At 46.7% G+C, this 72,089-nt stretch overlaps 2 long non-coding RNA genes across 3 annotated transcripts; both read left to right on the top strand.

Annotated features, from left to right (window-relative positions):
- The first annotated feature begins 14,937 nt into the window (after positions 1–14,937).
- On the top strand, positions 14,938–46,766 carry LOC149361109 (uncharacterized). 2 transcript variants are annotated; one of them, XR_016288908.1, is made up of 4 exons: positions 14,938–15,177; positions 41,147–41,295; positions 44,629–44,729; positions 45,252–46,766. It is a non-coding gene; the product is annotated as an uncharacterized LOC149361109 (long non-coding RNA). The 2 variants fall into 2 exon arrangements; XR_016288909.1 differs by lacking the exon at positions 41,147–41,295.
- On the top strand, positions 17,906–41,067 carry LOC149361110 (uncharacterized). Its single transcript, XR_016288907.1, has 3 exons — positions 17,906–18,765; positions 39,376–39,477; positions 40,358–41,067. It is a non-coding gene; the product is annotated as an uncharacterized LOC149361110 (long non-coding RNA).
- Positions 46,767–72,089: the final 25,323 nt, after the last annotated feature.

A 72,089-nucleotide genomic window follows, 5' to 3' on the forward strand; every position in this document is an offset into this window, starting at 1 on the left:
TTAACCTGCCTGTTGTGTGGAAAAAAGCACCACATTTTCTCACGAGTCAAGGTTTTAACGAATGACTGTGCCTCGCTGCAAAAATCGTTTGTTCCGCCGCTAAAAACTGGCAATTGACTTTAACCGCCTGACTGCGGCAATTAAAAGTTCCCACACATCGGCAATTCATTACCAAGCTACCAGCAGCTTAACAGCTCTGAGCAGTAAATCACCAATGTAGAGTCGTGCTGTATTTCGTGCAGAAATAGGTCTTAGAATCTCACTCATGTAGTGGCGCTTTCTTGATTTAACAACAGGAAGCAAGGCAATTTTTTCGAGAGGTATCCACACGGCGGCTGTGCCGCGGAAAGCAAAGATGGGGGCTGTGTTTTATGTTGAGAAATAATTAGCACGCCCTGTAAATTTCCAATCCGCTATTCATGACTTAGTGTTAAAACAGTGTGAACAGCCAGCTTATCCAAGTACACTCATAAAGGAATTTATGATTTAAATGTTTGCTCATATATTTAATTGCAGGGATCGTAATTAGAAGGTTGCATAGTGACATTTAGAATATTGTCACGTTATAGTGACGGCAGTCCAGTGGTCCGGAAGACACCAGCCAGTCTTGGAAACGAAGCTCTTTATTTGGGCTTACTTGCGCCCGCAAAATAACTGAATCACTCGGCGGCGACGTAAGCAACAAACGTGCTCGTCAGTCGTCGAACTACGAATGTCCGCCGCTCGCGGCATAGCTCAATTTAAAGCCGGCAAGGAAACTTCTAGATAACAGGTCAAGATCATCTACAGTAATCTGGAAAAACCTAGATGCAGCCTTTCATGGCTGCGATCAACCGAGATTAGTCTGGTCGCTTCTCGCGTCACGAACAAAAGTGATAACAGCCCTTTCCTGCAGCCTTGAGCGTGAACGAACAAACACTACAATGATACGTGGCATTACCCCCCTTCCAAAGAAGCATCGTCTCGATGCTTTATAATGAAATTAAACGCGGAGAATGCTTCGAGAACTTAGAGTCCTTTAGCGTTCCTAATAAGGTGTAAGGGCAGCGATAAAAGCTTTAAGTCTGGCCGTGTCGTCGTCGGTGTTGTCGTCGGTGTTGTCGTAGTTTTTGTCGTCGTATTTGTCGTCGTAGGGGTCGTCGTCGTCGTCGTAGGAATCGTCGTCGTCGTCGTCTTCTTAGGGGTCGTCGTCTTCGTAGGGGTCGTCGTCTTCGTAGGGGTCGTTTTCTTCGTAGGGGTCGTTTTCTTCGTAGGGGTCGTTTTCTTCGTAGGGGTCGTCGTCGTCGTAGGGGGCATGGTCTTCTGTTTTCGTCGATGGAGAATCTTAGTTCTTGCGCTCAGAAGCAACCTCACCTCCAGAGGCTGCTTTATTCAGTTTAACCTTCGGGGGCTGGGGAAGCATCCACGCACTGCGTAGCCCCGGCTAGGAGATACTTAGCGCGGTGACGATGGCGACGGAGAACGCGATAGGCGGCTCGGCGATGAGTATCCTTCCCGACGCAAAAAAATCCTCGATTTCGGCTGGTCGCTGGCCGGGTCGGGGTCGTGGGGCGTCGTAAGAGAACCCTCGGATGCCCAGTCTTCTGTATGGGCAGTACCGGAGAATGTGACCGGCTTCTCCGCAGTGGAAGCATTGTGGGCGGCGCTGGTCGGGTGTTCTCCACTCGACGCATTTCCTCGGCCGTGTACGACGCTCGTAGGACGGGCGAGTTGGGGCGAGAGGGCGGCGCTCCAGCGCAGCTGGCTAAGGGCGATAGGGGCTTGGGTCCCGTCGTCGAGGTACAGGACGGCGCACTGCTGCGGCGTAAGTCATGGTTGGATACTCCAGAGGAGGGGTTGTCCGGTACCTGGAAGGCTACCCAGCACCTCCACCAGATGTCACGTTGTAGTGACGGCAGTCCAGTGGTCCGGAAGACACCAGCCAGTCTTGGAAACGAAGCTCTTTATTTGGGCTTACTTGCGCCCGCAAAATAACTGAATCACTCGGCGGCGACGTAAGCAACAAACGTGCTCGTCAGTCGTCGAACTACGAATGTCCGCCGCTCGCGGCATCGCTCAATTTAAAGCCGGCAAGGAAACTTCTAGATAACAGGTCAAGATCATCTACAGTAATCTGGAAAAACCTAGATGCAGCCTTTCATGGCTGCGATCAACCGAGATTAGTCTGGTCGCTTCTCGCGTCACGAACAAAAGTGATAACAACCCTTTCCTGCAGCCTTGAGCGTGAACGAACAAACACTACAATGATACGTGGCAATATAAAGGTGTCCAGCTGGCGAAATCAAAGTAAAGTAGGGAGGGGGAAACGTCAGGATGCTGGCCGGCGTATCGATAAGAGGAAGAAGTCATTTTGCTGAAATGTTGGCAAGCGCAATGATGCTAACTTCTCCCTTGCTCACTTTATGCTGTCAGGCAACCCACCTTTCTGGCCTCTGTGTACCATGGACTGCAGCTAGGCAAATGTGCGTTGAGTGCGACGTGTCGTCTTTGGAGAGGAAAAGATGTGTGCAGAACTAGCCCAACAATGATGGTTGGTTTGGTTTATGGGGTTTAACGTCCCAAAGCGACTAAGGCTATGAGAGACGCCGTAGTGGAGGGCTCCGGAAATTTCGACCACCTGGGGTTCTTTAACGTGCACTGACATCGCACAGTACACGGGCCTCGAATTTCTCCTCCAAAGAAATTCAGCCGCCGCAGCCGGGATCGAACCCGCGTCTTTCGGGCCAGCAGCCGAGCACCATAACCACTGAGCCACCGCGGCGGCTAGCCCAACAATGAGAGCGGGCCAGCTGGCGATTGATACAAAAATCAACCTAATTTGTTACTGTGCTGCCGAAACATAGACGCTGCGTAAAGAAGAAAAATCATGAATGAATATTTTTGCAACCAAGGACGATAATATTTTATTAAAACGTTGACTTACCGGCCTAAATCAATAAAGGGAAGAAAATTTCATATTTACAACACTACTGTTAACGCAGAAACCCGTCCGAAGAGCCAGTTTTAGTGATCTTGCTGCGCCTTGACGCGCGATCAAATGAGAAATTGACTGGCATTACTCGAAAAGCGCACGAAAAGAGTCACCGTCTTTTTGGTGAAACACGTTCCAGCCTCTCGTGTCTCGTAGCTGGAGCAGTTCAAACCATGCCTAGTTGATACCAACGCGATTTAAAGGGACAAAAGTGCTCTTCAGAAGCTCTGGCAGCGGAAAATATAATTGGAAGCCATTGCTCTAAACGGTTGTCTTCCGATATAATCAAAATTTCGGCGGGCCCTTAAAAGTACTTCCCTATTTTGAATTCGAAAGCATTGCTTTCTTAGTTCGAATTCACTTAGTATTCATTTCTTATTTCTGTCTTTTTCTTTATAAAAACACACCTGCCGATTAGCACACAGGCGTAAGATGGCGCATACAAGAGGCCCACTTTTGTCCGCCAGGATGCAGCGCGGTTTTGTGGCCAATGGGTTGCGCACTCGCCTCGCAGTCTGACAGTCCTGGGTTGAATTTTCCGCACCTTGGGAAGAAATTTTGTTACTGGTAAGCCTTTCATGCCACTTTGAGCGAAAACGCGTCTTTGTGTGTGCGTGTGGGTGTGTGCGTGTGTGTGCGTGTGTGCGCGTTCGCGTGCGCGTGTGTGCGCCTGCGCGTGTGCGTGCGTGAGTGCGTGCGTCGCGTGTGTGCGTGTGTGCGTGCGTTTGGTTTGGTTTATGGTTTGGTTTATGGGGCTTAACATCCCAAAGCGACTAAGGATATGAGAGACGCCGTAGTAGAGGGCTCCGGAAATTTCGACCACCTGGGGTTCTTTAACGTGCACTGACATCGCACAGTACACGGGCCTCTAGAATTTCTCCTCCAAAGAAATTCAACCGCAGCGGCCGGGATCGAACCCGCGTCTTTCGGGTCAGCAGCCGAGCACCATAACCACTGAGCCACCGCGGCGGCTTGTGTGTGTGCGTGTGCGTGTGTGTGTGTGCGTGCGTGTGTGCGCGCGTGTGTGCGTGTGTGTGCGTGTGTGCGCGCGTGTGCGCGTGTGCGTGTGTGTGCGTGTGTGCGCGTGTGTGTGCGTGTGTGTGTGTGTGTGCGCGTGCGTGCGCGTGTGTGTGTGTGTGTGTGTGTGCCGAGCACCATAACCACTGAGCCACCGCGGCGGCTTGTGTGTGTGCGTGTGCGTGTGTGTGCGTGTGTGCGCGTGTGTGTGCGTGTGTGTGCGCGCGCGCGCGTGTGTGTGTGTGTGTGTCAAAGAGATCAGCCTCGATGGTACCCATAAAAGATGGCCTCCTCATGCAACCTAGCAGGTGGTGGTAAAGGACTGGTCATGCAAGATTGCTCAGCAAGAGGAACCTGGATGGCACGAGTCCCACTGGTGGCAGCTCCTGTCATCCCAGGGCAGTGCCGCATCACCTAATCGCAGACCCACTGCGCCAGGAGTGGTATGAGGGCTTCCAGCGATCTGAGTTAAGTAGAGAAAGACCAATTTTGCATATATAGGCAAAAACCAATTAGCTATTGCATAATACCCTTAAGGCAGGAGCGCGGGCCGGGGTAAGTCGGCGACTCCCTTCACGAAGTTAGCGCGCAGATCGCGGCGTTACGGCGGCGGCTACGCAGAGCAATGCAAAGGTAGAATTTCCAGCTGCGTGGCATAGGGTTATGTCAGGCCGCGCGCGCAACGACTTGGTTCACACTTAGCAGGCGGGCTTACGCTTCCTCACAAGCAAGAAGTTTTAAATGTGTCTGCCGACTATTTTAGAACGCAGCTCTTTGGCGCCCGTTTCTGCGTTTCGCGGCGTCGCCGACATCGTCGCCGTTGTCGGTTGTAACCAGCGCTGAACACCTTAGTCGCGCTTTAAGCTGCGAAACGAATGGAGCGGGAGCTTGCAAAGCGGAAGACAAAATTGGTAAACTAGTTTTTGAGGAAAGGAAGCGGCGCCGTATCTGTCTCCCACATCTCGTTGGACACCTGAACCAGAGGGAATGCGCATAACTGGCCTCTTGGAACAGGGGACACCTCTAGTGATCGTTGGAGACATCAATGCTCCCAGCCTTCATTAGGGCTACCACTTCGAACAGGCAAGAGGACGTAAGCTGGCCGAGCTCATCTCCACCCTCAGCCTCACGTTGCTCACGGACCCGGCGTATCCCACCCGAGTGGGGAAATCGGTAACCCGCGACACGTGTCCAGACATTTCTCTCGTGAAAAATACTAGAGCGGCTGCTTGGGAGAACTTGGGAGATTCCCTAGGCAGCGATCACCTCCTTCTCCGGATTACACTCATGGCGAAGGCAGCGCAAAAATGGGGTAAGGCCAAGCTGACCGATTGGCACAAATTCCGAAATCACACTATCCCTCCCGTACCTACCACAAACCCTAAAACACCGCATTCCTTCGGTCTTAAACACCTATTTGTCTGAAGATGTAGACATTTTAGCGCTGAATTCTACGCAGCTTAAAAACACTTTTATTCAATAAAACGCAAACTGTATGTAACCGCTATTAATATTGTATAATTCATGGAGACGTACTGTTGTCAGTCCTGAAATCTGATGTATTCCTTTTTCGGTAACCATGTTCAAATTCTATGTTCAATTAACCATGTTCAATTTACTTTCCTCACATTTTTTTAGTATCATGTTTTGTTGCCATGTATTGTTACCATACGCATTTCATTTTATTGTGTCAAAACAACTGTTCTTCTGATATGCTTTTTGTTATTAAGTGTTTTGCTGTCAAGTGACACCTGTCGTTTTCATGTAGGGGGGCGGGGACCAGTCAAGCTGCGGCTGCAGCTTTTAGCCCCGTCTCTCTCCTTCTTTTTTTATGGAGAATAAAGCTTATCTTATCTTACTATTTTCCGGCGGCTACGCGGAGTTAGCTAACCACACATACAACATGCAGAAACAACACGTCACAACACTACAAACCACCGAAGAGATCTCCGCAGTGGACACCCACCTCTTGCATTTGTGGAAGGCGCGCCGGAGCTTAACTAAACGGTGGAAAAAGCAGAAAACTAATCGCAAATTACGTGACCGCATAGCCAAACTCACAGAGCAGGCTGCAGCGTATGCTGCCGAACTCTCAGACTCAAATTGGATAGCACGCTGCGACGCCGCAGCTCATCAGATGAGCTCGAAGGGGACGTGGCGTCGTTTTCGCAGTCTAATCCCTTACAAAAATTGCTTTTGTGATTCTTTAGAAAGTCTTTCAAATTTACTCATTAAAATGTAATGAGTTTCTTTTATATCTGTATGGAATTTTTGTCCACAGTTTCAATAACTAATTGGCCACCGCATTGTTATAGGAACACGGCTAACGTCCTTTAAAAGAAAAACTGTAATGAGTTGCTTTAGAAACTCCATGAGGAGTCTCTTTAGAAACCCTTTTGAGCGCACTCATTTCTTTGTAATGTGCTGCTTTTGAATCTGTATAGAATTTGGCTACAGTGTTTCAATAACTAATTGGCCACCGCATTGCTATAGAAATGTGGCTAATGTCCTTTAAAAGAAATTCTGTAATGACTTGCTTTAGAAACTCCTTGAGAAATTGTTTAGAAATTCTTTTGAGTGTACTCATTTCATTGTAATGTGCTGCTTTTGAATCTGTATAGAATTTGGCTACAGTGTTTCAATAACTAATTGGCCACCGCATTGCTATAGAAATGTGGCTAATGTCCTTTAAAAGAAATTCTGTAATGACTTGCTTTAGAAACTCCTTGAGAAATTGTTTAGAAATTCTTTTGAGTGTACTCATTGCATTGTAATGTGCTGCTTTTGAATTTGTATAGAATTTGGGTACAGTGTTTCAATAACTAATTGGCCACCGCATTGTTATAGGAACACGGCTAACATCCTTTAAAAGAAATACAGTAACAACTTTCTTTTGAAACTAGTTATATGAATTTTACGAAAATCCATTGGAATGCATTTATTTCATTGCAATGTGATGCTTTTGACACTGTATAAGATCTGAGTAATGAGTTCCAATAACTAATTGGCTACCACATTCCTATAGAAGCCCAGCATGTACAATGTAACATATATGATGTAACCACTGATTGCTGTAAGCATGCAAGAAATCATACAGAGCAACAGCACACGACATACACTCAACTAACTTTATTTCACTTAGCAACTTTTACAGCAGCTTATGGAATTGAATGTTTGCAGCTCCTGGCGAGCCTTAGTAATTAGCAGCATTTATGATGAAACTGATAGGAGACATGGCAGACGAACAGTACGAGCACATTTTATTTTGAGACAATCAAGTAATTTTAGATTCATTTTCTGCGCCACATGTGCAACGAAGATCACACCTCAAAGAGAGTATGTTTTCACGAAAAAACAGTGGAGTAGCGACTCAAACAAATACTGCCTAGCCTTCTGCCTTCAACAGCTCTGAGTATATGCCTGCCTTAATTTTATTCGCTTATGCCCTACATAAGGTACACAATGCTAGTCGGAGCCACAGCAAAAGGCTAGCTGCATGTTAATTCTGTGAGAATTAAGAGTTAGAAAGCACTGTATACCTTTATGTAGTATTCTGAAAGGATATCATTTACAGCTGTCCCAAGGATTGCGTGCACAGCAGAGTGAACATGATGGAGGAGTCACAATTGTTTTGAAGAGGACACGTGAGATCTACTTTCCAGAATTAAACTGCCTCTTGTTAAAACAGTACACGCACCTAATTTTGGTGGCATGCTTTCTTCTCCACAGTAATGTGGAAGACACTACTACGCATGGATCACCGGGTGGTATTCAGCTGCAAACTATAAATAATTTATAATTGAATTTTTCTCTCATGCTGTTACGGTTTCAACATCCGAACAACGAATGTAACGTTAACGTGCCCTTATAGGTCACATGAGGCATGAAAAAACAGCAAATTGCTGCTTCTTCATTTGTTGTCATTCCGGCTGTTGAGGCTGCTTGGCTTTAGCATTGTAGCAAATTAAAAGGACAAAGCAGTGATTATACCAGTTTCTTCATGTCTCCTAGACCTGTAAGCACACTCTGATGTCACAGTGATCGTTCGGCTGTTGAAACCGAAACAGCATGAGAAAGAAATTGAACTGTAAATTATTCAGCGGGCATACTAGAATACCACATAATAATCCATGCCTTACGAATCATTACAAAGCAGAAAACATGCACCCAAAAGTTAGGTGTCTGTACTCCTTTGAGCAGGAATAAATTCTTAATTCAAGCAAGACGCAAAGTACAAGAAAGTACAAGAATGACAAAACAAAGTACATTATTCATTTCTACTCTACATGACTAAAAATCGTCCCATGAGGATGCAAATTTCAAGGAGTACTTTATGTCTGATACTGAGCAATAATGAACCAGATAGCCATCCTGCATATTACCGTTTGCTACAAGGACGCGCCTTTGTTGGCATTTTAATTCAGACTGGTTTGCACTACTCGCTATTAACCACAAAAAAGCTGTACATCAAATCTCTGACTGTGCCAACAAAAGAACTGGTTTCTTTCATTACATATATGTAACTTGTGTTTTCCTACATTGCTTCACATGTACAAATTGATCCAACCATAGGGAATACAGGGCGGCCAGAATAGAATGCTTGACAGTTGGCTGCTCAATAATCCTTGTTAGGCGACAGCATAAGCTGTGAATGTCATCTGTTACAGCCCCCTTTCTTCACTCAACTGCTGCTGTCCACAGGCAACTAATACTATACCTATGCATATGCTTTCCTGAGCTGAGTTTAAGTGTTGCCTGGATTCACATTGGTCAGCTTGCCCAACAATATAAGAGACCATCATAAGCAGGCTGCAAAATTCACTGCTAAAGAAAGCTATGATATGCTGCAGTAATCAAGTGAACTGAACAAAAAGAAAAATGAGAAGAAAAGCTATATTCGGTTTAGAGGAGAAACAAAACAAATATTTCGAAAACCAATCTATTTCATTCCTTTGTAGTAAATAGTTAGGAGGATATTAACAACCAACTAAAAGCACACATTTAAAATATGCAAATGTTTGATACAAGATCTGACTTCCTAACTATGCTGGTATAGACATATTTAGTTTAGAATTCATATCTTTTAATTGAGTGCATTATTCTGAAAATAAAAATTGGTCAAAAGGAGGCACTGTTGGTTCATATCGGCACTTCCATTTATTCTTTGGATGTGATCTTCATTGTGCATATCCCACAGTACAATAATTCAATTGCATAGATACCAGCATTTCCATTCATAAACTGTGCTGATCGCTTGCAGTAAGCCAATGATGTGACATGGCCGGTAGATTATTAGGTGCATCATTCTTGTCTGCGCAGAGACGAGGAGGTGTCAGGTAGGCACCACCCATGCTTGCCAGTCTGAAGTACCCAGATGTCTGCGTATAGGTCAAAGAAAAAAAATCAGTCAGTGAGACCTAGCACACAACTGCTTTCACACTAATGCAAACAAAAGCATCAATCAGATCAGAATCTACAAGCAGTAGTACTCTAGTGATCTAGCTTTGAAGAGTACTAACAGCACAATACAGAAAGTATATGATTTCAAAATAAACGGCATGTACACTTCGAAAAGAACTATAAACACCACCCAGCTGTGACTGATACAGCTGCCAGACTAGAACATTTCATAAGAATGAATAACTATTACATTAGCCTGTAACAGTATTCATCTAATACATATTTATTGCCAATATAATGCAGTGACAATCACAATCACTTTTTTTAGAGAACTAATTCACCTGTCTTCTGTGTTTTACAAGTGACTGATTAATTGCAGTAAGTAAATTAGGTGCAGTGAAAACTGAGAACAGCTGTTACTCAACCTCAGTAGCTCACAGGCAGCACAAAGCGTCTACATCTGAGTCTCTGGGAATGGCTACTCAAACACAGTAATTGCACTCACTAAACATCTGACAAGATGGTGATGCCGACGACCCCCTCGTTAAGCAAAGGGATGGATTCTGATCCTGCTGCATTTAGAAAACTTTTCACTTCCCTGCTCCACTAATGCTGGATTGACACTGCTGAAATAGTTGTAGAAAGATATTAAGTGCGTTAACAATGTCACATAACTATTTTAAACTGCTAGCCAGTATAATCCATTGCATCCATATAAATGACTCCATTCAGTTACATAAATTAAAAACTCACGATATCTCTAGCACTCTGGTAGCGAGATCAATAAAGCTATATTCCAGTTGCTGCAGAAAAGCAGTGAGATTACAGCCAGACAAATGAATCAGCACCAATACCACAGACATAACAAAACACAATATAAAATAATAAGCTTTTTACGGCATGACACTACAGTGCAAGTGGGAACATCTCGGCCAAATCCAAGTCTCAGTACTTCTCTCTTTGATAAACTCTGGAGAAACCGCATGCGTCATCATAAATTCCTTCGAAATAAAATTATTTCAAAGCATAGTCGAAAACATCATGCGCAGTTTGCGATGGTACAGCCGTAAGTGTGCAATTCATTTTTGCACCAGTACGAAGTATGCTTGAAATGCCAAAAAAAAAAAACAAAGCCAGTGCCCACAAACACTCTCTATGAGCGAATAACGCCGGAAAGAGATTACCAAAAGTTATTTTCGCGGCGAAACTCATCGGCAACATTCCTCTTGCATTTGATGTGCGCGACTCTAGTCGGTTGTAGCTACATCGTCATTCCACTTCTAGGCACTGAACGGCCTGAGTACTGTTAGCATTTGTAACGTGGACTCGGCAGACCATGTTTTGTTCAGCTTGGAATTATACCCTGTACACACGCACACATACAAGCACGAAAAAACTAAACGCCGGGAACTACTGCCACTGAGAAGCATACGTCGTTCCAACACAGTGCTTTCCGCCCGTTGGTCCCAATCATCGCAATAATGAGCACAACGATATCATGAGAGTAAAAACATGCAACTGTACTCCATGTCACAACTTCGTCGCTGCGGAGAGGAAGTTATAGGCGCGAAGCGACGGTTTCCGTGGCTGTGTGACAGGTTCGCGGTCACGTGCAAACAGCGCACTTGCGGAAGCCGTTGCATCGAACTCAAACTTCTACTGCACTCCGAAGAAGTTGTCAGACAACACCCAGCAGCATTTACAGCACTTCACGCACCCCAGTACAACATTTTGGCAGATAATTTCAAGAACTGTACTCACATTCGTAAGCAATCACACAAGGTCGTTCGTTCTTCCACGTTGATGCCGGCATTGTCACGGCGTGGTGCAGGGCGCAATACGACGTCCAATATCTTGAGAAGAACTTCAGGTGCTTCAGAAGGTCTTTCGAAGCGCGCAGGTCACGCACCAGTTTTGTAGCACATTCGAAAACCACAGCACGAAAACACCACACAAGGCGCAACAGCAACAAAAAAAACTACGCCCGAAACGCCACCCGGCCGGCCGGCAACAAAAAGAACATGGCGCCGCTGCTGGCGGCTTTGGGATTGGACTGGATTGGCTTCGGTGTGACTTTTTTTTTATTTTTTGCCGCTGCTCGTGGACGGAGTTTCGGTTTCTGTTTCCTTGGGAGAGCCGGTAACTCTGTGGTGCGAAATTCATTCTGTGTGGCAGGACTCATAATTAGAAGTGCTGGCATTTCTACCAACGTGGTTCTAGACGCATCTCCCTCCCTTGAGAAGGCAACGCCTGGTTCAGCGTCCTTGAGTCGAGGATCGACTATCAGACTGCGCGGTAGGCGTCCGCATGAAGCGCGCGCACATCTGCTCGGACTAGAAAAGCCAGCATTGCACCTAACATAGAGTTAATACGCACCTAACGACTAAATACTCAAGGTGGGGCCATGCCAGCATGGTAAAGGAATTTTCGTCACACAGTGAAGTTGAATTGTAGGCCTGATAGCTGGTCTGTTGCAAAATGTGGGAAGCGCTTAAAACAAACAATATTTATTAATTTATGTCTACAGATACTAGCGAAGATAAAAAAAAGCACGTTAGGAACATAATCTTAATAATGGGCCTGTTTACTGGAGTGGCTGCCCGTCTCAACCACAGGTTTACTCTTTTGCAAAATTCACGAAGTCAGCCTCTCTTTACAGCGGAAGGGGTCTTTACCATTGAGGTCATTTTTTTTTTTAAGAGGAAGGGGGGGGGGGCAGAAATCGGGTGCAGCGCTGGAGAAATATATTGTCCGAAAAATGTCGCGGGCCTCTTGTGCACGCTTCTGCCTTGTGTTGTTGCGGCGATAAAGGAATTAGGCGCACTCTGTCAAGCCGTCAAATGAACCGTCACCACGCTGCAGTCGCGACGGAACGGTGAAACGCAGCTTTGCCAGGCCTCAGTGCTGCACCCAACTCCCGACCCTCGCGAGCCGCAACGCCATGGTAAAAGTGTTTTTGCGATGCTGGAAAGGTGACTTACGAAGTTTTGGAGAGGTTCTGCTAATACTGCACCGAATTACTGTCGCACAGTGCGTCGTGTGCTTGGTCGGCAAACATTGCTCGTGGTAGAGCACGTGCGCAGCGTTTATGCTATAGACAGGACGCTACGGGAAGAAGGCCCATTTTTTCGCCAAAAAAAAAGGAAACAACTGGTGCAGACACAAATCAACAAGAACTCGAAAAAAGGCGAATGCAATGACAACGATGTACAAGGCTACTCCTATTCATGCTCATTAGTCAGTAGTGAGAGCTGATCATATTTTGTCTTTCAATGAGGAAAAAAATATTCGTTACAGGTATTTGTACGCTTTGTTGATTCAGTTTCTGGAGATTTCAAGTGATCGTAACGGCGGTGAGGTTGTTTTTTTACTCAAGAAAGCAAACGAATACATTGCCGCTGTGTTCTGCCAAATTTTTCTTGAGATCGGTCGTCGATTCAGAGGTGCCTTTCGAAAATTTAATGTTATATGCTTGCGTTGAATTATTTCTAGCTTGCTGATGTGCAGTTTGATTTAAAGTTTTACCGCCTTTTAGAGCGAATTGATATAGTGAAAACTGCGAACAATATCTATAACATTTGGCTTAAGAAGTCTTACGGAGTGAATGCAACAGATTCTGTTTTGACTGCGAAAGGAACGAATTCATTTAGCGAAGGCACGAAACAAGCTCTAAAAAATTTGACTCATTTTGAAGCGATACCGAGCCATTTCTATAGAAGTTATTTTGACTGCCAACGAAGCTAGTTCATATAGCGAAGGCACAAAACAAGCTCTGTAAAATTCGACTCATTATATAGTCTTACGGAGGAAATTCTATTTAATTTGTTTTGACTGCGAAAGGAGCGAGTTCATATAGCGAAGGCACAAAACAAGATCTATAAAGTTCGACTCATTATAAAGTCTTACGGAGGAAATTCTATTTAATTTGTTTTGACTGCGAAAGGAGCGAGTTCATATAGCGAAGGCACAAAACAAGATCTATAAAATTCGACTCATTATAAAGTCTTACGGAGGAAATTCTATTGAATTTGTTTTGAACGCGAATGGTGCGACTTCATATAGTGAAGGCACGAAAGAAGTTCTATAAAATTTGGCTCATTATGATGTCTTACTGAGGAAATTCTATTGAATTTGTTTTGACTGCGAACAGAGCGAGTTCATATAGTGAAGGCACGAAAGAAATTCTATAAAATTTGACTCATTATAAAGTCTTACAGAGGAAATTCTATTGAATTTGTTTTGACTGCGAACGGAGCGAGTTCATATAGTGAAGGCACGAAAGAAATTCTATAAAATTTGACTCATTATGAACTCTTATAGAACCAATTCTAAAGAATCTCTGTTGACTGCGTACAGAGCAAAATTTTATAGTTAGGTCTCGTTAAAGAGTAAATAGACTACTTAATGAGCTGACTCGATAGACAGCGAGTTTCTATAGAGATCCTTTAGAATCATTAGGCTCCCCATACATGTTCAAAAGAAACTCGACATCCATTTTTGTAAGGGATCGACCCCTCCCAAACGGAAGGAGAGACGCAAAAGCAGCTCCGGCGGGCTCTGCAAGGGTATCAAGGTACGACGGCGCAAGTTGCGGACACTCTCTGCGAGAGATATTTCCGTCCTACGGAGGTCCAGCCTGGGCCTGAGTAGATGTACTATGGCAGGCCTAATGAAACACTTGATGCCCCTTTTGAGTTGTACGATCTTAAGGCGGCCTTAGCAAAAATGCGCTGGGGTACGGCTCCGGGACGGGATCACATAACAGTGAACCGGTTGACGAACCTACCGGACCCAGCCTACCTCCATTTATTAGAATACATCAACCAGATCTGGGACAGGCGTCCACTCCCTCCCGAGTGGAAAACGTCACTTGTGACGTTTATCCCTAAAACAGATAAGGCCGTGAATACGGACAACCTGAGGTCCATATCACTGACCTCATGAGCGGGCAAGCTTATGGAGACGATGGTTCGGGATCACCTCTCTAAATACCTGTAGAGTAAGAGCTTCTTTGCAGTCACCATGTTTGGGTTTCACCCCCACATGTCTGCACAGGATGTCCTTCTCCAGCTGCACAGGGATGTAATACGACCCACAATAATGCAACACAATGACAAAGCCATCCTCACCCTTGATCTGAAAGGGGCTTTCGACAATGTTAAACACGGAAGCATCCTGGCCAACTTGAGTTCTACCGATTGTGGGGCTAGGGCCTACGCGTATGTACGAGATTTCTTGACTAATCGCCAGGCCTTTCTTCGGATTGAGGGCGAGGAATACGGCCCTTACATGACGGTAACACGGGGTACCCCTCAGGGAGCGGTGTTATCATCGCTCCTGTTCAACATAGCTATGATGCGCCTCCCAAGCCAACTGGCCCGGGTGGAAGGCATTCAACACGCGTTATATGCAGACGACATTACAATTTGGACCAACAATTTTTTACGTTTTTTACAATTTTTTACGTTCTGGGCGAGCCGATTGAGACGCGCGCCGGCGTTTTGGGCTAGCCGATTGAGACGCGCGCCGGCGTTTTGGACCAGCCGAGTGAGACGCGTGGCGGCGTTCTAGGAGAGCCGAGTGGTACGCGCGCCGGCGTTCTGGGGATGCTATATAAACGCCACGCCAGAGCGCTGCGCCGCTTTCCTGCCCGTCTGCCGAGTTGGAATAAAGGCGTTCCAGACAACCTTCGATATCGCCGCTTGCTCGTCGTTCGTCGAATCGCCCGAAACGTAACAGCTGGAGGCAGCGGTGGGGATCGACGGCTCCGGGTTCCGCGGCGGTTGTCGGTGAGTGCCTGAAAAGTCTCTTTTGTTCACCAGGTAGCTTGAAAGATAAAAGTAGACTGTCACTGACTGGAAAGGGCAGTAGGTGGAAAGCAGCCAGATTTTTTTCCTCGTAAAATTGCGGTCGTAGGAAGATAGATCTCGGTGCGATTGTTAAGCCCGAATTAATGCTCTTAGCCGAAGAGTTGGGCGTAAAGGTGACGAAAGCCATGAGAAAGCCCGAGATCATCTCGGCCATTGAAAAGTGTGGCGCGAGCGCCGATGAAATATTAGAATCTTGGACCGAAGTGCAGAGGAAACGGAAGAAAGAAGAACTTGAGCTAGAAATGCTTAAGCAAAAAGGTTAAGAAGGACGAGAAAGCCATGGCGGTCGATATATCGACAAAATTGGACATGCGAAGTCTCTTGCAGCCGTTTTGCGTGGGGGGAGACATATAGGTCTCTACTTAGTAAATTTTGAGCGGGTGTGCAGAAAAGGGGGCTTCCTGGAGTCGAGCTGGCCACAAAGGCTTCTGAGCTTGCTGCCAGCGGAAGTGGCTGATGTTTTGGCAAGGTTAGATTGCAAAGAGGCGGATGAATACTCGTCCGTAAAAACCTGCTTACTGAAGAAGTTCAGGTTGCCCCCTGAAGTTTTTAGAATAAAGTTTCGAGAGGCAAGGAAACAGCCGGAAGAAAGCTATGCCGAGTTCGCTTACAAGTTGATGGGCTTTCTAGAGAGTTGGCTCCGTGGTGTGGACTCTTATGAGGCCGCGAAAAGGGGCTAGCGCAGATTGCACTTAAGCAGTTTTTCTGTTCTATTCCCTCAACCCTGAAGGATTGGACTCAGGACAGGCCAGATGTAAAAACCGTACAAGTGGCGGCAGATTACGCAGACCTGTATTGCTCCAGACACGGGAAAACGTTTAATAACGAAAAGCCTAGCTTTGTCCGAAGCCACGAGCGAGGAACGGCTCGTGCGTTCTCTAAACACGCAGAGCGTTCGACGCATGTTCCACCTTCAAAGGAAGCGTTGCATCCAGAAAAGCAAAAGCTAAAAACAAAGTCGTTTGATGCAAGAAAGCCTATTCTTTGCTACAAATGTCACCAGCCGGCTCATATGGCTTCAGGCTGTCGTGTGCCTAAAGTGTCACCGGTTAACTTCTTCATGGATAAAGCAGAAAACCTGCTTAGGCCATACTTGTACGACATAGAAGTAAATGGTCGGTCTTGCAAGGCTTTAAGAGACACAGGAGCGACACACGAGGCGGTTCATTCCTAGCTAGTGAAGCAAAGCAGACATTTGGGCTAGTTGGTGTGAATTCATGGTGGAAAAAACAGCACAAACTAAGACAGAAAACACAGAAAAGAGGGAAGACACTACATGCGCTACACTACACTACAGTGCTACAGCTACTACACTAGCTAAGACACTACAGCGCTTGTAGTGTCTTCCCTCTTTTCTGTGTTTACTGTCTTAGCTTGCGCTGTTTTTTCCACCTCGCTAGTGAAGCAAGACGATTTCACAGGCGACTGCGTGTGGGTTCGACAGGCCCTGGAAGATCGTGCGATCGGCTTGCCAGTAGCCAGAGTAAAACTAGAAGGGGCTTTCGGTGTAGTAGACAAACCCGCCGCGGTGGCTCAGTGGTTGCGGCGCTCGGCTGCTGGCCCGAAAGACACGGGTTCGATCCCGGCCGCGGCGGCTGAATTTCGATGGAGGCGAAATTCTAGAGGCCCGTGTACTGTGCGATGTCAGTGCACGTTAAAGAACCCCAGGTGGTCGAAGTTTCCTGAGCCCTTCACTACGGCGTCCCTCATAGCCTGAGTCGCTTCGGGACGTTAAACCTCAATAAACCAACCAAACCGGTGTAGTAGACACGGAGGCGGCAGTGTCCGACGGGGTATTGCCAAACTGCCCGTACGTACATTCTTTCGAACAGAACGGCAAGGCAGCTCGATGGCTCGGGCGTCTCGCTTGACATGAATCCCGTTCTAGTAGTCACTCGCTCCATGACGTCAGCGAACGGCTCTGAGCCGCAAACGCTCGCGACGAGGGCAGAAGCTGATAAGTCAGATAACGAAACGGCAGAAGGGATGCCGGAGGATATGCTCGAAGAAGCAGACGTAACCACGCTGGTTTCGCCGGAAAGCGCGAACTTCCGTGCTCTGGTAAATGTTGATAAGGCCACTCTTACCAGAGAACGGGCCATGGGCTCAACGCTAGGAAAATGTCGAGATAGCCTGGGAAAAAATGTAAAACCGAATATCTCGTTTCATGTGAAGAACAGTATTATTTATCGCCACTTTAAGGACAAAGGCGGGAATGAAGTAGACCAGCTGGTAGTTCCATGCAAGGACAGGCGTGACCTCTTGGAACTTGCTCATAAGGAAGGATGGTCGGGGCACTTAGGAATCACGAAAACGTAGTGCAGGCTATTGGCAGAGTATTATTGGCCCGGTTGTTTCAAGGAGATTGAGGAGTTCGTTCGTTCGTGTGACACGTGTCAGAGGACGGAACGTCCGAACGAGTGACGAAAAGCACCTCTTACCCTGGTGCCGATGGTGCTGGTGGTGATGTCTTTCATCGGGCTGGTGAATTACTACAATCAGTACATTCCCAGGTTCTCGGAAAAGGCGAGTCCACTTACGGATGCCCTCAAGAAAAGGAAGCCCAATAACATTGTATGGGACGATCGTAAGCGTCAAGCGTTTGAGTCCCTGAAGCTGGCATTGACACCTCAGCCTGTGCTGGGCGTGTTACTAAGCCAAGAAAACGACAAAGGGGAAGAACACCCGATTTTGTTTGTCAGCAGGAAGCTTACTTCGAGGGAACAAGCTTACAGCACAATTGAAAAAGAATAAGCTTACCTGGTGTGGGCTGTCGAGAAACTTCGCTGTTACCTTTTGGGCTCTGAATTTATACTAATTATTGATCATCAGATTGCTCCGGTAGAGTTTAACTATCCAGGAATATGCTTTTGTGGTGAAGCATAAGAGAGGTAAACTTCATGCGAACGCAGACTTCTTAAGTCGGGCGCACGAATAAGTACGCCATCTAGAGTTCTTGTTTCTTTTGGCTCATCTGCATCACTGTACATAGTCTCATCAGACAATCATTCATGCTTATTCCTCTTTTCAAATGTTCGCTACTAATATTTTTCTTTTAGGGCAAAAATCTGGTTGCATTTAGGAAGACTTTTGGATAGTATAATGAGGGAAACAAAGACATTTTCGGTGAACAGAACTGACATCTTGGGCACCTCGGTGGCTTATGTGGGGCTTGGTTGTTGTTTGTTTCCCCGTCTGCCCAGCCATCAGCCTCTTCCAAGAATGGGACACCGGTGGCTTCGGCCAGAGGTTCAAAAAGACACCGTCGGGGCAACCCTTGATGCCTGGCCAGTGCAGTCCACATCTCTTCAACGACACGGAGGCCGTCACAATGATGTGTGGGTGATTTCATCCTCGTGCTAAAACCCCCTCCTCTAGCTAGACCTCGGAACGGTGTGCTGCTGTGCTGTGCTGGTGCTTTCGTCTGTGGACTCCGCCGCACCAGATCTCGGAAGCACGATTTCAACAGCGCCGAAATGGTCGTCATGACTGTTATATGGAGCAGCGGTGCGTGTTGCACTCACGAACTACGTTATTGTCGACTTGCGACTGTGGGGGAGCTCTTCACAGCTGTTGGCATAATAGCGAAGAACTTGTTCAGTTTATGTGGTGCCCTTCTAAAAGGGGGAGGAGTTACGTTTTGGGCGAGCCGAGTGAGACGCGCGCCGGCGTTTTGGGCTAGCCGATTCAGACGCGCGCCGGCGTTCTGGACCAGCCGAGTGGGACGCGCGCCAGCGTTCTCAGGATGCTATATAAACGCCACGGGAGAGCGCTGCGCCGCTTTCCTGCCAGTCTGCTGAGTTGGAATAAAGGCGTTCCGGTCAACCTTCGGTGTCGCCGCTTGCTCGTCGTTCGTCGAATCGCCCGAAACGTAACAGACCAGTGAGGGGAGCCTTGGGGACATGGAGGCCTGCCTTCAGCAGGCCGCTTCCATAGTCGATGCGTATGCTATTGACTGTGGGCTCCAATGTGCTCCAGCGAAATCAGAGCTTCTGCATGTCAGAGCGAACCCAAAGGATAGGACAGCAATTCACATCTCTCTGTCAGGAGGTCCTATTAGAGAGGTGGAGGAGCTCCGTATTCTGGGCCTTTTCATTCACCACAGACTCTGACCGGACTCCAGCATTGTGAAACGCAAGATAGTAGGCGAACAGGTAGGGCGCATGATCCGCCGCGTTTCCAACAAGCGGGGTGGTCTGCGGGACAGGGACGCGCTTCGGCTCGTCTATACCTTCGTGACTAGCCGGATCCTCTACGCCGTGCCATATTTCCGCACTACTAGGCAAGACGAGGCGCGAATAGCCGCCATCATACGCAAGGTAACTAAGCGAGCCCTGGATCTCCCGGTGGCTGCCTCTAATGCCAAACTCAAGGCATTGGGGGTGCTTCATAACATAACGATCCTAACACGGATGGGCGATGCCCACACTGTGGGGAGACTTGTGATATCTTCCACATGGTGTGGGCATGTATTCAAAATCCCCACTTCCCCCCTTCCCCTACCCCTTCCAGAGAGACATGGGAGACGGCCCTCCTCAACTGCTCCTCGCTTGAGTCCCAAAGGGCTCTGGTGAAACGGGCGAGAGACGGGGCATTGTCATGCGGTGTCCCGAACTAGGGACGCCGACCATGTAGCGGGGCCACTCTGTGGCTCCCAAACTCTATTTCAGCAATTAAAAGTTTTCACCACCACCACCTCAACCGTGCTTTAAGCTACGTAGCGGTAATGACAGATGTGCGCTGCATGCGTTGGCATTGGCAACGCTGCGCCAGAAACGCGGCGCTGGAGCCATAGGCCATCGGCGTTCGTTGTGTTCAGTGGCGTTGGCGTTGACAACGTTTTACACTGCGATCATTTTAAGGAAAGGAAGTGCGCATAACTGGCTCCTGGGGTCAGTGGACGCCTGAATCGTGCTCATAGGTACGTGGGGAGATCAGAGAGAGAGATGTGGGCTGTATGCGTTGACGCTGACAACGGTGAGCGAACCCGCGATCAACCATTAACTGCCATCTGCCAGGGCGGCAGAGTGGGTGGGGACTTTAATGTAGATATAAAGACAAACAGCAATTTATTACCACTTATGCGGAACATCACATTCTTCCTTCTCGTAACGCCTTCCACGGATGTGACATCTTTGCTAAATACTTGCGCAGACCTCGTCTTTGACAACCAGGCATTGGTGCTGAAAGTCGAGCATATATCCATATATTCCTCCGACCCCAAAGGTTCCTTCATGACAATCAAGAACTGTTAGTGGAGTGTTTCTTGAAGAAGGAATATGACTGAAAATTTGTCTGTAACTGTACTTACATGTCTTCCTCGAATTCAATCTATCGAAAAGCTGGAACAGCTGATGATATGCGCTAAAATTTCGCATCACGAAGTAACGTAATCGTCGGCAATTTTTTTCTTCGATACCACGGTGATGTCAGCTGCGAATTTTGGGACCAGCGCTGCTGGTCGACACCGACTCCGGGTTTCGCTGCTGATGAGCCAAAGAATTCTTCGCATTAATATGTGCAACCGAGATTTTTCCGGTACTTGACTGTGACCAATGAAATTCATGTGGATTAAAGAGTGCATTACACTCGAACCCCCGTGCCGATTTTAGCTCCCTAGCTTGGGAGCTTTAATTGCGCGACGCGCAGAAATCAACATCATTATTTATGGAGAATATACAGTGTACGTTTTAAGAAGAGACCGAAAGAAGGCAGCATTGGACAAGAGAGGCACAATTTCGTGACATCCTCACTGAAGTCAGGATGTTTATACATATATTCGTGAAACGTACGACAGACCTATGTTTTTTTTTATTCGTTACCTTTAAGCGTGTACAATGCGCTACACGATTACCTAGTAGACAGCGCTTGGGATTTTTTTTTCCTGTCGGATGAACTACTGTACGGCCGCATCATTAAATTTTGTCTTTCAAAGGGTGCCACTTCTTTTTGCGTCTGACGTCGGTTCATGCCAGTGTACGGTTTTAAACAACTTAGAAGTTCTGCAGCAATACTAACTCTCACTACATTTCTTCGTCCGGTTTCTCATCGTTTCTGAGGCATTATTTATGAAATCAAATGTACATTTTGTGTCTCTCGCGACTAGTTTGATCTAGAAATTTTGCGTTGACATTAATTATGCTCTTCTCCTGAACAATTGGTGTGTTTCTGTCCGTGTTTTGTTTTTGCAATCGCCAAAGCATATTCAGAATGTATTTTGCGCGAACCCTTGCCACAGCCTCTTTAGGGCTCTGCCAGAGGAATGAACTTTTGGCTTGAGCATTCTCCTCGCATGCGGCCGATGTGGCTTTGATCTCCAGTTCCGCCGGACATCCAGCGTTTTCGAAATTGGTAAATTCTGGACCAATAATCAGGTGATCAGTTTAGGGCAAGCCTGCTAACAAAATGCTGTACCAGAGTTAATATTTGTACGAAGATAAACCAATATACTTTGGAAATCTTTCAACCCGGCGTGATGCACTGAAACTTTCTTTGCTGAATGAGGGATCGTCGCATTTATTGTTTGTGGTCGGCCGACACGAAAGCGTATAGACCGTTGTATTGGCGCTGAATGTACAAGTTGTCGCCTGTAATTGTGCTCGGGTTGATTACGGTGATAGAGACGTAAAGCTAACCTTTGATCTCGTTTCACGGAGACGATATGCGTCAATCATGGCATTTTTTATGTGAGCTTTCCTTGTATAGATAAACTTATCATCGTCATATTTGAGGCTAGTGCAGTATATTTAAGCAAACAAAATCGAAAGATCATCACCTTCACATAGTAGCCATAAAAATATTAGGGGCTTACGGCCGAAAAGCATTTCGAGCCACTTAGGGCTTCAGTTTCAGTTTATCTTCAATACACATGTGTATCAGATCGGCAAACGACATGTGGTGAGGAGAGCGCGAAAAAAACTGCGTGTGCTGTAGCCTCCTTAAAGTTGGCAAGATAAAGCAGAAAAACGGTTGGATATCATAAAAAATTACATAGCAGGTTGAAGACATTTTACCGTTGGAGAAGGCAAAAATGTAAACAATATAATGAAAAGAAAGGCAGGATGAAAGGGAACAGAAGTAAAAAATCTTTTACCCCATCTTAACATGACATGCAGGATATTCTGTGATAATAGGCTGGCGAAGCTTGGTCTGCTACATTATATCTTAACTCGTACGGCCCGTGTACTTGTTGCTACAGCATATATTTGGCATATATTATAAAGTGACCAGGGCAGGCTTGGGCATGCAATATGATTTCCTTGAAGCAGTGCTTTCAATATTTGCTTCTTTCTTATTAGCAGCTAACACAACCAATGGTTCAAATACCTCACGAAGAAAATTTTACTAGTCGTGGTATATTCATGTATTAATCATTCATAGAGACAAGCGAGGCGCTGTGCACTTTATAACGAGAACGTCTAGAGGTACGTGTATGCGTGATCATAGAGAGCTACACGTGGGGATGCTGCACTCGATGCGGAGCTAAATGAGCACTTAACGAGGTAACAGAATGTGAATGAAATTGAACAGAAGAGAAATCATTGCGTCATTTCATTCAGTGCTATCCTTCGATTAGACCTAAACAGAAGCTTGTCACTTTCCTTGCTGCACAATTGTTCACAAAGCACGAGGGCCGCTTCCGATCGGTGTACATTATCTTGTGCATGCGTTACGTAAAGTGAGATGGTAGAGTACCGCAGCACATCATATTTTTCCGCATAGTACGTTGTATGTGGCTTCGGCATCTTGCATGCGTCTTACAGCAAAACCTGTTAGAGGCTCATTCCTTGGGTTGGGGTTCGGCGTTTGGTACTGGAAGTAGGCGTAACAGCAGAGTGGTAAGACTATAGCCACACAGAGGATGAGTGATTAACGTGGACGGAAGAGGAGGGGGGTTGCACGGATGTAAGTCACGAAGCTACTTGAACGCGCAAGGACAAACCACCACGCTAAATGGTCCCAATCCAGTGGCTTAACTTATCACAGCCTAGCTCACTCTCGCTCGTAACTCACCTCACTGCTGTCACCAAATCCCGAAATACATATATGGCCCTCCTTTTTAGGAACCAGGCTCTTCCAGACCATTCCGAACATACCCCCTGCCATCTTACAGGTGACAAATCTTCCTTCTTGAAGCTCACGGGCAGGAAGAATCGCCACTAGAGGATCGAGAATACGTGAAAAATGTGAAGTGTGATCTATAATTGTTGGTAAGTGTATGTACCTCTAAAATTATTTTCCTAAATGTGCACGAAACAAAAATTGCTCAGCTGCTGCCGCAGAATCTTGCGTTACACAGTGGTAACCGTCCTGTGAGTTTCTGAAGCAGTTTGTAACAATATGCAAGTAGCGGTCTTGACTGTGCAAACCAGTAATCCTCACCGTCTGGTCGTGCACCTACAATGCACGGTACACACTTTTATTGCTACCACCGGCCCTATTATTTGATGCTTTCTGTTTTGGCGAAATGAAACGCCATGCCTTGACAATTTCGCCTAAAAGTATTTGTCGTTGCTCGGCTTGCTCACATGTAAAATTTTGTAAAATACCGCCCCCCCCCCCAAAAAAAAAAAAAGAAAAAAAACTTGGGGCCTTCTTAATCGCATTCTTGAAGAGTAAAATGCGAGAGCACTTGGACACGGTGGGCCAACTTTCAAATTTGGTAGTGCTCTACAAATGGTCCACTGGTGGTAACGTGGTGTTGATGGCGTCACGACCCTACCCATCACATTGGTAGATCTCAATGAGTCATCATACCCTTACCGATGCCGTGGCGCAGCAGTGAACCATTGCGCCACAGCCGCGATAGGTGGCTGCTTCCAAAAAAGCCACCGGTGGGGCTTGTGAGGCGCAGGTTGGTGTTGCCGAGCTCCCGTAGTGCTGATGCACAGCGTCATAGTGGGCAGGTGACAACTGAATTGAGTTTGCTAGTGGTAGGAAGTTTGCTCACAGTTCGATGGACAGGTTGTGCTGGCATCCCAAGGTCACGTGACCTCTCCCGACCGATAAGGGCATTTAGCGGGAAACTGGAAGTTTCGCGGTAAGTTGGGGTCTAGTGACTCTTATAACGTCATGACAATTTCACAAATTAGAACCTTTTCGTACAAAAAAGTCAAAAATTTTTTCCGCGACCACAACATAAATTTTATCGCAATAATAATTAGATCAAAGATTAAGATTTGCAAATAAGTTGAGCAGGACCACCGCAAAACGCCTGCCCTGCAGCAAACATCGAGCCCACGGTTCATAAAGGGGCTCGGAAACTCCTTACGAGCAGAGCGCATCCACTCGCTCGGTCTCTGCGTCGTGTTCTCATGTGTTGTCAAATAATACACTTCTACGCGCGCAGCCGCCGCGGTGGATCAGTGGTTATGGTGCTCGGCTGCTGGCCCGAAGGACGCGGGTTCGATCCCGGCCGTGGCGGTTGAATTTCTTTGGGGGAGAAATTCAAGGCACGTGTACTGTGCGATGTCATTGCACGTTAAAGAACCCCAGGTGGTCGAAATTTCCGGAGCCCTCCACTACGGCGTCTCTCATAGCCTTAGTCGCTTTGGGACGTTAAACCCCATAAACCAACCAACCAACCAACACTTCTACGCGCAGCAGACGACCCTCAACCAGGCGCGAAAGTTTGTGAGGTCTTTCCGGCGAGTTTTTCCTGCTCGCACCCTCATACGCCGCATCGCTCCTGCAAATACCATTTGAGGGACGACTGCTGCTTAGATTCTTTCAGACGTCAGGCAGCTACCATGGCCTTGACAAAAAGGCGGCTCAGCTCCGGCTGGTTAGGAACGCCCCCGGCGGTGGGGCGGCGGAGGAGCGCCGACCTTTTAATTGTGTGAAAAGCGACGTGAGGAGAGGGAAGGGAGCAAAGGCCCCTGGAGAAATTAAAATTTTGAACAAAAATATTTGAGCTACTATAAAGCGCATTACAAAACGTTTTGCTAGAGGATATTCGTGAATCGGCATCCTTTAACGTCGCAGGCTTAAAAAAAAATTTGATAAGAAAAGGTGCAGTACTGTTCCCGTTTTCGTCTGGCGGTAGCGTTAGGCGCGTTGTATATATCCGATTGCAAGCCTTCCGCAAAAAATTCCATTGCACAATACGCTCCGACTTTTTTGTACTTCTGAGAAGTTTCTCCTTTCTTTCTTGGGTTGTTGAGAACCCGAGTGCATTGAAAGTGATCGGTTTTGAACTCAGTTACGACCAAGGCCATCAACACGTCAACGCTGCAAGTGCCCACAAGACATGCATTCACAATCAAGCACTTTCAAGAAGTTTCCAGAGGAAACCGAGTGCTCTCAGCTTGCTTTTAACAAGACCTGACATGATCGGCTTGCGCGGGGACGGAGAAAGCGATTCGAAGTCTCGTAGGAGAATGTCAGTTTGTTCGATTAGGCCCTTAGATCGGCCGCGGGAAGAAGTTCATGGCTCTTCCTGAAACCTAAGCTGCCATGACCTTGCGCAAAAGGAGAAGAAGACACCATCCATTTTTGTGTGCGTACGGCTCTGCGAGAATATAAATGAGGAGCCGTTCACTTCCGTACACTTCCAGACAGGAAGAATCAACTATTCCAAGCATAGTTTGCTTTCGACTTTCTCGCCGCCTATATAAGGAGGCACAAAATAAATCTTGGTGACCATCTCCTGACAGAGCAGCTCTAGTGTACTTAAACAGGCCTGAGAAGCACAATGTCATGGCTGTGTGGCACCCCACAAATGTTTTCACCCTTTTTCTGCGTTGTTTCCACGTTTGCTGCTGAAAGCATTTCCAACTCAGTTTAAACGCTTCCCTGGTACCTCTATTCTTTCGCCTTTAGGAACTGCATTCATAGGTGTATTTGATACACTACTTGTCATAGTGGTGTTGAGAATATTCAGCATACGTTACGAGTAATATGACAGGCATATTACTTCCTAGAAAGATTTATTTTTGCGCGATGTACGAGACAAGGATGGCAAAGCCGTCACGCACGATGCAGTTCCTTACAGAAAAAATTGTGCTAAGTTGTTCAAGAGAGACTAGGACCGCCAAGGAATGTTATGACGCAAGCATTCGCTTCAGCCGTCTGTCCCTTTTCAGTTCGAGCATGCGGCTCATTTTAGTGAGTTGTGCAGATTCGCGCGGTATGTTTTCCACGGCTCCTGACACCTATCCACACAGAGCACTGATAAACATAGCTGCATGCAGGAATCAGATAACGCGCGGCACCTATGAGTCTAGGCCTACGGGCGCTAAGGCTCGGATTCCGGAGTGCTACAGTAAGCAGGCCCATGAATACGCTGGTTATCAGAGGGAGCGGCACGAAGCACAGGGAATTTTGCGGTGTTCCTCTCTGGCCAACTAAAATTACCTTGCCAGTTCTGTTTGTAAAGCAGGTGTTATATCCTACTGCATTAGCGACTGTGTATGCTATACATGTCAATATAGCCGCCGCGGTGGCGCAGTGGTTATGGTGCTCGGCCGCTGACCCGAAAGACGCGGGTTCGATCCCGGCCGCGGCGGTTGAATTTCTTTGGAGGAGAAATTCTAGAGGCCCATGTACTGTGCGTTGTCAGTGCACGTTAAAGAACCCCAGGTGGTCGAAATTTCCGGAGCCCTCCACTACGGCGTCTCTCATAGTCTTAGTCGCTTTGGCACGTTAAACCCCATAAACCAACCATACATGTCAATACGGGCAATAAATCATAGTTTTTTCTTTAAAAAAAGAGGCGTGCCTTTTATAGGTGAGCTCTTGCTCGGGTTATTACGCAGGTGATCATTGCAGTAGTCAGGCAAGGGTAGGTCAGCAAATATCTCGGGTTAAAGAAACGTACAAAGCAGTTCTGTTCTCTATATGCGAGAGTAGGTTTTGTTCCGTTTTCATCTGCTATATCTAAAGCCGCTGAATTGTTGTGCCCAAGAGATATCTTTAGCGCAGCATTTCACATTAACTGCGCTCAGATATCATTACACCTCTCAAACTATGCTCAATCATGTACTAAAATGGATTCTTTTGAGTAACTTCACTTCTTATGAAAGAGCCCTAGTTATGTACGGACGATATATGATGAGCAACTTGTTGTATAGGCTCAGTTGGGTCTGGTACAGGATATATTTTAGGAACACAGAGCTGCTGCCTGTAGCCTGACCTAGGCGAGCGAGAATGATGATGACGATGATGTCCTCAGGCTTAGTGGCACATGTCCCTCGTGCGCGCACACTTCGCTGTCGTCGCCAGTAGAGTTACTGTATATGCTACCAAAGGTAGCAGAGTTGCGCGTAGGTCCGCCATCTTGCCTGCCAAGCAACCGTAGTTATGCGGCGAAGCCGCACTCCGTTTCTGTAGGCGACATGCCTAGAGCATGACCGATCGACCGTGGGCGCTTTTACGAGGTTTTTAAAGCACTTTTTCGATGGATCGCAAACAAAAAGCATCTAAAAAGCTGACTGCGTAGCCCAGTAAACAAATGTAGCCAAAGAAAAACGGCGCTCAAGCGCGCGCCGTGAGCTGCGGCAGCAAGCGATTCCCACAGTCAACTTCCCCGAACTATTTACCTGATAACCTAAGGGCAGACTCAGTATTCTAAATACGCCGTGCAAATGCAGCATTCATTCATCTTTGCGGCAACCTTTATTCACCAGACCTGCGTTAAAAAACCTGTTTATAGTCTCCTTTACTAAATACGAAACCCTGCAAAAAGTTATGAGCCGGAACTATAAAAAGGACAGTATAAAAATCAAAAATACAGTTTACTCGAAACTGGATGAACGTTACCATCTGAAGTAAACAATCAGATGCCTAAACATGTTCCCCTTGATTAAAAATACTTTGCTATTCAGGTTTTATGCCAACAGGGATAAATACGGAACGCAGAGCTCTATTTTAGCGTTTCTACAGTGTACACGAAAAAGCGCAGAGCCGCAAGTCTAGCCTGTTTTCGGTAAAGAAACCTCAATGCAAGTTTTAACAAAAAAAAAGGCGTGAGCTACGCACGCTAGACACCCCACAGCAGCGAACGTAAACAGCCGTTGGATAGTGGATCCGCTTCGAACTTGGCCGGCTGTCAATCCAGTTCGCTGCAGCGGCAGCCGGCCTACGTCATCAGCGCACGTGTTTCTGGTCCGATGGGCAAAACATGCACCGTACCGAGGAGGCTCTCACAGGGAGAAGAAAGGCTGCAGGGCGTCTCGAATCGGGGAACAGAGGCGGCGGGGGAGCACTCGACACCGGTAAAACCGGTTCAGAACCGAAAGTGGACGATTTTGCCCATCGAGCGTCGTCTTCTCCGCAGTGCATGGTTGCTTGGACCCCACGTGATGGCGCTCTACCAATGGAGTCGCGAGCGGCGTTTATCAAACAGACGCGCAACTCTGATACCTTTGGTAGCATATGCAGTAACTCTAGTCGCCAGGCGCTCAGAGGGACCCCTGGCGGGATGTTTTTTCACAGGCCGGTGCTCTTTCTGGTTGTCTGCTACACACTTCGACAGCCTTGCGGTTGCTCTCTTCACAACGGTTTTTGTGGACAACTTATCTAAGCTCTGGCTTTCTCTGCGCCCATCACTAAGCGTACATTGCCAGGTCTCCCGTCTGTGATACGTCTTAGCAGTGACAGGCTTCTTATCGCTTCTACCTTTGTGGGGCGGTATTTCTCAAAGCAGTAGGTCACTCTAGGAGAAGCACTAATCGGTAACTAATCGGCTCATCGGCAGAATTCCAGGTTGAGTGAAATTTTACCGCGTACATTTGTAGTAACAGATATCTCGCAGTTGTTGCTGCTACAGGTATCACTTCACTGCCACTGTGCAAAAAGAGTGTCAAACACAGTCACATAAAATGACAACAACACTAATCATAAATATGCAGGAAAGCTATATGGAAAATGAAGGAGCTTTAAACTCAGGGTAAAAAAGACACAGGGAGATAATTCGATTTATTGTTGTTATTGTTACCGCCTAATTCAGCCTTGCGCCCTTCATTATTGACCAACGTTGTATTGTGATGCATCGTTTTTCATTTTATTGTATTGCGTTATGTTTTGTTGTATTAACGTATTATTCTCAGTTGCATTTGCTTTGTCCCCCCCCTTATGTATTGCCTCAACAGAGGCCTTTAAGGGTAAAATAAATTATGATGATGATGAATGATGATATTCAATCGAAAATAAGCAGGCTCTGTACTTCCACAGAAAATCAAAAATAGAGATCAAGAACACATCCTTTTATGATCATTCAAAGCGCAGCGTCCTGATTTTCCAAGCGAGATGCGGGTATCCCAGAATGCGAAGCTGCAAAAAACATTTGGCCAAGGTGATAACACACGAGCGCTATTTGATAAAGCTGCAGAAAAATCTCAGCATATATATTTTCCTGGAATATTGCAGCATCCATTCAGATGTTGATGCATGCAGAGTAGCTATCCACGAGACCGTAGCGGTTCTAGGTTTGAATGAATCTGCAGCAGAAATTAGTGAAAATTGGCTGGAGGATAGACGCTCGAAATGCAGGTCATTCACCTAAAGATACAAGGTCACGATTCAAAATTGACGCAGAATACAAATAAACAAAACTATTTCAGAAACAAAGGTTTACTCGATGGTGCCTTTAGCACATGAATAAAACTAGTGCGAAGCAGTTGAAGCCATCCTGAAGTGCGTGGGTTCCAGTGTTGCCAGCGATGGCACAGAGGTTGCGTATCGCGTGGCTTCGAAATATTAGCACGACGTTTGGGTTTTAAAGAAATTGTTATCAGTCTTTACGATACGAGAGAGAACCAGAAGGAAGAATCCAAGAAACAAAAAAAAGCAGAACAAAGGAAGGACGTAGAGATTTAACAGTTCATGCTCGGTTGGCTGTAAGGTACGGCCAACATAAGTACGCTTCAAATTAAAAGGTTGGAAAACCATCGCAGTAGCTTAATTGTTCCAGTACCGTACGCCACATGCGGAAGTCGTGATTTGGTTCCCACAATCGTCAAGTAGTTATCTGTCTTCTACTTTCCAATTAATTATCTTTCCGGTTAGAAGCGATAACAATAATATTTTTCCCTAGATCAACACCGTAAATGGAAGAAAGCATTCGAATCATTTCCCTAGATTCAACCAGTATTGGCTTCACTCGTATATATGTATAGAGGAAGATAGAGAGAGTGAAAGACTGCTGGCCACTTCTCTGCTCACGCATGCTTTCACATGTACAAATTTTCACAGGGACACATAATTACTGGCTATGCGATACCATAAGAAGCTGTTGACGACTTTAGCGGAAATAAGTCATATACGTTGTGGTGACTTGCCTCTAGCCGATGGGCGAAATTTATCACCGGCTACTTATTTTTTTCTCCATGTGGCTATGAAAGCTGTCGCATTTAAAACGAACATCTATGATTCTAAAGCGACATGCTCCCAAGAAAAACTCAGCAAGACTGCCGTGGGTAGGGCTCGAATTCACATCTGTGTAGAAACGGAACACGATAACGGGGGAAGTGAAAACCCGCCCCTCAAGCTTGTGGCTTGGCAGTGTGATCTGTCGATATACCATGACCATTCTGGTATTCGTACTCGGGCTTCCACGAATGAATCGTGCTCTCTAGCGACTTATTGGGGGCACGTGTCGTTCGTTTGCTACCTGAGCTTCTTTATATGAATACCAGAAACTGACTCTATGGCTGTTAACGCACTTGCTCCTAGATTTGTCCTAGTTCCCCTTTTTTGTATCGGTACTGCTCTTCCCGGAAGCGAAATCTTCCGGCATATTTCGCATGCAGGTATGAAAAAAGAAAAACATGGTAATACACATGACGTTTTTGTCTGGTGCACTTCACAGAGTCTGATATTTGCGCTGTGTGTTGCCTGCTAAATGCACTTCTCCTTATCCAGGCAGTTTGACACAAACTGTTTAGCAATATACATGCCAGATGTCATAATTCATAAACAATCTCGACGTGGGAAAAAATGGATAAAAATGACCATCATATTTTCTCCTTGAATATTGGTCAATAAGACTGTCCGAAGTTCATAAGTTAGAAAAGAAAAACTTGTTTATAAGTTAAACTCCAGAATGCAGAGACGTCCTTACCACTGCATGAAACTAGTAGAAACTAAATTCAAAACCCGAATGGCATGACAAGTGGGGTACAAAGTGTGCAATACAATACAGTTAACCATAAACGCCCCATCCAGTGGAGGGAACGCATTCAGGATTACAATGGCTTCATCGAATATGAATAGCAGGCACGCGGAGGCACACTCACCACAAGACTTCCCACCGGGCCTGCATGCTCAGCAGAACAAGGCGCCATGAAACAAAAACCACTGCACGAAACCAAGAACATGGAAGGCACTCTCGGCCGCAGTATCTCGCTCTCAGCTGAAACACACCGTACAATAGGAGCAGTATTGCTACCACGCCCCATGTTACAATCCTAGGTCTTTGATGCGCGGGCTGTTAGCGCCTACAATCGGGCTATGAGTAGAGACATGAAAAATTGTCCCTCTGAACACCCAAGAGCATTGGGGCCTCGAGCAGCGTAAACAAGGGAAGTTTGGGGAGGGGAGTATTGGTCGAAAAAGGAGGATCACATTTATTCCTTTACGAATGAGCCGAGAATTCCTCGCTTGAGTACGTTATTCCCAGCTGAAAGCGAGAGGTAAATTCAATAACGCCAACAGCACTGGTGAGTGCTGAGGCCGCTGAACACGTAGTTGCTGCAACAGGCAATCCACCGCAATCCGTTCAGATTTTTGACGGCCCAAATATTTCGCATCAAAAATATGCAGGGTGAGCAAGGGTAGGGCAACTCTTGGTGTGCGAAACGCGCGCCTAGTGATTTTTGCCGCGTGGCCTGTGTTGAAATTAATATGACGGGTGCTCAGAGTGTTGCTCAATACTTCGATGCATTGCAGCGCTTCGGCTGATTCGCCGTCGAAGCTTACCCATCCAGCAAACAGGGAAGATTGGCACTGATGTTGTGATTATTCACATGGAGATTAATGATTGCGGCGTGCCACTGAATCAGGGGCAAGTAGAATACTTGCGTGACGTCGCCAGCTGAGGACAGGAGGCGCGTGACGGCTCTACGGATAAAGCCTCGAAGCCGACCTAGATTCTCTATTGGTATGATGTCAGCCTTCTTCAGTTTGGTTTCCGGAGTAGGGTGGGATCACCTACTCGGTTTTGGGGCATTATTTCGCTGCAGCTGTTGCGCATACGTCTTACACAAACGCGGCGCGAGGGGTTGCCCTGCACTCTTGTTTGATGGCAGCGAACTCTGATTTTATGGCTAGACGTGTTGAACACGGAGCTTGCAGGGATTTTGACCTGGCTTGGTTCTGTGGTTGAGGTGATTTCGACAGAAGGGGGCATTTGAATTCAGTTGTATTATGATGTGGACGCTGTAATCTCAAATACCTGTAGAACCACGACTTTTTTATCGGTATTATCAGTGCACTATACATAGCTAATCAAAACGGCGCACCACTCTATGAAATACTTAACTGTAAGGTACGATTCGTAACATAAATTTGCACATGCGACTATTGCGCATTTGCGAAATTGATTTCTTGAGAAACGCTGTTTCAATTGTAAACGAAACGCCGCTCTTTGCTAACCAGAGATTAGCGTTTCAGTCGCCTCGAACAGCGTCAGGCAGAATGGCCGTATTGCGCAGACGCTAGCACATATGGCGCCCAAACAATGACAGTGAAAGCACAACAAATGTAAAAAACAGGAGACAAGAGCTACGGTTGCACCTCTCCCGCCCGCATTCTGGCGACTCGGCTCCTTTCTTCTTTGCAAGAGGCAACGCCATTTACGCTGCGTGCTATTAATCTTCCGCTCAGCTTCTAAACCTCTCTTTTCGCCTGCGTGTTGGAGGTTTTTGCACGCATACTTTTCCTTGTATTGTTGCCCCCTCACCCCGATACACCCGTCTTGCAGCCACAAAAAGGCCGCTTGACACACTAAACAACGGCATCGTATCTGTCTCCGGAGCTGCTGCGCTCTTTTCGTTTGCTCGGCATCCGCCCGAAAGCAAACGACCCACGAGGTCTGAGCGTCCGTCCATCCATTCGGCGTATTTCCACCGTCAAATATTTTTTTCTTTGTCGTAACTTTGCCTCGCCACAGGGCGTGCTGTCAGGACTTAGGAGGCGCCAGACTTGCAACTTTCGCCTAGAAACGCTGCCCACGCCAAAGCCGAAGAATAAGAGGTAATCCGCGTGTGTGCGACCGCCGCTATCATTGCAAATAAACTCTATTTCAGACCGTGCTATGTACAGAGGATTCACAAGTGCACGAATATCTTTTATGGCCTAGTCTGCAGCTGCATTTACTTAGAACCACTACTGTGCACTGAGGGCAGACTTTCGACACATATCCCGGGTTCACTCTCACCATCTCGCCAGACTTCCCATTGCCAAGGTAGCCTTTGTCAAAAGATTGGAGCCCAGGGGGTTTTCTTTTGAACCACACTGTGTCGTTCTTAATGGATCTCTAGCGCTCCAAATTTCCTGGACATGAGAAGATTTCTAGTACTGCCTCCTGCAATAGGTAGGACTTCCATGAATGCTCCTGGAGTCCCAATATAAAGCTTGGAAGTGAACCCCCTGGGCTCTAAACTTTTGACAAAGACTGTACATGGTTTACAGACATAACTGATGCACATCACGCCATTCTGCCGTCCCAGTTTACACACGCCTATAGACCATCGTCGCCACTTTGAAGCCGGCACAATCCCCGTGTACTTCTTTCAATACCTGGCATCAGGAAGAAGATTGACTTATCGCCGATAGAACTAAAACAAGCCACTTTTGAATATTTCCTCGAGCCCCATGCAAATCGGGTGCACGTCTACACCGACAGCTCAGTGAACTCTATCAGTTCTTCAGGTTCCGTGGTCGTCCTCGCAAGGACTACAGAAATTGGAATTAGGATAGCTCACCACACTTCCTCGACGGGTGCAGCACTCACCGCTCTTCCTGTCTCCATTGAACACATCAATCAGCATCGCCCTCAGCAGCGGTCTATTTTCTCCGATTCCAAAGCTTCCCTCCAAGGCCTACATACAAGCTGCTCTTCGCCGTGGAGCCCATGAACAACTGCTCTCGGAAAGTCGAAAACTACAGCACTCTGCCATCAATAAAGGACATGACGTTATCTGCCACTGGATACCGGGGCACAGCGGCATATCAGGCAATCACTGCGCGGATGAAACCGCGCGAAGTGCTCACCACGACGGCGATTTTGTGTCGATCCCCATTTCGCGATCAGACGCAGCGTACAGGCTTCCCGCTCTTGCGTGGGACCTCACGATTGCTGCGTGGAATTGCGACCAATTTTCCAATTCATCGCGCCGCTGCCGGCGGCGCGATGAAAATGCAGACCGCCGTCGCCTGCCTGCAGCAAGGAGCCGACGGCCACGTGCGAGAAACGCATGCGCCGAGAGAGATGCGGGGTTTACCATTTCCTTCGGCTCTTCGAATGAAACTGCTGTTTGATCTCTCAAAGCGACGAGTGAAAGAGCAAAACCTTCTCTCCCCGCAGCCTGTGGCGAGACGGAGAGAGAAAAGAGAGCGAGGATTCGATTTTTTTTTGTTTGTTTCTTGTTGGAAACCATTGGTCCCGAAAACGTTATACCCAGTTGCCTTTCTGGGACCAAAATGCATTAATTCGTTTTTGTTGCTGCTTAAAACTCGCGAAAAAACGTGTCTAAACCTTTAGTGGGAGCTATGCCTTTTTGCTTGTGTTTCTACGTCTTGCCTCTATGGTCTGAAAACGTTTGATAAATGCTGTAGTGGGACTTCGGCATTCCATCCTTTTTTTGAGTTTGTGAGGAGGTTTTGTGTTTGTTGGGATTAGATTGGATTAGATTAGATTGGATTGGACTGGACTGGATTGGATTCGATTGGATTGGATTCGATTAAAATAGATTAGATTAGATTAGATTACATTGGATTGGATTGGAGTGGAGTGAGTTGGATTAGATTGGAATGGATTAGATTGGATGGGATTGGATTGGATTGGATTGTATAACCGATGCATCACCACAAGTCTAACCACGAGCACCACCACCAGCTACACTACCAGCTGAACCATGGCGTAGGTACGGATATTGCTTTCGCAATTACCGGGCTTAACCAAGCTAAGCCACAGCGAATTTTTTTAGCACGCTAGCACTTACAGTGGCCATTCCCCACAATTTTACCCTTGTCTGCCTCTTTGTGTGAAGCCGGTCTTGTGGCAGGCTGCTCATCTGCCCAACGCTCAGTGGGCAGGTAAGCAGCCTGCACACAGTGTCAGGCGGCAGCTCAATCAATCATGAGAGGCTGCTCGGAAAGAGCAGCATAACTCAACCCAAGAAACCCAATTCCCCTCGATGGCAGCACCGATGCGCCACTGCGCATTACCCAGCTATATGCGCATTACCCAACTATAGCAGTCCGAACAGTTGCCATCCGTGAACACTGAATCTGAGGACGGAAATCGAAGTGAAAACAGCACCGCTGGCGCACCTAATTCGCATTTGGCCTAACAGAGCAAATTGACCATCATTTCCTTCCCGTCCACCGCGGTGGCCTAGTGGTTATGGCGCTCGGCTACTAAGCCGAAAGACGCGGGTTCGATCCAGGCCGCGGCGGTCGAATTTCGATGGAGGGGAAATTCTAGAGTCCCATGTTTTTTGCGATGTCAGTGCACGTTAAAGTACCCCAGGTGGTCAAAATTTCCGGAGCCCTTCACTACGGCGTCCCTCATAGACTGAGTCGCTTCGGAACGTGAAACCCACATAAACCAAACCAAAACGATCCTTTTTTTTAATTTCTTCATGTGTCCTGAACATCGGTGAGGCACAAGAACCATTGGGTAACGATGCAAGCAATACGTACAATGTAGCATGGCTTTATTTATTGTTTTGTGTTTGTAAAATATTTCTATGAAGCAATGTCGAATGGTTGGTAACAAGTCATATAATACATATTGTGTTTGAAGTCCTCATTCTCTCTCTTTTTGTTGCCCATAATTGCAGCGACCAAGGGAAAAATCTTTGGAAACTAGCTTTACAACGCATTTTATTTTACAAATACACTGGCGTATATGTTCTGCTGCTCCGTCGCTCATACGACCCAGCTCACCAGCATGCCCATAAAAGAAAACAGAATTTGTAGCATCAGACATCCTACGCGATTGAGGAAAATCAGTCTGAAGTGAACGGAGCTCATTCGCTTCTGTCAAATGAGTCGAGCCGTACAAGACAGTGTCCTGTTGAAAAATACATGACAAACACTTCGCCTCGGCGCCAGGTGAAGCGAGTCACAAGAGAAATGCATCTACAGAACGCATGAAAACCCAATATTTGGACGTTTGTTGCAGCCAGACGGGCGGCAAGTACGAATGGGCCGGGCTTAGCTCCGAAGTAAGCGCAGTCTCATTCCACCATCATGAAGTCCTTAAATCGGCGATAACTCCTTCGAACAAACACATACCGCTAACTCGAAGTGATTGGCATGTGTCAGTTTTTGAAGAGGCACGGATAACAGTTATTTCAACTGTGTAAAATAATCGCTAACGCGTCTTGATTAGTCCGCTGTGTCTTCTTGTACATATTTCTTGCTGCGACCATTACGCTAAACACGAAACAAGAGTGAATTCTTACAAACGTTTCAAACCACAGCAAGGTTATGGAATCACTATGCAGTCCGCAACGGTGGCTCAGTGGTTATGGAGCTCGGCTGCTGGCCCGAAAGACGCGGGTTCGATCCCTGCGGCGGTGGCCTTATCATATCCGGTCGAAGTCAAATTTTGGGGGTGGCCCACCTAAATTTTGAGGTCACCACTGTGTTGGCCATGCTCAGTTAGCTCGGAAAGCAATTTTTGTCAAATTTGGCCGAAGCCAAATTTTGGGGGTTCAGTGGGCCAAATATCAGGGGTGGCCCACCGAAATTTTGAGATCACCATTCAGTTCGTCACACTGAAATTAGGTTGGACACCTTTCTTAGTGAAATTCGGATGAAGTGAAATTTTTGATCGCCCGGTGGGCCAAATTTCGGGGGTCGCCCACATAAATTTGGGGGTCACCATTGAGGGACCGTCCTCATCGCTGGTTTCGTCCTTGCATTTACCCTCAAGTGTTGCCCCGCCGCGGTGGTTCAGTGGTTACGGCGCTCGGCTGCTGACCCGAAAGACGCAGGTTCGGTCCCGGCCGCGGCGGCCGAATTTCGATGGAGGCGAAATTCTAGAGGCCCGTGTACTGTGCGATGTCAGTGCACGTTAAAGAAGCCCAGGTGGTCGAAATTTCCGCAGCCGTTCACTACGGCGTCTCTCATAGCCTGAGTCGCTTTGGGATGTTATACCCCATAAACCAAAGCAAAGCCGAATCACTATACGAAAGAATGTTGTGCCCAGCTGGTGTACGGCTAGCTCTATTATAGCGGCACTTAATCTTTGCGAAACAACTAGCGTTGTTTCGAAGCAATTTTTATTGTGTTTTGTAGGAGCAGCTGGTCAATTCCTGCAGGTTTTTCAATCGCGCTCGGTAAGGCAAATTCACGCTCCAAATTGATTGGCACACCTTTTACTATTATCCGGCAAGGAGCATTGCTTTGTAATTTTTGGGGAAGGGTGACACATCTGGCTTCGAAAAATAGAGCAATTGGGCTGGGGGAAGGAAAGTTATTCCTATATTATGTGCTATGCATGCGATATACTTGGACATTGCTCTTTTACTTGCGCACTCTTTTCCTAGGCAGCTGCAGTTGATATCCGTCCTAACTTTATAAAATGAGAAATCGAGACATCTTTTTCAGAGCAACTGAAATTAGGGAAGTAAATAACCTTCCACAGAAAAAGATCAGCAAACGAAATGCCTAAAGCAAAACTGACTCTTCTGATGTAGAGTAGGTGAAACAAAAGGAAATTTGTAGTGAAGTGAGGACCATGAACACTAAACACAAATCTATCCGATTGTGGGTTTGAAAAAGGACAGACACCGTTTCAATACCTACACTCTAAGTATTTACTTCGTAGCTGGAGAGTAAAACAGGTTCAACTGCTGATTCTATACCCATCGCCAATTGAAGACACAAATGCTTAAGATGACTACATTTTATTCACGTCCGGAACTGGTTTTTTTCGTCATGTCAGTAAAAAATTTTCTTTTGGAGGTCAAGTTCTTCTTAGAGAAAACCCTGATAGGATCTACGTGTGGACTTGTCCACCAGCCTGGTACCTCGGATGCTCCAGGTACCTCGGATGCTCCAGAGTAGGTTTTTTGCGGGTGGTCACTAACAGCAAGTACCTGAAAGCGCAATTGAAAGCGCGTTTGCTTTCGTTCCGCAAATTGCGCAGAGATGAAAGCTGATGGAGATGACGACGAGCAATGTGTTGCAGAGTGCGACAGTGTGTTGCAGCATAAAACGAGGCGCGATCGCCGGTGCTGATATCATAGTGCTTTCGTGCAGTGGCCAGCTATGCTGGCCTGCGTCGCCGTGGGTTCGGACCCCAGTCGTTGCAATATAAGTGCGAAAGCACTTTTCTGATGGGAAAACCCCGATCGAGACCTTGCGAGAATTGTTGGTTTGAACCAAGTGAAATAAATCAATAAATTATATCAAATAAACGCCCATAACTGGGATTTCAAACCCGCGGTAGCGCGAACAGATCAGCTTCACTGACCACTCCAAGAGAGGACTATGCTACCGCCGCAGCCTAGCAAGGCCCCTGTTAAACCGCGACACGCTCACGCGCTGTGCAGTGCACATCGTCTTCTTCATCAATTAATGCTACCAGAAAAGTGATATTCGCGTTTTGAGCTATGTGTTGATAGTTACAAACAGATGTGCTATGCATGTGTTGTGCGTGGACAACGTTGTGGCAGAAGCATGGCACTAGAGCATTACTCGTTGGTGTTGACAAAATTGCTGCACAGAGCTGCAATGGAGCATAGGCATTGGGTAAATTGGAACTGACGAAGAAAACGTTGAAGACGTGCATAACTGCCTCCCTACGTCAGTGTACACCTCAGACGCGCTTTCAGGTGCATGGAGGTGGTATGCACTTGGACAAAGAAACTGTGCATTCGCACAATATTTTTTGGTCACGAACGCTAAATCACGAGCCATTTATTTACTTTATTACTCCAGGTTGGCCAAGGTCATCCTAATTCAAGGTCTCGTTTATGCCCCGGAATTTCCAGCATCACGTCCCTAAATACAAAGGCTTCACCACACACCGGCATTTTTCAGGTTAGAAGACCATTAGTGCTTTTGCGCTAAAAGGCGCACAGTTGGAAAGTAGTTTTCTGCCATCCATCGACCAAGCTGGGTGATGGCGCGGCTGCGATAGAATGCCCTTGGCGCTTGCATGTTCACGCTGCTTTTACATGAGTACAACGAGATAAGTGGATTGTGGCTAGCCGTGCGCACCGTACTAAGGACTGTTTTCTTCTCTGCCGTGTTTCTCATGCGCTTGCCGGATTGCTGTCCTGTTCATAGCATTCACGCGCAACAAGCCAAGCATGCCGCGCTTGTGGAAAAGATTGTTGGTTATTATTTCGCATGAGGTCGAAAAACGATTCCTGAGTCTATATCTCAGCTGACTCAATTTCGGAGTGCTCCGAGAACAACTAAAAGAAATATGTGCTAAATCTGAGATCGGGCTTGCGGCCACAACGTCAGTTCCCGTGGTACCGCTTGCTGCTTTGCTATTGCCAAAAAGCTATAAGCAAAAAAGTAAAAATAACGCAGACGTGGCTGCTAATGCAAATTTGTACCTCACCTGTGCACCGCGTTAATTTACGTTTTCTCATTTTTAAGGAGCTGCACTTTTCCTCACTTTGGTGCTGCAGGATGTAGCAGACGAATTTGCCGTAACACGTGCCTATCGTGCCAAAGAGCAAGAAAAAGTGTTAAAAGCTTCTCAAATGAGGGTACTCTGAACATCACTGAACAAAGACGACGCGCTGATACGGACACACTCCGCGTATGCTGTTATTGATTTTCTATTAGCCGAGCCTATGTTGGGTGAGACGCCCATTGAGCGCGAAAGAGGATGCGAGCCAAGAAAAATACCCTCTCTTCCAAGTTGCAGAAGCGCCGATTCCTTTTCCTTTCTCCGCCATCACAGGAGGCTCTTCTCCGCTCGGTGATGCCCATCTAAGCGGCACGGATCGACGCGCAGGGTAGGAATTGCCTCTCAGGGAGGAACATCAAGATCACTCTTGTTGAACCAGATTCATGCACACAAAGAGAAAGGCAATGACAGCGTGCGATAAATGAAAAAGAAACACAGCATCTCTTTAATTATAACCTTAACTGGTTTACAATGTCTGCCAGTTATAATGGCAATTTCTTCTGTGATGCTTTCCTGCTTCTTAGATACAGAAAACAGTTAGGGCCACACTGAATCTCCACCTCGAAGGTATGACATGACAGTGTTAATGATCAATTCCTATATCCTTTCTTTTCAGTACCTCATTCTATTTGTCCACACTCATTAGCTGACATCAGTACGCATACTCGACCGCGTATCACACCATCACACCATTACAGACACAAAGTCTCTCTTTAACCGAGTCGAATGAACGACCCTTGTCCGAGGTACTGCTACGGGGTCAGCCAGCACTAATATCTACCATACAGTCCTTCCCCGCCTTCCTGCGGGTAAGCTCGTCTTCAATCCCGTGTTTCTACTTGAACACTTTGCTGGACGTTCCTACCTTGCCCAGGACTTTCGAGATGTTTTTCGTTCTGGCACCCATTTGAGAGATGTCTCATGTATGGATGGTTACCTGCGAGTAAATGATAGCAAGGGCAAAACTCGTTAAGACCAGAGAAGCACGAGTCAAAAACAGCCGGTGCATCGTAATTGACCTAGAGCCAAGTGTATTCAAGATGAAACTCCTTTCTTTTCCAGCACATCTGAAGGATCTGTACATTCAGAACGCCGTACGACCATCGGTCAGAGTGACATAAATCATGGTTGAAAACAGGAGGAGCATGTCAATAGAGCAGATGCGTACGTTGAATCGAGATATTATGTTGACACTGCCTGATGGTGTCGCGGTAAGTGATGTTACCCACCATTTTACTCTGTATGAAATTCAGTGTCTCAAGTTAATACCCGGAATGCCTCTCCTGTATCACGACCGTCCATTATCGCCACTTGTGCTGCACTCTACTTAAAGGAGCTATCTATGAACATTATGCAGAATAGTGCCATTCAACGTTTCCGCATCCCACATAATGTTCAAAAAGTATTAGCTCGTGCAGATGATGTAGCACCATTTTTCTGCGCAGACGAGCCTAGCGTGTGAGACGTTGTTCGCTTAATTGAGTAGTTTGGAGTAGTTCCTCGTGTCCAGATGTACCCTGCTAAGAGATCCGGTCAGTGATTTCGGTTTTGGGGATCGAAACCAGCTGAAAATCCTCGCGTGGCATGGACATGTGTACCCTCCAAGTACTTTTGCGTACCTTTTGGCGCGTACAGGCAGAGTGAAAACTAGTGGAAAGGTCTCATATAGGCTTTACAGCGCTAACTCAGACATTTGTTCCACATGGCCTGTCAATATTCGGCAAGGCTACTGCCTGCAAATTGTTTCTAGCAACAAATATTTCTTATGTTTTACTGATTATTCATTACGTCGGGATTCCTATTCATCGCATCCTTAGAGTTTTTACGCTCTTGGTTGTTGTCCTGCTATAGAACCAATGTGACGTGATTATATTTCCGGGCCTCCAACGGGGGTGGGCTAGGTTTTTTCCATCATTATGTGCGCCAGATTGCTGGCCGCTTAGTGTTCTTTAGTGAAACTTCCCACCCGATACTTCGAGCGTTTTTGCAGCCAAATTTAGTTATGCGTAGCCCACGCTGACTGCATCCGCTAACTTCTCTGACCGTCCTTGTTTATAGCGGTTTATTCATTACGTATTTTTTGCTATACTTTGTCTGCGATTCATTTTTAACAGAGTTCTTATTTCCAGGATCGCGAAAACGCTTGTAGAAATACTCGATTTCAATGCTTTTCCCTACTTTTATTTACCGCTTATTGTACTCTGCATTGCCAGGACATGATATCCTTACCCGAGTGTGAAAAATGTTATTTTCACCGTGCACTAAGAGTTTCTTCTGTAAGCTACATACGGAAATATTTCCCGTGAGGACTTGACTTCAGAAAAGGGCATTTTTTTGTCATCTCTCAACTGCCGCCACTGTGAGGTTCCTGAAACAATCGGTTATTTCTTCATCAATTGTTAGGACACGATTTGGCTCTGGAGTGAATTGCAATGGACCTTGAAAAAAACTAATTTATTTCACTTTTCACCGGAACGCAGTACGTTAAAGAACCGCTCGATCTGTTTTTCTTTCTCTGATTGGACTACGCAGCTTATGAAAATCTAGAATGATGGAACGGCACTGTGAATAAGTTGTTTTGACGAAACCTCATTTCTGCCAAATGATCATTCAACTGACGGAGGGTTATGAAGAGACCGGCTTTAAACTGGAAAGTCACACAGCCTTGATTTCCTAAGCCTTACTTCCCGCCTAGGGTAATGGTGCTCTATATTTTTAGATGTCTTTGGAGCCGTTTGCTAAAATTTTTTACATAGTTCGTGTAAATAGGACATACTCTGACGAATAAAATGAAGCTGACAGTGGCGGTGGACTTAGCTCTCGGGCTTGGCCGACGGCCATTAAAATCAGCTCTTTGCCATCGTTCATCTTGCCTCGTTCTTCGGCAGACTACCACGTAACGTTTAGTGGAGCTCGGGGGGTATGATCCAAATTTTGTCCTCCTGGTCATCGTGCTTCGGAGTCCTCTCTCTGCATCTTTCCTTCCTGGTCCGCGTCGCCCGGCCGTGTTGCTGCCTGCCAGACCCGAGCAGACCTCGCCGTTATTCCCCCGCCCCGTACCCCGCCCCGACTTACCGATACCACGAACTGGAACCGACGCAATGACCCAACCTACCGATCCCACGTGCCCGAGACGCCGATCTCATGAGAAGACATCGTCCCCTGTAAATGCCGTTCCGCGCATCCAAGGGTCTCGGCCGTGAGCTCCTAGTGAACTGCGGCCCGGAAGCTCCGCGTGCCAGGACTTATTCGCTCATCACTTTCATCGCGGTGGCCAGCACTCCACCAAACTGCCATTTTTTCTTGTACCATCCTCTCAAGCCTATCACCATAACATGCGCATCTTTTTCAGTGTCGTTCATTCACGATCGGAACAACAGCTCATTGACCCCGGGTAGTGTGACGAAGACGAAGCTGGCAGTGGTGTGGGGCGGAGCGCTCGTGCTAGGCGGACGGCCATTAAAATCATCTTTGCATCGTTCATCGCGCTTCACTCTTCGTGTGTCAGCCAAGTAAGACTATTTTCAGCGTAAAAGATATCGTATTTAAACAAAAATGTGCATCAGTTGCCTAGGGCTGACGTGGATGGCGTAACTCAGGGTCCACGGGTTCGGCACCCAGCTAATTATTAAACTTCCCTTTCAGCATGAATCATATACCAAACAAGAGCTGCAACCAACAATCTATTTAATTTACCACCTTGTTACAATATGTACGGCCGGAGACTCCTAGAATACAACCGAGCCCATGTGTGGAATGAAATCCCTAATGAAGTTAAAGAAAAAAATAACTTCTCGGCATCTTTAAAACACTATTTAATTTCCATGGAAATGTAGGAATGAATTCAATTGTGTGTGTTAATCTTGAAGTTTTTTTTTATTTTACACGTTCTGCAGTAATATTGTACTTGTTTTGTATTTGGACCCCTCACTAGCCGCAAAGGCTATGGGTCCAAACAACAGTTTGTGTACTGTTTCTGAGAATAAATAAAGAAGAAATTCAAAAAAAAGAGTATGCAACTGCTGTATCTCGCCGGTACTGATCTAGAGAGCAGTAACGTGGAGGCTAACGAAAAGGATTCTGCTTAAGTTCAGGAGAACGTGCGAGCTGTAGAAAGGGAGATGAAATGTGTGACGCTAGTAGACCGGAAGCAGGCAGAATGGGTGAGGGAACAAAGGTGGCTTACTCACCTACTAGTCGAAATCAGCGGGTTTGGGCAGGGCAGGGCATGTAATGCGAAGGCAAGGTAACCGCTGGTCTTCAAGAGCAACGGAGTGGATTCCAAAAGAAGGCAAGCATGGGAGGGGGCGGCGGGAAGTCAAGTGCGCGGAGGAGATTAAGAAGTCTGGGAGGATACGGTGCCTGTAGCTGGCAAAGGGCAGGGTTAATTGGAAAGACATGGGAGAGGTCTTTGCCCTGCAGTGGGTGTAGTTAGGCTGGTGCTGAATTTACTTCGCATAATGCATGTCACAATGGCATTTAAGTCATGCTGCCACCTCACGATTGCAATTTAACTCGGGTTTTAATCATTTTTATTTCCACAGCTCTGCAAGTTACCGTCTCGCCCACTTGGGATTTTCTCCAAATGGTAGCGCCAACAAGCATTGTTGTGTCTCCGCTCAACGGGAGCATAAAGCTGTGGCGTGTAAGTAGGGATGTCAGGTGATATCAGATACATAACACGTAGTTAAATACATTTTGCGCTGGCTGCATGGTTTCTAATTCTGTGTCTGAAAATGCGTGCTCTTAAACTCAATTTTGTGATTAAAGAGGTATTTATGCTCGCGCCCAGTATTGCTGAAAGACTGGCTGAAGTGCTTTCAGCAAGCTTGTCTCTTGCCGTCAGCGCTACTTGTCGGGGCAGTACAAGCCGGGCTTTAATTCAGGTGGACTTTATTTGGAATGACACCTTTTGAAAATCAAATGAATATTTCATAATTTGCCAGTATCCGGATCTGCTTTCGGTATCGAACGCTTTCAGAGGCGTCATTACACCCAGCTTGCATGCCGCCCAACTTGGCGTTAGCAGGTAAGGTTGGGAGCCCTGTGATGACGTCGGCGGTTACGAAGTTCAGTCTAATGTTGGCCAGTTTTGGTTCATGGAGCCAGGCGCTCATCTTTCTCTTGTCTCTGCTTCATCGTCGTGTTTCTGCGCAATGTTTTTGAGAACGCGCACGCAACATGGCTCAGGAAGGCCTACGTTTCGTCCTCTGGCTAGTAGGCTGCATTGGCTTGACGGGCACTGACGGGACGACTGGACGCGACAGCGGGACAGTGCAGAATGAACAGGCTGAATGAAAGGGTACCACATACAAACATACACACACAAAAAGAAGACTGGCAGAGCGTGAAGACTAAGGAGCTACACGCAATCAGGCCACAATCCAGTGCTGCGAGCACACAGTGCAATCGTGATTAGTCTTGACCCACAGACGTGTAGTAGCTGCTGGAGTGGTGGATACGGCTGGCCAGCGTGGAGACACTGCACATAGCCGTGGTAGAACCGTAAAAAACAAGCTTGCGCTTGGTTTTTAGCCATATAATCTCCTTGCCGGTTGGTGTCATGGTGGCGTGGGAGCCGAAAATCTGGGCCTTTAAGCGAATCCGGAGAAACCATAGGTGCGGCAGACATATCGTTTGATGCGGGAAACATGGTTCGGGAAGATTTTGTGCACACCATGGGGACAGTAATCGGGCATATCACGGAGACGGCTGGTCACGGGGCCCAGCTAGGCTACCACGCGGTATGGGCCCGGTACCGAGGCAAGACCTTCGCGGCACGGCCAGTAGCGCGGAAGGTGCGGTGAACGACGAGTACACCACACTGCAGAACTTTGACTGTCGAGGGATTTTAATGCAGCCTGCAAGTCGCTAAGATTAACCACTTAGGTGGGTCTCCTACGGATACTGTGAACTGTAGTGGCAATAAATTGCATATATCTCAGCTGTCATTCAAACTTTTGCGTGAGCCACTTGAACTGCTCGTCGTTTATTCACATCTGGAATTACGAATCCTGATGTCAATGAATGTTTAAGACTTGAGCCAACAGTACAGATATGAATTTGACCAAGATACCGCATGTATATGTATGGATGTGTGGATACTGCAAGATCGACACGCATTCGAGGAGCGACGTCACGAAAGGAGGTACCACGCCACCAGATGTTGTAACGCAGCTGCCGTGTGGCAGCTCGGGCGGTGTAAAAACTTTCCCCGCCACGAGTGCCTTGAAGGTAAGCATTGTATATGAGGCGCGATACTTCCGTATGCGTCTTTCGCCTGCAGCACTGCGGCGATAGAGGCAATGATCACCTGGTTGAATTTCACTAAATGCAGAAAGGTTACAAGGATGCTAAAGGCTATGCTGCGAGTATCACGTATGCAGAGGAGATGAATTCTGTCGTCTAGCTACACCGCTCTCATGACGTTTGACTGGACATGCAGTGTTGGCCGACAAGTGCATAATATGGCTGTATAGTCGGCTCTCTTCTTCTGAGACTTCAGTGAACAACTCTAAGAAAGTTACACTGACCTTTAGCAGATTGTTTAATGTTTTCGCTAGTGAGACTGTGGTGTTGTGACCTGCCGAAGATCAAAACGAAATTGCTATCGGCCAAAGCGGCGCATGTCGTACACTATAAACGTTATCGTAACCTGCTCATGGAAGCGAAAATTGGACTTTCTTAAGTGTTATTCATCTTTTCCTTTTTTTTTTGGTCTGTTCGATGTCGCGTTAAATACGTTGCGTCTGTACGATATTTTGCGCCTTGCATTTAAATGAGGTTTTTATTATAGCAGCCGGCACATCGATCCATTACTTGAGGTTCACCCTGTGGGGCCGATTTATTTGGTTTGTACGCTTAGACACGCACAAAAAAACTTTCATCGCAACCCAGGATTGAAAGCAGATAAATTTTGTATTATACAGAGAATCTTCAATTGAGAGCGGCCACTTCGGTTAGGATTAATGGGCATGAATTAGCAGTTCGTGTTTAGAATGTTGCTTGTTACTCCTAAAGAAATGATAACAGCCCAGATGAGCCCAGCCGCTATGAGAGGTGTTCTTTGTTCAGTTGAACTGCACAAAAAGTAGCACCAGAGAGTAGTATTCTGTCTACGTCAATGCTAACGCCATTACCTTCAAATCACATGCAGCTGTACCCTCGCACGGCTGGCCTATATGTAATAAAATGATTATGCGGGATCTACACCTTTCAATGCTACTTTGGGCGATGCAAGCGGTTTATTTGGAAAGTTATCAGCCATGTTTGTGTAGAGCGTGGTGGCGAACAACAATATTAATCCTTGTCTGGAATACTGCCAAGAGTTCGGGATGCTATCACCCCTCGAACTCCTCTATTGATCAAGCATCACCACGAAATTTCTGCGCTTTTTTTACAGGACCATGTAGCAGTTCTCTTACGAAATGGGTTATGTGGCAAATGTCGCGAGCATCTGGCGCATGTGGACGACAAAGGAGAATTTTTCTCATAACGGATGGCATGGAACTGCACTCATGAATAACTTGGTAAGAGAAGCATTGCTGCTTTTTATCTTCTACCGCTAAGCCAGCAACTACTGTGCTATGGCCATGGCCCCACGTGTCACAGACATGAGCGAATTTTGCTTCTACAAAGCTGCCACGCAGTTTGGAGAAGGTGGAACATTATAAAAGTTATGACGTACTGTGCAAAGTACGCGGTTCGCTACGATTTTAATCGAAAGCATAGGTCGCTCACAGCAGCAAAAAAACATGCTCCGTCCGGTATCGTCAAGAAAAATCCTCATCGGCTGGCGAGTACCCTTAGCGAAAACTAATAGGTTTGGAATATACAGTGGGCTATTTCAAGTGTATTTTAAACATATTTTGTATTCACGAATGCATTAAAAATATGTAGGAGGGAATACGGTCCAGAAATTTCATCGATGGTATTCGAAATATATTCTTAAAATATGCCAAAAATACCTCAATGAATGCATACTTTGAGCACTTTTCAAATACGTGAAAAAATATGTTTGCAGTTTTAGCATCTTGTCAATGTAATAGCAGTGTACTTTCGAAAACGTGAAGTTAATTCGTCCGAAGTGCACTTCAATTTTAACGAGCAATCAGTCCTTTTAAACGCATTTGCAGCACGCTACTTGCTGCCGTTGAACAGTCGAGTGCTCGAAATCGTGTTTCGGAAAATGGCATTTTCATGTTGTCAGTGTATCTGAAGTGCGTTTGCGTAAATGCGCAATTAATTCGTCCAGAGAATACTTAAATTCTGGCAAACTGGCCGTCCGCATTAGCATATTTGCAGCACAATTTAAGCAGCCGTTGAACAATCTAATGCTCGAAATCGAGTTTCAGGAAATGGCATTTGCATGTTGTCAGTGTATCTGAAGTGTACTTGCGTAAATACAATGAATTCGTCCAGAGAATAATTAAATTCTAGTAAATTGGCAGTCCGCATAACATATTTGCAACACACTTCAAGCTACCATGGAACAATCTGGGGCCCGAAATGACGTTTCAAGGAACATTGAAAACTCTCCCTTTCCTGTCCTCCTTTCTTTATGGTGACTTTTAGCAGGAAGGCAATCACCAATTATTTACACTACGTGCGGATAACGTGGTAGCATTATACGGGCAAAGGCTCCTTGGGTACTTCCGGGCCCAGCGAAAAGGACCTCGACTGGCAAGCCCGACCGGCTCCCTTAGATGCCCGTGTATCTGTTGGTTAACATTTCGACTCCTGACTTATGCCTGACGCAAGTTTCAACAGCAATTAGGTTCTAGATCACCCCCAGATTCTAACACGCCCAGTAGGGCGCATGTGCGATAATGTGGTGGACCACATCTTTGCGCAAAAAACGCCTCACCGGCCAAGAGAGTGCGTCGCTCTCGGTGGGTATATATAAGGCAAGCCAAGCATGGCACTTGTCGGAACACTTCTTGTTCGCTGCGTCACTTCATCACGGTTTGCAGTGTGTATCTTTGCCGTTCCCGTTCCGTCACGTGACCACATAATTTCATACATCTCTTGATTGATGATGACTTCGTGTGTACAATTTGTTCTGCAATTGAAGGATTAACCATCTCATTGTGCGAAGCCGACCAGTAGGCATTTTTTAAGCCCAAGTGAATATATTTTAAATGTATTTAATGTATATTTTTACTATATTTTTAATGCATTATAGATATGCTAAGCGGGCAAAAATGTACTTTTCAGGTATCTTTAAGGACGTTCTAAGTAATATTCCCCGTATACTTAGAAGGCATTTCTATTGTAGTTTAAGCATAGGCACAAAAATTCGATATAAGTATGAAATTAATACAATATGTTTAAAATGCATTTTTAGCACATCCTCTTTTTCGATAAGGGTAGTGACGTCACCAGTGGCTTCACCAGATCGAAGAGATCTCCACCGTTTGGCTGGAGAAAATTGACGTCACCAGACCAGGTTCGTATGTGTGAAGCCTCTACCTGCAACCGCGGGAGGTGGCAGGGAGTGCACGGCATGAGCGCGGGAAGAGCAAGCTGAACCTTACTAGCCCCACAAGTCACTTCCGGCGAAGGCATCAACAGCTCCGAATGCTGTCGCATTGCCAACACGTAATCGGATTAAGTGCCCTCTGTTCTTGACTACTAACTAGGACCGTGTAGATAAACGAACAGGTCTAGGCAGTCATGGTAGTCCCAACTTTTCGACGTAGTTATTTTCGACATCGTTATGTGTGCAGTAGGTGGGCTAGTTTTTCATTTTGTGAATTTGTAATGTATAGAACAACGCAAACATTGTTGCATTTGGCACTACCGTCAGTATTGTTTAGTGCCTTCGAAAGGTGTAATTCTTAACTCACTGCGATGCTGAAGTGGCTGGTTTCGTAGAAACCGCGATTTCCGTCCTTTGTTCAGTAGACACAGACAGGCTAAAAACATGTGTCCTAAAACATCCCTCTACCCGGTGTCAGTTACTCTCTTTCACTGAGCGGCACGAAATGGGGGATGCCCAAAGAGAATATTTCTTACTCTAAAGAAAAGAAGGTAAGGCGCAAAGAATAAATGGAGTGCCCCAATAGCACCTTCAGAATTATTTGCAACTGTAGCGAAACTTTACACGTAGCTCGCGTCGACTCTTTCGAAAGGCGAAACCTGCCCATGTTTGGAGCGTCAGAGAAGTTCGCACCCGCAGAAGCGCATTACTAGGTTATTACTGTGGACGGGCCTCTTAAACTAGCGAACGTGGGCCAGTGTTTCACTACAGCTCTCTGCAATGTTGCAGCACTCCTGAAAAATTGACCGATATATTGGCACTGTCGTATTTCTTTTATTGTGTATTAGTTAAGCGAAATTATGCTAAAGTTCAGAAATAATGCGCCGAATTTATGGCGCTGTGCATCATTCAGAAATATAAAGCAGTTAAAATGATAAGGGATTTCCTCGCCTCTCTTCCTGTCTTTCCGTCTCCAAAATGCTGCTTCCTTTATTCAGCTGCCACATGTTTTCAAAGAAAACAACGGCCAAGGCATCACCAACAACATTGGGTAATGTGATAACTAAAACCCGTCATACGTTGCTAGACGGGGGCTCGTTACCTTTTCGCTCCTCTTCTTCAAAGGCATAATTGTGGTCTATAATGAGGCCATTAGCAGAACGTCTTACTTAGCAACTCCAAGCCATTAAATTTTAATTAGTGGGTTAGAGATTGCGCCATTATGCTGCAGTTAAAGTAAGCTCTACTAGTCTGGCGATTACATCTTCTTAGGGGCATTTTTTCTATTTCTTGCGACGGTTGAAAGTCCGTAGACTTCCTGATAATCTCTTCAAATAGTATGGTATGAAAAATTATTGTGAAGCCCTGTAATTCATCGTGCATAATAAGGAAAGAGAGCACAGGGCGACAATAGCTAAATAAAAGGAGGAATGTGTGTTTTCTTCTTAACAAAGTGTACCTATAATCTTTGCATGCACTTCTTGCGTGGACTTAAAACTATGTGCAATCCTCTGTACAGCACACGACATCAAACAAAAAAAATTAGCAGTTTACTAAAAAACCCAAACACAAAGTCACGGGGCTGATAAAGGCTTGTTGAGGAAGAAAAAAAAGATATTGTTCCCAGGAGCACAGCTTACGCTTTATACGTTTTCGGAAATCAAATTGCAGGAAACAGCAAAGTGTACGAGACCATAAAGAAAGCACCCGTGAGCAGACAAGGAGTGATGCCGCAGAAGCCTTGAGCAGCAAAACGTAGATCACCGTGGGGTGTGTAGCCGGTTTTTCTTGCATTTTTTTATTTTTCCTGTGACCCCTAATAGCTCTGTCCTCACCGGATCTCCGGAACGCCTTCTTGGAGAGGGACCAAAGAAGAGCACAGACAGAAATCAGCGAGGTCAAAAGAGCAGCAAGTGGGGAAGGCAAAAAGGACATCCGGCAATCAGCTTCCTTCCGGCATCTCATGGAAGCTGAGCTTCCGACGGCATTCAGGTATACCGTTAGTGGGGCGACTGCACTTCAAAGCATAAGAATTACAAAGCAAAGACTCAAGCCGGAAGGATAAAACGACTAGCTGAAAGCAAGAAAATGAATGCTCAGGATGACTGATGGCAAATATATTATTTCGAATAAGGAGATAGAGGAGAACATGCTCATTACTTTATGATCCAAGCTTTTCATGTATCTCAGTTACACAAGTGCCGCACTTGTCATCGGAAAAAAAAAACGCTGTGCTGCAATAAACTTCGAGCGAAAAAGCAGCGGCCGCACTCAACCACTTGACTCCATGGTGGAATACCGCTTTCGAAATGAAACCTACAATCTGATCTAGTTTCCTAAGACATAAATTTGCTACGCAATGGTCACAAACAAGAGGAGTTACGGTGGTCCGATACGGAAATTAGATCTACTGTTCAGTGTCGGTAAAAGAATCGAAAGCCGCGGCAAACGTGCAGTCAAAACGAAAATGAAATTTGGTGTGTTCGTGTGGCATTCATTTTGGCACATTCATAAACAAAAAGCAATATATTTTGTGTGGTCCGATTCAGACACCAATAACGCCAACTAGGAGTGTCCTCTCCACGAACAGTACACGTATTCAGGCTAAGACATGATGTAGGTTGATGCACAAAGATGGGCGATAAAGTAGAACAAGTAACCTCATGTGCCACGCACAAATGGGCGAGAAACAAAGAGCGTTAAATAAGGAAGGGGCACACAACTGCAACGAGCTTCCTCGCGTTTTCGGAGTATTCCTTCTCCCCTTTACATGTACCACTGACATCCATCCCATCGTTAGGGTTAGTAGGCCTTCGCAGTTGAGCGTAGATATCTCCTTGATCTATAAACTGCGAAGTTGCAGAAAGGCTAAATGTGTCTGAGCTCACCACGCTGCCATTTTCTTAGTTACACAGATTCATCTGCCATTGTTATATTTGTAATTTTTAAGGAGTTTTCTCTACAAGTGAGGCCTGAAAGTTTCCAGTCAGCAAGTGGACCTAATACTTTCACTGCTCTCTTGAACAAGTACAATCTTGAACAAGGAAATTCAATGCAATAAAGCGGATACTTTTTCACAAGCCCCTGTGATAACGTTTAGATTTGAGGGGCAGTCGCGTCGGTGGAAGATACTCGCTGCAAATCTTGTAAATCAGCTTCCCTTTTAATTATACCATGGGGAGGTGCTCACCTGTTTCCTGTTAGGCTGAGCGGTTGGACCGAAATCAGTTTTATCTAATGCACGTGGTCCTTCTAGATCCGATACATTTTCTCGTTTCAGTTCTCGCTTTGGGAAGTAAATGTGCGCTAATTTCTGAATAACCTTGGGTCAAAATATCTATAGCTACCTGCTCTAGGGCGAAATAGTTGTCTTGTGGAGTTTTGGAATTGAACAAAATGTTCACGTTCAAGGATATGCTCCATGCTAAATTTTCATGCCATACGTTTTTAATGTGGCGCATTTTGTTTTACCTCCATGACCAGAGCGCATAAAGAACTTTGGAGCTACAATGTCAATCACACCTCTCCATAAAGCGCACCGCTCCTCTCTATGAAGAAGTTTCGAGAAGGCAATTTTCACTTTCCTGCTGGACCCTCGTCATTCTCGATGGAATCAGTGCGGGAAAAAAAGGCTGGACTACTTCTGTCAGTGCCCTTTGTTGTGTTTTTTTGTACTATACTGAAGCTTGTTTTCTAAACTGTATAGCCCGCACGCTTTCCCCGATGTACTTACATTTTCAACCCCTCAATCAGCACATGTTAATATCGCATGCTGGACACGTTAAACAACCGATATATAATAGAAACAACATAAATATCGCCAAGTTTTTGCCTTCATTTTATCCCACCGTTTATATCTTATTATGGTACTGTGTGGAACAGTAAGTTAAAGTATACAATGGTATGGCATGGTAAGGTATGATATGATATTCTGTTGTAAGGTAGGGTATGGTGCACTATGGTATGCTATGCTATGGTATGGTATGGTATGGTATGGTATGGTACAGTGTGGTATTTGGGGGTTAACGTCCAAACCTTTGTACACAGCTAGAAGGTGGTGGTGGTGGTGGTGGTGGTGGTGTGACACTTTTATTAGAACATCCTTTCTATTAGGCGTTCAGTACGTCCTGGGCCAAGGCGACGAGGGCACGTTGCAGCCTCAGGTCCAGGGAGGAGAGCCAGATGGGCCACGGTGGGGGTGGCGGGAAAGGATAGGCGGGGGACTGGAAGGCTGCGTGGCACTGTGTAAGGCAGTGTTATATGTCTTCATACGAGGTCTGTTAGAAAAGCATCCTTCTTTATTTTTTTTTTGCGAACACCTGATGGAAATGAAACAAGCGCGCTTGCATCAGGCGACCTTGAACCTTCGTGCGCATGCACGGATTTTTTCCCGCCTGCCGATAGCGTCAGCCGCTGGGACGCAGCATTTGAGTAAGGCGGTGCGCAGTGCTTTCGTCGGTTTTTTATTGCAAGTAAAATGGCAGAGTGACAGGAGCAGCGCTACTGCATCAAATTTTGCCATAAACTGGGCGACAGCCAAGTGGAAACCATTCGGAATATTCAGACGGCTTTCGGTGACGATGCTATGAGCACCAAACAGATTAAGCAGTGGTACAATTGATTTAAAGATGGCCGCACATCGGTGGAGAGTGAGCCACGTTCCAATCGGCCAACAACATGCCGAAATGACCAGGCCATTGTCGAACTGAGCTCTGTGGTGATGCGGGACCGTCGTGTGACTATCCGAGAAATTGAGGAAGAGGTGGACATGAGCGATGTTTCCGCACATTCCATTATCACCGAAGATTTGGACAAGGAGAGAGTTGCGGCGAAATTTGTACTGAAGCTGCTCACGGTGGAGCAAAAGCAGCTTCGTGTTGAAGTCTCAAAGGACATGCTGGATTCCACAAACATTGACCCCGACTTCATCAACATCATAATCACTGGTGATGAGTCTTGGGTGTACGGGTACAACCAGGAAACCAGATTCCAGTCGTCACAGTGGGAGCATTCCACGTCATCAAGACCAAAGAAGGCCCGCCAAGTGCGCAGCAATGTGAAAGTGATGCTGACTGCTTTCTTTGACTCCTCTGTGTGGCACACCACGAGTACGCACTCTACAGTGTCAAACAGTGACCAGATAGTACTACAGGGATGTCCTCCGTTGCCTACGTGAGGCTGTGCGGCGCAAGAAGCCGTAGGTGAGGTCAACAGGAAAGTGGCGCACCCATCACGACAATGCTCCTGCACATTCCTCGCACTTGATTCAGACTTTTTTGGCGAAAAACCAGACTACTGTAGTTCAACAGACTCCTTACTCTCCTGATATGACCCCTGCGATTTCTGTCTGGTTCCCAAAATCAAGAGGCCTGAAAGGAGCGCGATTTCAGAAAAGGAAGAACATTATGGCTGCAACGACAGCTGAGCTAAACTGCATTCCGAAAGGAGCCTTTTCGGAATACTTCCCACAATGGCAGCACCACTGGGAGAAGTGTGTGCAGTCCCAAATAGACTACTTTGAAGGTGATTATGTTTGGAACGCTCCAGTTATGTAAGATTTTTTTCAACGGCCAAAGGTCGGATACTTTTCTAACACACCTCGTATGTGTGTGGACGGTTTGGGCACTGAGGTGTGGAAGTGTACCGATATTTATTAAAGTTTGGCTGATGTATGTAGGAGATTAAATTGTATTCGGCGAAGAATGCGAGCTTCACGGATCGATAAGGATGGGTGTGGTGGTGGTGAATCAGCTAAGCCCAATTTTTGCTGCGCGTAGTATTCGTCGACAGTGCGTTTGTAAGCCCTGACCGCCTGCTCCGTCGGTGAGCTCGTCCCTGGGATCCCCGGCGCCCGTTGTATAGTTTCGCAGGCAAGTTGCTGAGCCAGCTCACTGCCGGGGATGCCCATGTGACCAGGGATCCACCGAAGGGTCACCGGTCGTGGGCTTAATGCTAAGAGGGCGGCATCTAAGGCTTTTCGGATAGGTAAAGGGAGGATAGGTAAAGGGAGGCACGCAGAGCTGCCTGCGAGTCTGCATAAACAACGTATTGGGGGGCGGGGGGTAGGGTGACAAAGTTTGTGATGGCATCGGCGATGCCGTGTATTTCTAGGGCGAGCGTGGACGGTGGGGAGGTGTATGGACCGGTTGTGTGAAGGCTGGTTGTAGAGAGGGAAAGGTGGAGGAAGAAGGCTGCTGTGGAGCCCGCAGTTTCCGTGAGACGAGCGTCTGTGTAGGCCACCGCCGCAACGTCCAAAGGTGGCTTGTGGTTGAATGCGTATGCTTGGCGGCGGCCTACGTGTGTGTGTGCGGATATGTTGCGTGGAATGCGTGTGAGGCGGAGGTTAGGGGGGTAGATCGGATGCTGCGGTGGGTCAGGGAACGAGATGTGTGAGTAGGGAGTCTGGGATAGTATCCACCGCCCAGCTGGTGTACTGGACAGGCGCATGATTTGTCTCTCCCGGCGCATGTTATGGAGGCCTTGAAGAGGGTGGAAGAGGCCTGTTCTGTACAGGGTGTCTGTAGAAGCCTGAGGGGGGAGTCCTAGTGTTGCTTTATATAGTGTATTCATGGCCCGGGTTAGTTTGTCTTGTTGTGTACTTGTAAGTGGGCCGTAAGTTATGTGGTACCGGAATTTGTTCAGAGTCAGCGGTTGAGCAAGGTGGCTGGCGTGTGTATCGGAGAGGCCGGCATGTTTTAAAGCTACGCGGCGCCGTAAGTGTGTTACTGAGTGCCATGTGCGTATGGACTGATTGATGGCAGAGGTGAAAGGGTTGGAGTTGAGCGGCATACCCAGGATGCGAGGAGATCGACGCGGGGGATGCGCTGTCCGGCAAGGGTGATGGGGATGGAGGGGTTCATCGTCCGTTGATATCTACTGCGTGTTATGAGTAGAAGTTCAGATTTCTCCGAAGCGGGTTGCAGGCCCGCTTGGGCGAGGTGTGAGGAAATGGTGTTAAGTGCAAGTTGGAGTTTGGTTTGGACCCCTCCCGGTGAGCCAGTGGTGACCCACAAGGTGAGATCGTCTGCATAGAAGACGAAATGAAGGTCGGGAATATCGGCTAAGGCCCAGGCGAGCGGGACCATGCCTAAGTTAAAGAGAATGGGAGAGAGGACGCAACCTTGTGGAGTGCCACGAGTGAGTGGGATGGGGTGAGACAGTTTGTCGAGGTAGGCCCTGGATAAATTTCGACTACCCTCTTATGTTTAACGTGCACTGGAAACATACCGAACGAGGGAGCGTTTTGATTTTTCCTCAGTGAGATAACAACTGCCAAGCTGCGATTCCACCTCGCGCCCTGGATGCTATATCAACGAAGCTATATCCACATGCTATATCCAAGCGTCCCATTTAATCCCCATTGGGAATCATTACGAGAATAAATATGAAATCAAAGTTTCGCCAAGAACTTGACGCAAATTACTGCCTGCAGTGGAAGCGCGACGTAAGAAGTAGCACTGCGTCGTTTTTCATTGTACATGATTAGCATAAACACGATGATCCGGTGTGTAGGTTTCTTGCCTTGGGGGCTAATTTTCGCAAAAGAAGCGCCTTTTTATTAATAATAGGTGCCTTGATGTGGTATTTTATAAGAAGAGAGATAAGGAGGTCTATTTATTTTTATTATATTTTGCTGGCGTAGCAAGCGTGACCATGTAAAACAAGCAGTTGGTGAGGTGCCTATGGTTCAATGCCTCGAGGCCACACGCGCGCTATGAAAGCTGAAAGCTGTAGAAGAGCAGTGTTTCAGAAAAACTGGAAAGCTTTTGGTTTCTAAAAGTTCGGTGAAGTCAAAGATCATAATGGTGTTATTGCATGCCACCACCATTGCAAAAGACCTCTTCGGTGCGGGATTATTGTACGCCTATAAAGCCTGCATCGATAACTTCGAGGCCGGCTTTTGCCCCAAAGCCATGATGCGGCTGCGTCCTATCCTTAGTAAGCTAAAACTTGATAGTTTTAGTACACATGTAGTCACTACAGAAATTACAGAGGTCGAATCGAATTCATTGCAATTGCCGGCGAGAATTCTCTCACTTTTTCTTTGGTAATAATGCACAAAAGTATACTATCAATGCCGGTGGCGCAAATTAAACGTCGCAGATTTTTCCGTCCTGCAGCTGCAGGTTAGTGTACAAAGTTTATGATTAGAGCACTGTAGTGTCCCGCCGTTTTTATCTGCGTCACGAAATATTCGATTTTGTTCCACGCGGCTACAGACGATGAGCAACAGAGAAATGTAGACAACACTGCATCACTTAAATGTCCTGATTCAATCGAGACATGCATAAATCAAACCGAACCACCGAGCTTAGGGTCATTGAGAGCGATACAATACCGTAAAGCGAGTAGAATACTTTAGCTTTTTTTTTATTGTGCAGTTAGGCGGTATCAATTGTAATCATCGCGTTATGGTTTCCCTTGAGTTCTTCGCCCCTGTCTTCCCCTTGTTCGCAAGACACCTGTTTTCTTGTAATCCTTTATTTTTCCCGATTTAATTTTCCGCGGTGATTCACAGAATTTCAATGTTTTTTCACTTCCAGAAGCTACGTGTACGCCTGTGTAGACGTCGGCCTAGCAATCTTTCACATTCATCGGTATATCACCTACTCTTCAAGTCAAGCATATTACTATACGCTAAAACTTCTCCGGCGGTGTTCCTAATAAAAATGCGCGCAATCTGCTCCCCAGAGTTCACCTTTGCTTACCTGGCCCTATTTTAAGACGAAATTTTTGCGCATTCATAGATGACTAGTCATTGCAATTCAGACAAATAACATTCCTCAGAATTCTGTTTGTCAAGGCATAGTCCTCGTTAGACCCCGAGTGTGTACAGGTAAAGACAGCAGCTCATCTGAAGCATTCATGAAATTTCTGCAATTTTCTTGCCAAACTCCCGTAGTATACCACTGGATAACGTAGATTGCAAGCCGAGAACACCAGATATTTTTGTGCTTTTATTCTAGCCTTTTAGAAGACTCGCACCTGAGAGTGAACTTGCGAAAAATTATCGACAAGAGCTAAGAAAAAGTTCACAGAAAAGAGCTTTGCTGTTAATCCTTCTGATTAATTAGAACATCGATGTAAGTTTCATTTAACGAAACAATCAAAAGTATTTAGTAATGTGTTTTTTTTTCATTCAGGTCATTGTTCAGGCAGCAATACGGATTAATGAAAATCGAATACACTTACCTTCAACCAAACGTCTTCGAAGAAAATTGGGTGTGATATGCAGCGTTAAGCATCTCTGCTGACAGGCAAACGCTATGACTGGCAAGCGGCCAAAATGTGCTGAGGGAAATGTTCGCAGAAGGTTTCGCGACATTTGTTGTCTGTGTGCCTGAAAAGGGCTTGCTTCTTTTTGGAAGCCCCACAAACGCGAACTGGCGTCGATGGTTAAATTTGGTGGACTCCTTACTTGCGTAACTTTATGAAAAATGAAACATATGGTGGGTGGTAAAACGATGGTTTCGCCATTTTATCACAATGACCAGCGCCTTCCACAAAAATGAACTCACTAACTTGTAAATCAAATGCACTTGCCGACTAGCAATGTTCGTGGGAAAGGTCCCTGCCCAACAATTTGGTTCGGCTTCAGAAATACTTCTTAAACCGAACGAATCGAGGCTGAAAAAACTGTAGTGATGTGCTGTGAAGCACGCGTGTGAGAACGTTCTTGGCAGCCCACTTTGTTTGTTCCTGAACTGGTTACAGAGCTGCGCGTCGCAAGTTCGTCGACCTCTCCTGTACTGCTCGAAGCAAGCCGCTCTCTCTACCGTATGCTGCGTATATAAAATAAAAGAAAAAAAGAATTTACAGCTATGAAACGTACTCAGATTTCCAAAATGATGTCAAGCCGCCATGGTGGCTCAATGGTTATGGCGCTTGGCTGGTGACCCGTACGAGTACTGGTTCAATCCCGGCCGCGGCGGCCACCTTTCAATGGGGCGAAATGATACAGGACGGTGTAGTGCGCGATATCAGTGTATGCTAAAAACCACAGGTGCTCGAAATTAGCCCTAGCCATTCACTCTGGTGTCCGTCATACCGCGAGTCGCTTTGAGAAGTTAAACCCCGCGAAAAGAAAATACGGTGTAGTCATGAGTAGAGCGGCATGTGGCTTTTCCCTCTAAAGGAATGGTAAGAAGAGTGCGTGACCTTAAAGCGACATTATTTCAAGTAAAATTTGAAAAAAAACAGACCGTGAATTTCTTCCCCTTTCATAAATTCGAAAGTAAAGGCGCGTGCATTTTTTCTCTTTCATAGGAGAGAAATAGGTATGAAGGAGGAGAAGGAACCTCTTTTACTTGACCAATGGCAGTTAGTCGCCATCCACTTCGGCTGATGTCCTCAGTCCAAGACTCCACTGGCTGTCGCTGTACTGCGTACCCCCTCGATCGGCAGTTGATGCTCTTACGGGTCTGTGCTGGACAGAGTAGCCTCTCAAGAGGAGAATGGAGTGTAGGCGATGGGGGATTGAGGCCCCGGTGGATCGGAGCAATTCCTAACCGAGTGAAGGAATGTGAGTATAGGGGTGATGCATGTATTGCAGCATCCAGAATATTATATATATTTGTGATAGAGGTTTCCCAAAGTGCGTGCTTGGAGCTGGTGTCAGGCTATAGCGTCTGGTTTGCTGAGGAATTTGCGTTGGGAAGAGTTGTTCTGGATGTCTGTAGTGTTTAAATACGAGAGCTTTTATTAAAGTTCAGTGCGTGGTGTTTTTAGATTGCCCTCTTCGTCGGTACATCGCCGCTCAGATGTCTTATCTTTCTGGTGCCCGGCTTGTCTGGTCACGGCGAGCTCGTGAGAGCGCTCATTTCCAGCAAAGGAAGCGTGGCCCGGTCCCACAAGATTGGAATGAGGCGAAATGTGTCCGTGGAGAGCATTGACAAGTGCGCACATGTACACTTGTACATATGTGCAAGTCTAGATAGGGAAGTGTGTACATCCAGAGCAGAAGCAAACGCCCACATCCGCCGCACTGTTGGTCTCTCCATGAACGCAATGTCATTAAGGAGCCCGGGCCGCAGAAAAGCCGGAGACGTAATCGTCGTTGACCGAGAACGAAAAATCAACAAAATATCACCAGAGAAACAACCTAGGTATGCAGCCTTGGTGGCAGGCGTGACACCTAGGTCATGTGACCTTGACCCGTCATCACAACCTACCCATCGGATTGCGAGCAAACTGCCGCTCATGACACGTAGCAGTTAAAATGATCGTAGCAACCCGCGCGTCCGACAGTGGAAAAATGCTGAAGAGGAAGAAGAGTGGCCAGCACGCGCTGGAGAGCGTTGGCACGCGCATAGGTGAACGGTCTGGACATCTGCCTAGGTTGGACGCTGCCGCCGCTGCTCTGCCGGTCATCTCAGGCAGCCTTCAAATAAACACGGCCACCGTCGCCTCCAGGGCGACCTCCACATCGCCCTCCTAATCGTGGTGACCCGGAGAACTACCCCTTCTTCACCTGCGGCGTCTCAGGATGGCGTACTGGCAGGACCCAAGCTTCGACTCACCGCTTCCAGCGTTCCGGCCTCATGGCGTTGGCGGGTGGTTAGCCCAGTTCTAGGCTGCGCTGTATATGAAGGGCGTCACTATCCAGCTGTTCAAACACGCAGTCCTCTGCGATATCCTCACGCCCGCCCTTCTGCGTCGACTCATCTGCTATCCCTGCGCTGCTCCGCCTGCTCTGTCGACTCACCTGCTCTGCAAAGACCAATCCGACAAGCCACCACCCCAGCCCCTCCAAAAGTGCGCACCACACTGCGCGTCCCACCAAGCAGGATACAACGGCCAAACCGCTAACAGCAACCCCAAGCCTTGAAATTGTCGCCAGCCCTACCTTTTCTGAAACCGACCCTGAAACGGTGCCAGCGCCTGTCCTCATGCCCATCCCGGCTACTGCTGTGGGCCCTTCTTGCTTCCCGCTGGTATTAGCATCTTCATAGAAGCCTCACAACACTGGCTCGGCCACCACCCAACGCAAGTGAGCCCCGAGTACACCGGGCACACCCTCTCGCCCGCAGCAACTTCAGTTTCCACCCACGCTGCAGATTCATCAAACGCCATCTTGAGGGATTCCTAGGCTGGCCAGGCCAGCTGATGTGCCCCCTTTGCTGCCACGGTGCCGAGGGCGCCTTCGATTGCCGCTACCTCTCCGGCGTTCCCCTTCGTGAACGGATCGGCGCCTGTGGTAAGGGCGCCACTCGTTCGGCCGTTCGTCACGTTCACGCCCATCAGTGAACGGCTGGCTGTGAGCGTATCCCAGCAGCCACTTGCAGTCCACCACGGTCATTCCTTCGCCTCGCACCTCACTGCGCCTCCTGTGGCCACCCACCTTGGTACCGAGCAGCTCCGCCCGACAACAGTTGCGTGATTCTCACCACCCGCATCTACGCCTCGTTCCCTCTGCTGCGCCGTCCATAATGCGCCAGCTGTTTATTGCTGCCCACGACCTCCGACGCTGGGCCCACAAGCGGGCCTTCCACATGCCTCACTTGCCACTACGCTTCCCTCGCCGCCCTCCCAAAGTTCGACCGCTCCGCCTCAGCCAGGATCACCCGCCTGAGTCAGTCCTTCGGACCCCGGACCCTCTGCACGGTTCCTTTCACGCATTAGGCAGTGGTTTGTGACAACCCCTTTGAGCATCACTGATGCCCATACTTGTTTTTCATTTCGGACTAATCCTTTAGGGGGCTAGCCCTGTACCGACCCGCATGGCACACAGTGGAAAAATACCGAAGAGGAATAAGAGTGGCCAGCACGCGCTGGAGAACAATGGCTCGAGCAAAGGAGAAAGCTCTGGACCTCGGCCTCGGCCGGACGCTGCCGCAGCTGGTCTACCGCTAATTTTAGGCAGACTTCAAATAAACGTGGCCACAGTGCCTCCTAGACGACCTTCACATCGACCTCAACATGATCATTGGCCGCGAGAGGCTGCTCGGGAAGAGCACCTGGGTCGCATAAGCCGTACCAGCGGGGAACGCCTGCATCTCATGGCAGCAGGGCAACGCTTGACCGCTTTACCACCACGCCAGGATGGTAGGAGCTTGAACAGCACGTTTCCAGGACCATTTGGAGCACACTAATGTTCGTGCGACTCTTCACCACATTTTTTCTAATGCGAAAGCATTAGAGGTCCCGCTCAAGAGAAAAGCTGGCATCCATCCGTCAATCCGTCCGTCCGTCCTTCTCAGGAAAAAGCACGTGGCCTAGCTTCCATAATGGGTAGGTGGGAACCTGCCCTCCATATCAGGTAGTAATAACATTATTCGTTAAAATACATTGAATGCAACAGCCAACAGCCCACAGCAGCACTGTGCATCAGATCATTGGTCGAGAGGTAGCCCTTCGAAAACTATCTGTCGAGGAATGAGCCTTCCGGGAGCTCCCGAAGAGCGATGAATTGATGACTCTGCCTGCTCACCGCCGTCTTCTACGTAGCACAAATCCGTGCTTTCGCTCCGATTCGAATGTAGTAAACATTATCTGTAGTTTTTTCGTCCTTTCATTTCTTTCCTTTATATTTCTTTAACGTTGTTATAAATTGGTTTATATATTCGCCATTTTCATTAAATACATTTTTAATTCTGCATTCCTAACATTACTTCACCTCTGGTTTTGCGCCACCTATCCTCCACTCGCATTTTTCTTACTTCCACCGCAGATCATTGGTCTCACAAGCACCTCCGGTGACTGTCTCTGCAGCCACCTGCCGCAGCAGTGGCGCATATCTCCTAATCGCGGAGCCACCGCGTCATTACTGGAGTGATTACTCCCCGTGACCTATTAATCTAAGAAATTGAAGGGCTTGCACGGGAGGGATCTTTACTTAAATCTATAGTACTGGACACTTAAGGTTGCGACATCGAAATTTTAATTTCATACATGTTTCGCAAATGTTGGCAGGTCTATTACAGAATATACGAACTCATTCTAAACGATAACTGACTCTGCGCCGCCTCTCTCTATCAGGTCTTTCCTGATTGTTGTGTAGTTCTTGAGGAAAGCTCGAAACAAGCGCAAGCCTATTACCGGTAAACGATTAATGCAAACAACTGATGTTTTCAGTTTCCATTAATTATTTACTATTGCTGCAAACCAAACGAAATTGATGAAAATAGTGTGTCCTACGTCATATGTACATGAGCCTGTCGTGAATCGATACTGGCATTGATCTTAGCTACTTTTGAATGTTTTTGTAGAGTCTGAGCCAACACAGATTGGCCCTTTATCCAATTTGTCTTTTCAAGGTTACAGCGAAAAACCTTGACGGTTAGAGCAGTGACAATGGCACCTCAATAAAGCGAAGCTATAATCCGGACATTCATAGCCCGGCAAAACCGGCACTTGCGTGTGCGTGGTTGGTTTGTTGGTTGGCCTCAAATAAAATGGCACATACTCACTACGGGGGAGTGGCCAAGACACAGGCGGTGAACTGCTGGAAAGAGGAGCATTTACAGAGGAAAGGGAGTAGTAATAGGGTTTAGGCTCACAGAGTGGACGACGCAACGACAGGGGACCTGTTAGCTGGGAGATGGAAGACGGGACAATGGCTTTTTATGCAAATTCGAATGCAACGCATGCAATGGTTGAATTTTGCACTGACTGAAAGGCACATAATAAAATCGTGAAATAAATTATTGAAAATCAGGAAAATAAAAATTAATAGAAACTTTTTTAAGAAAAATAAACAAAAATAAAAACAAAATAAAATCCTAGAGCGAGAACTGCTGATCGTCGTCTTCTGCACAGCTGTAATCGGCTGGCTCTGATTCGAGCAAAATCGTCCCTTGCGTGTCCGCGGCATACTGTTTCTTATTATTAACTAGGGGGAAAGCTGGCGGCTATTCAATTCGTCCTCCATGGACACCCATGGCATGCCGGAAAGACAGCGGTTTCAGATTGACATCTGATAGCTTGTTGACTGTGCTACGTATTGGATATTTTGGTTATTCGGTTTCATTCTCATCACTGCAGTTTTCACTAATGTCTTGTGCGCTTTGCGGTGGTTTAGTTATCCGGCTATGCACGCCAGTTAATTTCAGATCCGTAGCATTCGAAGGCGCTTGAAATGAGCTGAGGACAGTGGCTGGTGCGTGGTAGGTGTGAAGCCCGTTTGCCGCATCGCTTGGAGACAATTACACAGCAAGCAGGCTTTGTCCAGCAAAAGCCTTGGCTCCCTGTGCATTGACAGGTTAAAGAAGGGACAAATTTTTTTGTGAATTGAGAACGTAGCAGTATGCCGCTTTGACCACTCTGCACATTTCTCTTGAGGGTCTCATTTTAAGAAAGCAAGCCTCCTGAAGATACATAAAAATCAATTGACGCGGCAAATCGTTGAACCCGCCTATTTCGCAGAGCTTAGAGGAGGCTGTGTGCGTCCATCCATCCCACTTTCTGAAAAATAAATCACTTTCCGTTGTTATTTGATTTCATCTGGTTCTTAGAGGCACACTTGACGTGTTGGTCTTTCTTGCTCTAGCCGTGTTAATTCTTGGCGCTCAACTTTCGTACCATAAATTTTTTCACCGTTTCCTTGCCTTTTCATGTTTTTAGAAAATTCACACCCTCAACTCGCTTTTTGCATCTTTTCGTTTGTTTGTTTGTTTGCTTTATTTCTCATTTGCGCGCCCTCATTCCTATTTTTTTGCATTTTCCACACATGCCGTTTGTGGTTTACTTTATCAAATTCATTGTTTAGTATGGTTTAAGCAATGATTCTACTCTTGCTATCTTTTGATGTCCTGGACAATGTATGATTTCTAGTCCGTTCGCGTGCTCTGACTGCCACGTTACCTTAATTATTCCACCTAGTGGGCGTTTGATCTGGTGTGTATATAAGTGCGTGTTTCAGTTTCCTCACATAAAGTTGCAAGTTCAGCGCTTCGTGCTATCTGCATCTTTTCCTGATGGTGTTCGCACTGCTCATACATGTAGTTCTCGGAAGCACCTCGACAAGCGCAACTTATGTTAAGCACACTCGCAGAGCATTGCGTTTGCATCATTTCGAATACTGGCTGTGGTCGCGCTTTGCATATAGGAGCGAATTCCACTTCGGGAATTAATGAACGCAAATACCCGCATGTCGCAGTTTTCATCATCACCACATGTGGTACAGTTACATGTGGTAAGACAGGTTTCCGTTTCTTAGCTCATGTGTTTCCTGGGAAGATCTCTAAGTGCGGCGCTAGGACATGGCGAGAGCCGGCACTTAGTGCATGCCAACAAGTTTTTCATAGAAAAGCGAGGGCTCGGGCAAGTTTCTCATGGCACGAGCAATAGCCTATGCATGGACAGGGATGCGAGCCCGCAATTACAGACTGCACCATTGAAACATTTCTGTTTTTCTCAAGGCGAAAACGGAAGCCTCTCTTGTGTACTATTTTAAGCGGTAAGAATTTTTTGAAAGAATGTTTCCTCTGAAAACTTTGTCTCTAAAACGCAAGACATTATTCTTCGCGGTTAGTTATATCTGGCGGCATGAACAGATAGCACTTTCGCGCCATGGGCAATTCTTACCTTGTTTCCGCCTATCTGCTTTTATGCTTATTTACTGCAATCTTTAGCACGGATATTTTATTACAGGACACATTTATAGTAAATAAACGCATCCTTGGAACCTATAATTTGCGAAAATTTGTATTTGTGCCATAGTAGTTATGTTTCGGGGCCCAGGCAAGTACGATACGCTGTCTTCCATGCGTTCCAGCGATGGATGAAGTTCCCTTTAAGAAACTCGCACTGACGGTGGCGCCACCTTCACCTCTATGTAACATTTAGAAACTCTATGGTCCGCACATGCCCTAGCGCGAACGCTCTTTTCTCCAGCACTGCCCGCTTATCGTCCTCTTCTACATAGCATTTATCCGGAAGTTCTGACCCGAGCAAAATCGTCTTTAGACAGAAAAAAAAGAAAGAACATTGAATGAGTCATCATGTGTGTGCCTCAGTTCAGTCGTTCATGCATATAAAATCAGTAAAAAGTCTTTGCCAAAAAAATCCGTGTTTTCAGCATGGTTCCAAGGTTGCAAACATTCGCTGTCTTTTTTTTAGGCTGCTTATGTTGTGTTGAACACCAGCAGTGTCCTCACAGCGAACCTCAACCCATCTCCCTGGCAACATGTCTAGGGGAGCTCTACGAGAGGTTCATGACAATCAGCCCTCCGAACTACCCGGAAATCAACGACCTTGTGCACAAAACCATTTTTGGCATCCAACCATACCTGTCGACGCAAGACATCCTCCTACTACTTACAGAGGACGTCTTAAATAACAAGGCTATGTCTGGCGAGAGTGTCGTCCTAGCAATAGACCTGAAAGACGCTTTTGGCTACGTCAGTCATGGCGCAGTCCAGACGGGGCTAAGCAGACTAGGCACGGCAGGAAGACCCACAATTACGTTAGAGGCTTTGTAACAGACAGATCAGCGGCTATCAGAGTAGGAGAACTGACAGCAGACGGGCTCGAAATGTCGAATAAAAGCACCCCGCAAGGCTCAGTGATGTCTTTTTCCTAGAACACAGTGATATCAGGGCTCCCCAAAAATCTCTACCGTATCGAAGACTTCACCGATGCCACGTACGCTGGCGATATCACAATGTGCTCAAGGGAGGGATCCCTGGGGAGATCCCTCGCTTCCAACCAGCTCCAAGAATACATGACCTGCATTACTTAGTGCGCCAGGGAATGCGGTAGCTTCTGCTCACCAAGGAAGTCGAAGTTATACGCATCTACTGGCCTAGATACGACAATAAAAACCTCGACATCAATATTCACCGTCGCGGACAGGAGATTCCTGAAGCAGCAACACCAAGGATCCTGGCAATGCGACAGGAGCCCAACCACAGAATCGAACACACGCTCAGATTCCTCTCAAACAGTACAGCCCAACTGGCTCGATTTAGCTAACACAAGACGGAGCCTCAAGGCGAATGACACGGTCAGAGTAGTGCCAGCTCCAGAGGTCAATAGAACCACGTACAGTCGATTGCGGGGCGACGGTAGTCGACTGCACTCTCAAAGAGCTAGCCAGCGTCACCATAAGGTAATGTACCTCTACTCAAGCAGAAAAGAGTGTTATTGCTCTCACAATAGGCGAAAGCAGCAGTAGAGGAAAATCGCTCTTAATCACCTCGGACTCGCAGACAAGCTTTCCGCACTTCCTCCAAGGCAGAATTGGCATAACAGCTCTCGGCGTTCTAAGGCTGCTCAAGCGAAGGAAAACATTTCATCATGTAGGCACTGTGACACGCCTGCTTGGCCGGAGACCACCCAGCGGATACCATCCCTCGACGGTATACTAACCTAGCGAAGGTTGTTCGACCCAGAAGTGCGGTGATATACCGGAGCACTTTAAGGGACTAATGTATGTCTATTCCCCACCCTATAGCGAACTATAGAGCAGTCTTTATAAGCAGCTGTCAGCTCCCAACCAAGAGATATCTATGCTTATTGAGAGTGTTTTTTTTTTCAACTGTTTACAGATTTTTAAAAAGAAGGCGCTGATAGTATCGTCAATTCCGCCTTCACGGTATGTACATTCGGCTCGCAGGACACAAAATAAGGAAATAGGTGTCAAAGTTGATTAATTAATTAGCCAAATTCTGTTATTCTTTGAACTCTTTTCTTTACGCGGCATATTGCAATCGCAATTTTGTAGACTGTAATGATTGAAAGCAATACAATCTGCAACATGTTCCTAAGTGCCACAGCTCTTGAGATATTTCCGATTGAATTTTCTGCCTTTTAGGATCCGATTCAGGAAATGAACGCTCAGAGTGCGTCGGAAATCATGCCCATGATACTACATGAAAGATTGACGAAATGATGACGACAGCCGACGGCACCAAGGCTATTGCTGCGACAGCGGCAGGCAGGCGCTCGGGAAGAGCGCATAGTCACTACTTCCGTCAGCAGCAAGCGCTCTTTTTTCGTCATTGGCGTTGAACTTGGAGGCACGTTTCCTGCCCTCAGCGGCTTCGAAAAAGCAGCGCGGTGATAACGCTCAAAATTTACCTTTCCGCTGTGGCTCGAGCAAGAAAGAAACGGTGTGAAAGTTGTTTGATCGTACTTTATTATTTTTCATCCAAAGTAATTTCAAAAGATGTGAACTGATGACTGCGGCCCCGTCGAATCTCGGTGGTTAGGTTTTATGCATCAGTAATGCTCAAAGTGATTTCCTTCAACTGCCACGTATGCCATGAATCTCTCCTTCATGGACTGCAGCACTCGTTTCACAACCTGCTGGGGTATATTCGCACATACCTTGATGATTCTTTGTTTGAGGTCTGCCACGTATTCGGGTTCAGCTGCGTGGACTTCGTTCTTGACGCAGCCCCGAAGAAAGAAGTCTAACGGAGTTAGGTCAGGTGACCTAGGTGGCCAGAACATTATTCCACCGCTAGCTATCCACTAACCAGGGAAGCTTCTGTCGAGCCAATCCCTTGCACGCGACGAGACGTGCGCAGGTGCCCCGTCGTGCTGAAACAACGAGCCGTGGACTTGGCTGAACGGGATCTCGGACATGAAATTGTTGACAGTACAACTTGGAATCCTCGCTCTATATGACTTTGCCGTTAAATTTCCGTCCAGAAATTACAGCCCCACTACCCGATTTGTGTGAACGCCACACCAGACATCCACTGACCACCGTACTTTGTGGTGGTGTTCCCGGAGGTGCGGGTTCAGATCAGACCAGTAGTCAGTAGTGAACGTTGTGTGCACCGACTTTCCCATTACGGTAAAAGTGGGACTCGTCCGTGCACAGAACTTCCGTAAAAAAACTGAGTGTCACATCTGATCAACGCCCAGTTGCTAATTCATACCGCTTTTTAAAACAGTCTTCACTGAGATCCTGATTCAGCGATATGCAGCGAGGATAAAAACTGTGCTCCTTGAGCACTCTCCACAGTGAATAGCGCTAGGATTCAATGGCCTCGCCAGTTTGGCGGATGCTGGCTACCTGGTATGCACGAACGTAGGCGAGAAGATTTATCTCGAATTCTTTACTCAGGATAACTCCCTTTGCTTTCCTTGAATGAAGCATAGATCCTGTGGTCCGGGACAGTTTGTGCATTTTAGCGAACATTGTATGTGACGGAACCGGGTGGCCAGGATTATCGAGGGTGTAGAGTCTTGAGGTGATTCGGACATTGCCATTCGTTTTTGCACAGGCGACAGCCATATGCACCTTCTCGGTCAACGAGTATCGTGGCTGCAGCTGCCCTGCCATCCCAACGCGCATTAAGAGTTCATATGTATAGTATTGCAGCAGCCTCGCTCGTTCTGTTAATAGAATCTACAATCGGCAGCGGGCAGTGGATATTCCGGTGAAAAATAATAAATCGCAAGCCTATAAGCCACCGGCCCTTTCTTGTCCGAACCAGAGCGGAAAGGGAAATCTTGCGCGTGGTCACCGCGCTGATTTTTTGAAGCCACTGATGGCAGGAACGTGCCTCACAAGTTTAATGTCACTGACAACAAAAAAGAGCGCGTGCTGCTCGTGGAAGCAGTGACTATGCACTATTCTCGAGCGCCTCCCTGGCGCAGTCGAAGCTAGCCTTGGGGCCCTTGGTTGTCGTCATCATTTCGTCAATCTCTTATGTAGTATCATGGGCGGAATTTCCCGTGCACTCTGAGCGTTCATTTCCTGAATCGATTCGGACAAGGCTGAAAATTAAATCACAAATATCTCAATTTCTTTTTCACTTAGGGGCATGCTTCAAATTGCATTAGCTTTGATTCTTTAAGTTCTTAAATATTGCGCAATATGCAGCGTAAAGCTAAGAGTTGAAATGATAGTTAAAGAAATGTGGCTAATTAGTGAAATAAATCTGACTGCTATGCCCGTATAAATTCCGTGAAGGCGGAATTCACGATACTATCAGAGCCTTTCTTTTTTAATTTTTAAATATGTAAACGGTTAAAAAGCACGCTGTTTATCCTAAACTAGATATGCCTCACTACTGAAAGCCCCGCGTGCCCAAGCTGCGGAGAGAGAGCCACACTCCATCACACCTCAGCGGGATGCCAACCCAATCCATCAGTCGCAGTTTTACATAATGCCACTCCGGAGCAGTGACAGGCAACTTTTTTTAGGAATCCATAGATCAGTTCTTACTGGTCGAACGGGCCGAGCTGCCGCAGCCGCTGTAGAAGCCCTGGACTAGGGACTCCAACCATGAAGACTCAAGACTCTAGAAACAGTGAGTAAACAACTTGTCTCTCTCTCTCCCTGTGAGGGGAGCGTGAGAGCAGTGCGCAGAATGGAATTACGCCATCTGCTTTTTCTTTTTTGATGGAGGTCGGTTCATAACAGGAGCGTGGAATGCCCATTTCACTGCTTTCTTCAGTTATTTCTTTTTTGAAAGCCGAAATCAGGAAAGTTAGTTGAGCAAAGAGAATAGCTGGTATTTTCCTCTCGAGATACGTCGTCTTCATCTAATAGATTCGCTGAGTTCCGAAGTACGGGCTAGCAGAGAGATTCTTGTCGACACAAGGGCAATGTCCGGCGCCCTCCTACCCACTATTTTTATGGAAACGAGAAAATTTAAGTTCACTGGTGGTGAAGCTTCCATGCCACCCGGTGTGCAAAACAAAAAACAGTTTTCCGACAGATCAATAGGCGTTCAAGAAGGACTTTGCGCAGTTACCTCACCTGTCCGGTGGGAGCACCCTTAGCAATACAAGAAGGAACTACGGCCCACTGGGAGCGTCCTTTCTTCTCTACTCCTGACAGGAGAAGCCGAGGATGTTTGCTGAGTACTTCGGAATGACGACTTCTCTTTCGTCTCGCATAATGTATACTCACTTACTATCTACTCAATCCCCGCGTGCTCGCTGAAGGAAGCGATCAGTCTTGAGTGGCTCGCTAAGAAGGCATGAGGTCCATTGAAGCATACCGCACGCACCGTATGGCAGCGGAGAAAGTGGTCCCGAGAAGGAAATTTTTTTTCCGTTGGTTATTGCAAGATAAGACCGACCACACGGCCATATGTCGTTACTCACTCTATCTTTGCCATTTCGGGATGCATTAGCGGCACCGAGCGCGTAAGCACGCCTCCCCTGAGGTCAGTGCCATGGAGAAAAGTGCTACACGGCTCCATGTCAACACGACTTCATTGGAAGCACCGGTAGTTGAGATGCTTCGGCACGCTTCATATCTTTCTATCATATCACTCTACAAGGAAAGATATAAGAGGGCACGAAGATGCTAAAGAAAGAATAGCCAGAACATCTGCAGAAAAATTACGAGGAACTTTAGCGGCTAAAGTGCTGAAAGGCGAAAGCCTCAGTGCTGCATTCTGCTACGCGATTGTTCACTTCACATTTTGTTGATGCATTAATTAACTGCCAGTTAATGACGCTTAAGCTTCGCCTTTAGGAGTGGAACGCGACAGCGTGTTGTAGCGCTGCCACGGAGTCCATTGAACGCCACCACCCGTTCGGCGCGATGCCTTGCCCTTTGAACGCAACGCTTTTTAAGGAAAGGAAATGGCGCATTAATTTTCTGTCGTCTCG

This window comes from Amblyomma mixtum, chromosome 2 (assembly GCF_055824585.1).
Source record: "Amblyomma mixtum isolate Tamu chromosome 2, ASM5582458v1, whole genome shotgun sequence".
NCBI classification, from domain to species: domain Eukaryota; kingdom Metazoa; phylum Arthropoda; class Arachnida; order Ixodida; family Ixodidae; genus Amblyomma; species Amblyomma mixtum.